The sequence below is a fragment of the Amblyomma americanum genome, chromosome 1 (assembly GCF_052857255.1).
Source record: "Amblyomma americanum isolate KBUSLIRL-KWMA chromosome 1, ASM5285725v1, whole genome shotgun sequence".
NCBI classification, from domain to species: Eukaryota; Metazoa; Arthropoda; class Arachnida; order Ixodida; family Ixodidae; genus Amblyomma; species Amblyomma americanum.
In genome coordinates, this window is record NC_135497.1 from 143,877,758 (window position 1) to 143,938,705 (window position 60,948).

At 48.3% G+C, this 60,948-nt stretch overlaps 1 protein-coding gene and 1 long non-coding RNA gene across 3 annotated transcripts; both read left to right on the plus strand.

Moving 5' to 3' along the window:
• The first annotated feature begins 35,875 nt into the window (after positions 1-35,875).
• On the plus strand, positions 35,876-45,330 carry LOC144113801 (uncharacterized). Of its 2 annotated transcripts, XR_013310865.1 has the most exons (5): positions 35,876-36,001; positions 37,622-37,767; positions 42,887-42,951; positions 44,015-44,080; positions 45,141-45,330. It is a non-coding gene; the product is annotated as an uncharacterized LOC144113801 (long non-coding RNA). The 2 variants fall into 2 exon arrangements; XR_013310864.1 differs by lacking the exon at positions 37,622-37,767 and having other exon boundaries at positions 35,908-36,001; positions 42,887-42,939.
• Positions 45,331-48,845: 3,515 nt separating this feature from the next.
• LOC144113799 (protein argonaute-4-like) lies at positions 48,846-59,798 on the plus strand. The gene is made up of 3 exons (XM_077647134.1): positions 48,846-48,959; positions 53,750-54,144; positions 58,469-59,798. The coding sequence occupies exons 1-3, from the start codon at positions 48,914-48,916 to the stop codon at positions 59,741-59,743; spliced, it is 1,716 nt and encodes a 571-aa protein (XP_077503260.1). The 5' UTR covers positions 48,846-48,913; the 3' UTR covers positions 59,744-59,798.
• Positions 59,799-60,948: the final 1,150 nt, after the last annotated feature.

The window sequence follows — 60,948 nt, forward strand, 5'->3', positions numbered from 1 at the left end:
AGGTTGAACAGCATCGGCGAAAAGACCGATCCCTGCGGTGTGCCGGTGCTCCCGAGCTTCTTCTCTTGCGTTTGTAGGTCGCCTGCTCGTAGCTCGGCGGTCCTGTCCGTGAGGAAGTCCTTGATGTAGTTGTAGGATCTTTCGCCCATGTTGAGCTTAGAGACTTGGGACAGAATCGCCGAGTGTTTCACATTAACGAAGGCGCTCTTTAGGTCGAGCCCCAGGATTGCCTTGTTGTCGTGGGCGCTGCCGCCATCGTCTATGATTTGGTATTTGAGCTGCAGCATCGCGTCCTGCGTGCTTAGGTGCTGTCTGAAGCCGATCACCGTGGCCGGGTACAGCCTTCTCGTTCCAGGTAGTCTTGCCACCTGTTGAGCAGAACGTGCTCCAGCACCTTGCCCACGCCGGACGTGAGCGAGGTGGGCCGGAGGTTGTCTGTGTCCGGTGGCTTCGCCGGCTTGGGTATCAGGATAGTCCTGCTTTGGTAGCGCGGCCGCTCTCCAGCACTTGTTGAAGTATTTTGCGAGGTTCTCAATCGAGCCGTCGTCGAGGTTCTTGAGCGCCTTGTTCGTGACGAGGTCTGGGCCAGCTGCCGACCGGCTGTTGAGGTCGTGCAGGGCCGCGCGGACCTCCTCGACGTCGATGTCACGATCGAGCTTCGCGTTGGGTGGGCCGCCGTTCGGTGCGTGTTGTTCGGTGGGTGTAGTGGGCAGGTATTTGTCATTGATGCGCCTGGTGACTTCTTCGGTGCCGTGTACCAAGACCGCCCCATGTATGAGCTTGGCGAGTCTGTCCCTTTGGTGCGACTTGGTCTTGGTTTCGTCGAGCAGGTGCCGCAGCAGGTTCCACGTCTTCCCGCTATGCATCTGCCCGTCTGCCGCGTTGCAGATCTCGATCCACTGTTGCGTGCATAGCGCGCGGCAGTGCTCCTCGATCGCTCGGTTGACCTCCGCCACCTTCTTTCTGAGTCTACGGTTGAGCCGTTGTTTCTTCCAGCGACTGAGTATCGACTGCTTGGCTTCGATGAGATGCACTAGCCGGCTGTCTACTTTATCAATCGCCGCGTCCGTTTCAATTTCGTTGGTCGCGTCGCGTACGCTCTTGGTGATTTCGGCCGTCCATGACTCTATGTCTTCGATCTCGTCGTCAGCGTCTGTCTTCTGGCTTCTGGCGTCTCGGAAGGCATCCCAGTCTATCCATCTCTGTGTTTTGATGCTGGTGTCGTTGTGTTCCGGTATGCTGATTTCCACGATGGTGTGGTCGCTGCCGAGGTCGGTTCCCGTGTTTCTCCAGGTCATCGCGCCCCGGACGTCATTCTTGACGAACGTGAGGTCCGGAGTGGTGTCCCGGGACACAGAGTTACCGATTCTCGTCGGATGCGTCGGGCCAGTGATGAGGGTGAAGTCGAATTCCGTGGCGTCTTGGTACAGGTCGAGGCCCTTTGCTGTGTACTTGTTGTAGCCCCAAGCTGGGTTCATCGCGTTATAGTCGCCGCAGACGATCAGCGTGTTGCGGCCTGCGGCGGTGCTGGCTCTGTGCAGTATTGTTTTGAACCTTTGTTTTCTATGCGATGGGTTGCTGTAGGTGTTGAGCAGAAATATGCTGCCTTTTCTCTTCTTGCCCGGGTAGCCGCCGCGGTGGCTGAGTGGTTATGGCGCTCGGCTGCCAGCCCGAAAGACGCGGGTTCGATCCCGGCCGCGGCGGTCGAATTTCGATGGAGGCGAAATTATAGAGGCCGGTGTGCTGTGCGATGTCAGTGCACGTAAAAGAACCCCAGGTGGTCGAAATTTCCGGAGCCCTTCACTACGGCGTCCCTCATAGCTTGAGTCGCTTTGGGACGTTAAATCCCCCATAAACCATAAACCAATTTTCTTGCCCGGGATGATTTCGGTGAGTGTGTGCTCGATCTTGATATTGCTTTGCAGCTCGTGCTCAACGAACGTGAATCCCTTCCTGACCAGGGTGCACAGGCCTCTCCCGTCGGGCTGGCCCTTGTGCACTCTGTAGCCGGGGAGGGACGGTGCGTCGGTGAGTGTTTCTTGTAATAGGATCACGTCCGGCTTGCGCGCGGCGTGTGCGATGTGCTGTTGGATGACTGCCTTCGTCCTTCCGATTCCGCGACAGTTCCACTGCCACGCTGTTAAGCCTGCTGCTGTTGTTGCGTTGGCGGCCATGATTGCGTTGGTGTGTACGTGGTTCCCTGGTTGGGTGGATGTGGCGCGAAGAGGGGCGCAAACGTCGGGTGGCTCACTATCGGCTGTAGGGTCCTTTCGATGTAGGCGAATCTGTTCGTGTTCTCGGCTTGGTAGGTCTCCATTGTTTGTTTCATTGCTGTCACTGCTGCGATGTTCGCCGTGATTAATTGTTCGAGTTTGGTGAATCTCGCTTCGAATTTGGCCTCGGGGTTGTCGATTCGATCGTTTTCTGTTTGCTTGCGCGTGGCCTCAACGGCTCGCTTCTTCGGTGCCGGTTCCTCTACGGCTGTCTCCTGGGTGTTCATGTTTGTTTCGTTGGTCTTGCTTGTGCTTGGCGTGGGTCTCTGTAGAGGCTCGTTGTTTCATAGCAGCAACTTACGGATCTCGGCAATCTCTCTCGTGAGGCTGTTGATGGTCGTTCGCAACGCCGCGTTCTCTTGTCTTAAGGTCTCGTTGGCTTCTCGCACCTTGTTTATATCGTCTTTCTTCGTGGCTTCGGTGATTTTCTGCGCGTTCCTTATATTGTTCCCTTTAGCTGCGTCGACCCAGCTGACTCGCTCACGTGATGGTGACCTTTTCCTACTGAGGCTTCTCTTGCAGCAGCTGCTGTCTCTGGATTTTGGCGCGCGGTTCTCTGATGGAGTCCTTGACTTTCCCGCAGCTGGCGGCTTGTCGAGTGGCGGGAATTCGCTCTCCGACAGCAGCTGGCGTTCGGCCTGTCGGCGCTCCCATTGTCGCCTGCCCACTACGTAGGGGATTTTTTATTTCGCCTTGCACGTTCGGTCTCTGATCGGGTGTTCGTCCCTGCACAACTTATATTTTGGGGTACAGCGATGGTCTTCTTTGAGGTTGGCGAGTCCGCAGGCCAGGCGCGTCCTGATTGTGGGGGTCGGGCACACATCCTTTCGGTGTCCCACTCGGCCGCACTGCTGGCAAACGTCGATCTGTTTTCTGTAGAGGCGGCATGGTATCAGGGTGACTCCGTATCGGACGAAGTTCGGTACCTTAGGTCCCTGGAACACCACAATCGCGGTGGTCGTGCTGCCGATCCTCTTTGCGCCCACTGCTAGTGGGTTTCTCTCGTTGACGATGTTCCTATGTTCCTATCTAGCTCGGCGGTGGTCGCGTCTTGTGGCGTTCCATCGGTTCCACGTAGAAGCCTCAAGTACTACGAACGCACGTTGCACCTATGTGCCGCGTGTTCTGTGTTCTCACAGGAATATCACTCTTGGGATGATGCTGCTGAGAGGAAGAAGGGAAAGGAAAGAGCACGGGCCTGCCTACTGGCTCAAGCCAAGCTACGCTCGCTGCCGCGTGCTGAAAGTAGGAGGGGTAAAGCAAAGTAGGAGGGGTAAAGCTGTTTTTAAAGCCGGATCACACTTGCTGGATGTACTCGCCACGAGCCCTAAAAGACCTGTTGCCATACGAATCCGCACATTCCAAGACGGTAAAACGGGCCATTGCTACATTCTGCCTGAAGGGAGCCTTGGAGAGGTCGTGTGTTCATCTGGTGCATGACAGCCTCAACAATCAGGTTGGTAGGTTGCTGAGGGCTGGGTTCCCTTTTCCAGTTGTCGTCGCTGTGGCGGAAAAGCTACTACGGAGATTTAAAGCGAGAGCACCCCAGGAAGATCCCGTCAGAGAAAAAATCAGGCCGACGGTTGTTCCCTACATACACAGGTTATCACACAACTTGAAGAACGTAGCTAATCGCTACGGCGTGCCGGTGGTATTTTCTGCCCCGCGCAAATTGGCCTCACTCTGCCCTCGGATTGCTGCCCGAGAAAGGAGCGTGCGAGGTTGCAAGAAGCGTCACGCCACTGAGTTCGTCAAGTGCTCAAAGGGGGTTGTTTACGAGATCCCCCTGACATGTGGAAAAGCTTACATCGGTCAAACGGGCCGATGTGTAAACGACCGGCTGAGGGAACACCAGCTTTCAATTAAGACCGGAAAATGATCTAATCTGCCCTTACACTGTAGCGCATGCACTTCGGTTACGCGTGACAACATATGCCTGCCTTTGCTACCGAAAACGAGGATTTTGAGGCGCAGCCGTGACCAGATGCCGCGTGAAATTGCTGAGGCTTTTTTCATTAGGAACAAAAGAGGTGATTGCGTGAGTGATACCTCGATAAGACTTTATCAGACAGAATGCAGATTTCTGGCTTGCGCTCAGTGACTGGCATGGTGATGTGGAATTTATAAGTATGTGTTGTTCTGAATAAACCCAGTCGCGAGTCTGCGCCCGTCCTTGTGCCCTTCTCGTCCATGTTTGTATTACTTTACGCTGATGATATTACCAAATGGACCACTCATGGCTCTGACGGGGAAATTGAGGAAACTATTCAGTTAGCAGCAGACACCATCTCCTCTCACGCGTCATCCATCGGGCTCGAATGTTCCCCATCTAAGTCCGCGCTCTTCCTAATCAGGCCAAAATCTAGCGCTAACTCGCCCATTCAAATCAATTTAAAAGGATCCCCTATCCCCATCACACCCGTCCTCCGCATCCTTGGCCTCCACTTGCAGGATTCTGGACGACATGAACATACCCTTAAAAGGCTCAAGGCCTCCACGCAATCCGTGTTGCATCTTCTACGCCGAGTGTCCTCTCTTGACAAGGGATTAGACGAAGAGGACAACATGAAAGTAGTGCACGCATTTACGCTTAGCCGCATTCTATACGTAACCCCATATCTCAAATTGAACCGCACGGAAACCGAACGCGTGAACGCAATGATCCGCCCTGCGGGTAAGGCAGCCCTAAACCTACCTCGTAGCACTAGCACAGCCAAACTTCTTGCACTAGGCATGCATAACACCATTCAGGAACTAGTTGACGCGCACCTTCAGACACAGTACCTTAGACTTGCCACGACCGCCACTGGCCGCCATATACTCTCCTCCCTTCGCATCAACATACCCGCTAACCAGTCAACCCTTATAGCCATCCCTCGACACATCCATACACCTCTCGTTGTGAAACCCCTTCCTCGAAACGTCCATCCCCAATATCATATCCCTCGCCTCGTAGCTCGCGCTAATGCCCTCAATAAGTATTATGGGTAAGCCCACGATGCCGTTTGGGTAGACGCCGCATGTACAGCGCATGAAGTTGTAGCAGTTGCCTACAATCCAACCCTACCTCACCCCCTAACTCACCGTCTTCCCTCGGGCTCTACGCCTGAGGAGGCAAAGGAGATCGCCATCGCCCTAGCCCTTGCACATTCGGACGCCCAATACATCTTCAGCGACTCCAAAACGGCTCTGTCCAACTTTTCCAGGGGCAGGATTCACGCCCCTGCCTGGCAATTGTTGAACACTCCTACCCAAAATTTACCGCGCAAGGTAGAGCTTCAGTGGGTGCCGGCTCACTCTGGGAACCCTGGAAACGATGCTGCCGATAAATTGGCCCGAGGCCTGATTTTCCGGGCTCAGGACAGTCTCGATCCAGGATTCTCGAGGGAGCGGGCGCACACCTTTGCGGAGCTCACGCAAATACCCCGTTTGGACCGTCGGACTTACCCTCCTCCCCACCCCTCTCTTCCGAACTCCGAACAGATCGTCTTCAGACGCCTCCAGACCCGCTCTCTGTCATCCCCTCAGCTTTTATCCCACTACTGCGGCACATCCCCTGCATGCTCCCTATGCGGTGACCCCCACGCCACACTCTCCCATATCCTTTTCGGCTGCCCTGCCGACCCTCCCCCGCGGGGACAGCACGCCATCTCGAGCTGGGAGGACTGGGAGGTCCTGCTTATGTCTGCAGACCCGACATCGCAGCTTGCTGCGGTGACTGGGGCTGCCGACGTCATGTCCCAGCATGACCTACTTGATGCAGTGCGGGACCGCGCAGTGGCCCAGGGACCCAGCTGTGTCTAAAACTCACTTGCTCAATAAAGTTTTTCTGTCTGTCTGTCTGTTTGCGCAGTACCTTTACTCAACCATAGGATAGCAAAGAGAACAACTGCTTACAGTAGGTGTTACGGACAGGGAGAAGGAATGAAAGGAGGTTGGAGGTGGCACTAGCGTCTGTCCTGTGTGTTTCTGTTCTCTGTTATTTGTGTGTATTTTAACGCTAGTAATCTTTCGCAGTCTGTGGAGCGCAGCGGCGGAGCGCGCACAAGGGCGTTCCCGAGAATCGGCTGTTGCTCACCTCCGGTGGCCTCCACTACGGCACCTCTTTCTTCCTTTCTTCTTTCCCTCCCTCCTTTATCTCGCCACTTATGGCGCGGTTCAGGCCTCCGCCGATATGTGAGACAGATACTGCGCCATTTTCTTTCCCTAAAAAAAGCAATTTTCAATTTCATATCACCTCCAGTGGCGTGATTCGGACACAGCGATGAAGGCACGGCGGGTAGAAAAGCTGAGTACCGCGGCGGCCGCGTTTCGATGGAGGCGAAACGCAAGAGGCGTCCCTGTGCTGTGCGATGTCAAGGCACGTTAAAGACCTCCAAGAGTTCGCAATTATTTCGGTGACCTCCACTACGGCACTTTTTTCTTCCTGTCTTTTACGCCCACATTTATTCCTCCTCTTACGGCGTGATTAGTGTTGCCCGCAGAGATAAGTGAGGCAGTTACAGCGTCATTTCCTTTCCTCAAAACCACTTTTCATTTCATGCCAAATGAACTTTCAGCTCAACCCCACAAAGCTAAATTAAAAAGATGCTCAGAAGTGTCAAAGAAATTATCATATTGCTATAATTTCACATACAGATAACGCCTCAAGGTTGTTGCAAGTGTTTTTCTAGAATTTGGATTTTATGAACGGGGACGGGTCACAAGAACAAACCATAGTACAGCAGTGGGGCAGGGTGAGGTAGTATTCCAAAAAAAGAAATGGAGAAAGCTATTTCTCTTTACTGGCGGCAAGCTCCGTAACGTTGCTAAGCAAAAGTACTTGATTCGTTGGACTCGGCTACTTATTACGGGAATGCATCTTGAAACCGTGCCAAAAAGAGACAATGGACGAGGAAGGAATCAACAGGACAGAGTGCGGAACTTCCTTTTGGTTCCTTCCTCGTCCCTTGTCTTCTTTGCGCGGTTTTAATATGCATTCAATACTACTAGTCACCAACTAGCCCGCCTCTTTCTATTATACTTATTAAGGGAACAAAGGTTTCAGGTATGCCCATGTATTTCGCTTGGTCTTCTTGCAAAAATGAACTCCGTGCAACTCAAGCCTGCACTCAAGGAGGAGGAAAAACATTTATTCAGAGCACAAAAACTGGGTGGGTTCAGTACGAGAACCCATTGGTCGTCATCATAATCCGGCCCCTCTCAACCAGTGATTTCTCGTCGAGTGGGCTGTGGCTATGAAGGGTTGCCTCCCAGCGCTCATGAGTCGGATCGGGATTGCTGTCCAAGTCTGGGTTTTCTTGACATTCCCAAACCGCGTGAAAGAGTGTGCCAACTGCTCCGCAGAATGGGCAGGACGAATGGTAGGTTTCTGGGTACCATTTACTCATTAGGTAAGGATTGGGCAGAGTATTAGTTTGTAGTCGCCTGATTATGTGCTCTTCATATTTACTTAGGGTTTTGTGAGGAAGAGGATATTTCCTTCTTGTGATATTATAGTACTCCGTAATTTCTGCGTAGCTTAGTAAGGGTGAGGGGTTGTCAACTATGTCAGAGAGAGACTGCGTGCCAGATGCTCGTAAGAGGAGAGCTCGAGCAGCTGTGTTGGCCGCCTCATTGCCCGTCGTTGAGAGGTGCCCTGGCGTCCAGAAGATCTGGATGTTGGAAGGATTAGACCTTTCCAAAATTTCCCAACACGGAGCGCCAACGCGGCATCTGAGGTAATTGCGTACCGCTGCTTGTGAGTCGGACATAACCGTTGCCTCGCTGTTCTTTGATATCGCTAGTGCGATAGCTGCTTCTTCAGCCGATGTGGTATCCACCGCTTGGATAAGGCTGCTTGCAATGATATCCCCCGGGGTGAAACTGCTGCAATTGCCGCGACTCCGTTAACGGGTCCAGCAGCAACGACGTAGATCGTGTCCTTGTTTCCATCCCAGCGCTTAGAGAGGTGTCTAGCTCTGGCTAGTCTCCGTCCTCTGTTATATTCCTCATCCATGCGTTTTGGTACGGGGTGAGTCGTAATGTGTGATCTCATCTGCATGGGCATGTCGATCTTGTCAGCGACTTCCCGGGGTGGACTGATTTTCAGCTTCTGTAATATTTTCCTGCCAGGCTTAGATGTTGAGAGCCTGACAGTTTGATTCACACGGTGGGCCTCCATTAGGTCGTCGATAGTGTTATGGATCCCCAGCTGTAGTAAGCGCTTAGTGGATGTGCATAAAGGGAGTCCCAGCGCCGTCTTAACTGCCTTTCGAATAATAGCGTCTAGTTGGTCTTTCTCCTTTTTGCTAAGCCGTAAGTACTGGGTGGCGTATGTTAGTATAGAGAGAATGAAAGCCTGAACTAATCTTAGGGCCTCCTTCTCTCTTAGCCCATTTCTTTTCTTGATTATCCGGCGTAGCATTCTAGAGACTTGTTCGGAATAGGCTTGGAGCTGTCTGATTGTAGTGGTGTTAGTGTTGCCGCTGGGTAGGATGGCTCCCAGGATCTTGATCTCTTTCTTGATCGGAATGCTCATACCCTGGACCGTAATGGCGACAGAGGGAGTGGACGGCAAAAGCCCCGTATTCTGCCTCTTGCCACGGTCGATCAGGAGTAACTCTAATTTCTCGGGAGAGCACGTTAACCCATGGCTCGCCGCATGCTGGCACACGACATTCGCTGCTTCTTGAAGCCGGCCTTGAATTTCCCCTTCATTACCGCTGCAACACCAGATCGTAATGTCGTCGGCGTATATAGCGTGCTCAATGCCTTGGATGCGGTCTAGCTTCTCTGGTAGCCCACGCATGGCCAGGTTGAAGAGAAGCGGAGACAAGACCGCTCCCTGCGGGGTGCCCTTGGAACCTAGATTGAACGGAGAGGAGGTCCGATCACCAATACTTATTGACGCTTTTCTATTGGAGAGAAAGTCCCTCACGTAATTATATGTGCGGTCACCACAGTTGATGCTGTTAAGCTCATCCAGTATTCCCTGGTGGTTGACATTGTCAAATGCCCCTTTTAAATCGAGCGCAAGGATAGCCTTGACCTGACATCTGCCGGGGTTGTCCAGAATATCCTCTCTGATACGGAGGAGAATATCCTGTGTAGACAGCTTTTCTCTAAACCCGTACAGCGTGTCAGGGAGGATATCAGTCTTCCTCAGGAGTCGTTTCAGGCGGGCGTTCACGACCCTCTCGAACAGTTTACCCAGACACGACGTCAGGGAGATCGGTCGTAAATTATCAATATCGCATGGCTTATTGGGCTTGGGAATAAATCGCACTAAAGCCAATTACCAGGAGTCGGGGATCGGGCCCTTGTGCCAGCATTGCGTGTTGAAGTATTTCACTAATTTTCTTAAAGAGATGTCATCCATATTAAAGAGCATCTTGGTGTTTATCTGGTCCGGTCCAGGAGCGGTGTTCTTACTCATGACGTCAAGCTCCGCCCTCAGTTCCTCAACCGTTACGTCTTGTTCCATCTCTTCATTGGGTGCACCGGTGTACGCAGGGAGAGGGTACGAGGATCCCAGATCGAGGAATTTCCGTGCAAGCTTTGCAATGAGGGCTTCGTTGTCCCCTTTATAGCTGTGCAAGGCGTTACAGAGCGTGTCTGTTTGCTCTTTCCGGTTTGAGTTCGGCTCGATAAGGGATCTGAGGAGTCCCCATGCTTTAGCCGTGCCCATTCTACCGTTGAGCTCATCACACAGCTTGAGCCAGTTTTGGTTAGCGAGGTTATGTGCGTAGCCATCCGCTTCTTGGAGAGTTCTGCAATCTTGGTCTTCAGCTTGCGATTTAACTTTTGCCTTTTCCACCTCCTTGTCAGAGATCTCCTGGCTTCCCACAGATGTAACAGGTGCGGGTCAACTGCCGGAGTTTCCTCCGTGGTGTTCGCTGTCGTAGAGTGCCTGGCGACGGTTTTCATCTGCAGCGCTGTCCATGCCTCAATATCTGTGATATCTTCGTCCGGGAGACGTGCGAGTTCCTCTCTCCATTTGTCCCAGTTCACAATCTTAGCCTTGCCAAATGGTTTCCGACATTTAACTCCCTGAACAGTGCAGGAGACGATGAAGTGATCACTGCCCAGGGACTCGCCAGTGTTAGACCAGGTGGCCTGCAGGCAGTTTTTCACAATCGTGAGATCTGGACAGGTGTCTCTGCTGACGCTATTACCCGCTCTGGTGGGTTGCAGGGGATCCGTTAAGATTGTGAGCCCTTCTCTGTTAGCGATCTCAAGGATCATCCTACCTTTCGGGCTGTTAAAGTGATATCCCCATGCTTGATGGGGCGCATTGAAATCACCGGCTATGACGAGGGGGTCCTTACCTGCCCTCTCGATAAAATTATTAAATAGCGTGGCTATCTGACGACATGAGTCCCTGGGGCGACTGTACACGTTCAGTATGTGCAAACTGCGTTTTCCCCTGTGTTTGGGAAGAATTTCAATGTAAGCATGTTCGATATTTTCGGCTAGCGGTTCTTGCAGCGTTGCGGTAAACTCCTTGTGAACAAGTATTCCTAGGCTATGCTCGTCTTGGAAAGTTTTGTACCCCTTCATGCTGATGACCGTATTTGCTTCTTGAAGTACTATTACAGCAGGTGGCGTCCCCGACGTGTCGATGAAAAATTGAAGGCTTGCTTTTTTCTTTTTAAATCCTCGACAATTCCATTGCCAAATAATTGTTTCCTGTCCCCTCTGTGCCATCGTCCTTATTCGTCCTCTTCTGGAAGGGGGTGCCTGTCGGCATATTTGGATTTCCTATTTCTGACGTTATACTCGTTGAGTTTCGATTTGAATTCGTCTCGGACTGTGGCAATGGCAGAGTTTATGTATTTCCTAGTGTTGGAGGACTCGTTTGCGAGCTCGTTTTTGACCATCTGAATAACTTGTAGGAACTTTTTATCCTGCTCCTCTCCGTCAACCCTCAGCTCTGCAATGACGCGCTCATAAACTGACTGTGAGTTTGGCCGGGCTTCGGGTGTTTTGTCGTGAGTTGTTTGTGACTGCAGCCTGACCAATTTAAGTTCAGCTCGCAACGCCTCGTTTTGTTTTTTTAGCTGAATAATTTCTGCTTTCAGGTCGTTAAACTCCTTAGATATCGCGTTTCCGGGGAGGGATGGAGGCAACCCAGCATAGCCCACCTTTACGATGTGTCTTGAGTCTTCTTGCTTCTCAGAAGACGGTCCGCGTTCTCGGGTGCGTGGCGTCTCCTGTGCCGGTGGATCCGCCTTAGATGCAAAGGAGACCGACCTGGTGGTCCCCTGCTCTTTATGATGTCTTGACTCTTCCGTTCCGGATCGGCCTGACGAGTTGCGACGTTGACTCGACTTAGATCTTGACCTGGACCTGGACGTAGAATTGGAGGCCGCTCTTCTGGATTCCTTCTTGTCGAACTGCTCTTTTCGGCTGGTGCGTACAGCTGCCGCGTAGCTCTTGCTGGTGCCACTGGTTGTCGGTTTCTCTTCCTGATCATAGAAATGTTGGTGTTTCCTAGGCTTATTGACGGGATCCGGAAACTTTGCTTTTCATTCCCTTGAGTAGGTGTGGTGATTCCCCTGGCATGCCGCACACGTTGGGGTGCAATCGTGAGCTTCCCCGGGATTCAGCTTGCCGCACGAGTCACATTTCGATTCAGCTGGGCTGGGGCAGACGTCCGGTCTATGTCCTTCCCTGCCGCACAGTACGCAAAACTGTCTAGTTTTCCTATAAAGAAAACATTTGCGCTCTATCCACCCGTACGTAACAAAGAAAGGGACTTTGTATCCACTGAACAGTATCACCGCCGAGTTGGATCTGCCGAGCCTTCGGGCGCCTAATATTTCGTGGGTTTCTGAGGAAAAGTCTTTCTCAAGGTCTCTGTCTGATGCGTTGGGGTCAACCCGTGCACCACCCCTTTGCATGAGTCTTGCGGTGTTCTCACGTAGGCATTGAGGTGGTACTTTTTCCCGTCTAGGTTGATGTGATCGATCTTCGCAAGTACTGTGGCGTCTTCGACATGCGAAGTTGGCGCGATGATGATGTTTAGCTCTTCAATAACTCTGATGTAAGGTTTGGCGCGTAGCGTCTTGCCACGTAACGCGTTTTCGAACGCGACGTTAAGTGGGTGTACACTCCCACCCCACATTTTTAGGTCCAAACGGTCTTTCGGCTTGAAAATCACTTTAAATTCATACTTGTCGAGGTCAGGCAGTCTCGGGGGTCGTTTGCGGCTCGTGGGATCCGCTGCTGGTGACTTCGGGTCGTCATCGTATGCCTTCGGAGCCCAGTGCCCTTGTGCACGCCGTCCTGCCCTGAGGTATATCGTCTTCCATCCAGGTTCTGGCTGTGAATTATCAAAGTTCCCCTCGCTTTGTTTGCTGCTGCTCGGAACATTTCCGAATCCTTCAGACTCGGGGTCGTAGCCATGGGTGTGGTCCACATCCATCGTCGAAGCCGTAGCGGAGTAGCTGCTCGCTGGTCAGGCCGAACGCGGCAACGGACGCCGGGCCCGGTGCCGAAGTGCTTGCGAGACAGCGATCCCACGTTTTGGCTTGGGCTTTAAAGTCCCGCATAATGCCAAGAAAGTCACTTCTTGGGATCAAAGCGTATCCACGAGTAGTCCTCGGCGTTAAACGTCTGATCCGGACAAAAATGTGGAACTGCGAATGGATCTTGCGCGCACAGGACGAGAAATCCACGGAGCGCAGACAAGCTGCGTCCGCTCAATCCTATCTCCAGCGTTCAATGAAGCCTGCACTCAAGCTCCGCCCACATTCAGGAAGCCGTACAGAATTTCTCCTCGACAAAAGAGGAGTCCGTTGCCCAAGCTTATGTTGTTGCCTGAACTAAAAGCTACAGACGAAATTATAAGCTCAAGAATTTTTGACTCTCGCTTGTTTGGCGTAGCCAAACGAAGCTGATTTCGTTTACTGTTGTGATTGGTCAGCGGAGTAATACATAACGCCGCAGACTACGGCACATTATTACCAACTGCTGTTCTTTTTAAACTGTATTCCAGAATAGAGCTCTTGATGTGAGTACTTTACGCCTATCCTTAATATGGATCCTGACTGCGCACCAAAGGTCAGTGAGTGATAAACAACAAAGCAAGAAATAAGGGAGTAATTACTCATTGGTATCCACCCAAGAGCTGCCGAACGGTTGTAGTAGAAAAGTATACAGCTTTGTCAGAAACTTCCTAGTTGAAGAAATATTCGGCCTTGTGAGGGGTTCGAACCCGGAGCCACTTTTTCATCGGAGCTTTCGGTCTACCATTTGAGCGAACCAGGACGACAAATATGTTCTCTTATTACGAATCTAATCCCCCTTTGGGGATTCCCCTACACATTTGACCAGCACTGTTCCCACTTCGAGTATTGATCAATTCACTCTCGCCCTACCATAAGCTTATATATTACTCGTTGGCATCCACCGAAGTACAGCTAAACGGCGACGGCCATAAGCGTGCCGTCCCGGTTAATTAGCTCAGGTGATATACAGCAACTGCATCGGTGACGCGGTGGTCCAGGGTTCGAACCGCGGACCAGGACGAACTTTTCTTTTACTGTGAAGTTTCTGAGAAAGCTATATAGTTTTCCTTTGTAGCCGTTTGGATCCGCTTGGGTGGATGTCAGTGAGTAATTACTCCCTTATTACAAATCTACTCCACCTTGGGGGATTCCCATAAATATTTGTCCAACAAAAATGCAGGTTCAAGAGATCCTATTTGAAAGTTTGAGCAGTAGCGTTAAGCAGTATGCGCTGATCGAAGCATTCATCGCTTAGCCAGAGAATTAATCTAAAAAATTCGCAGTCCTAAATTATACCCCTAGAATATAAAAGCATGCCCTGCAGATGTCACCGCACAGATGGGATAGGCTTTAAAAGGTTGCAACAAGCTACGCAGGAACGATGCGCGTAGGTGCCACGAAATCGAGAAGTGAAAACGGACAACTCCGCCGCACTGGATTACATACCGTCTCTGGTTCCGTCAGCGTTGCCAATTGAGCCCAACTTGATCTCTCTACTGATCCACTGATCGCCAAATAAAAAAAACCCTAGATTGTGCAAAAATCCCAAACTTCGTAATTTTAATTTGTTCATGTCTTCAAATGATATCAGCCAAGTTCCTCATACAATTTAAATGGCAGGCTGTATACGCTGTGGTAAAGTACGATTTCTATCTCCTTGACAGGTTTTTCGACCTGAAGGCATATATAGCTGGTGCTTTAGGGAAGCTCGCCACTAATTTAAAAAAAGGCTTTTCGAGGCAAAGAGATGGCTTTTCCGGAAAAGTAACGTCACTGTTGGTGGACATCAACGCGCTTTTGAAAGCGCGCGTCTTTGGCTTGCGACGTCTATCATCACACGTCACTTCACGGCGCACGTGCCACGTGACCTCCTCTCTCCGGCGTGGGCTAGAGCACCGAGCAGCGGCGAGCACCGAAGCGCGGACGGTACAAAGACCGCGACCAGCCGCGGGGGCTCAATGGTTAGCGCGCTCGACTACTGATCCGGAGTTCCCGGGTTCGAACCCGACTGCGGCGGCTCTGCTTTTATGGAGGAAAAACGCTGAGGCGCCCGTGTGCTGTGCGATGTCAGTGAACGGTAAAGATCCCCAGGTGGTCGAAATTAGTCCGGAGCCCTCCACTACGGCACCTCTTTCTTCCTTTCTTAATTCACTCCGCTTTCCCTTACGGCGCGGTTCAGGTGTCCAATGATATGATAGATACTGCGGTAATTCCTTTCCCGAAGAACCAATTAATATTATTAGTTGGGAAGTGCGCTGCGTATCGGCGATCTCGCTAAGCGTGTTGTGAAGCGCGAGCTGGAGCAATCGGTGCGTGCTGGTGGACTCGGGTAGACCCAGTGCTATCTTGTACACCCTGCGGATGAGGACGTTGATCTTGGCTTCTTCGCCCTTGTACCAGTTGCGGAATACCGCGACTTCCCAACTAGAAAGATTGGATTTTTGTCATATTGAGGGTCTCGCGTTCAGACAGCCCATGATTGCGTGCTACCACCCGCTTGATTAGTGCAGCCACCTGTTTGGTCTGTCTTTGCAGGAGCTGAAGGGTGGCGGTGGCATCGAGTGTTTTGTTAATTAGAAGGCCGAGAATCTTCACCTGAGACACAATGGGCACTGGATTCCCGTTTATGTGAAGTTCAATAGGGGGGGGGGGGGTCGTCACTGGGCAGGGATTTCAGTTGCAAGAGTTCTGATTTATATGGAGAGCAACGGAGGCCTATGTTTGCTAATTGGGTCGTGGTGATGTCTATGGCAGATTGCAGGATATCCTGGCCTGTTCCAATGGATCTTCCCATTTTCCAGGGGGTTATATCATCTGCGTATATGGCTGTGTGGAGCCCTGGGATAGCATGTTTACATATGTAAATAAATTTTTTTCTAATCATGCCTCGGCCGTAGTGCACATTGGTAGAAATATTGTAAATGCTATATTGTGATGTCCATTGAAACAAGTCAAATCTTGACAACCAAATGAACATATCCATTGCTCTGCATATTTTTGGAAGCAATCAATTCTCCAAAATTGTATTCGGTAGTACAGGACATTACAGCTCGTGTACGCACAGCACAATTGTTTCACCTGCCTGTGCTTGAGAGGCGCTACCTGGTTCAGTCCGTCATTCTAGGTGCCTTCGGGCACCTTTGCCACATTGTTAAATCGCCTGTGTCATGGGGAGTGTATAAACAACAGTTAATTCTTTTTCTGTTGGCCCACCGGAACCGATCTTGTAGCTCGTGTTGTCTTTGGACAACCATGGGAACGGGAAGGATTTGTCTTCTATAATTTGTCTTTCGCGTCCTCGCTCCTATAGCTTTGAAAGTTAATGCGTATCTTGCTGGAGGACGCATCTCCGGCATGACCCCACGCGCGGCGCAGTACTTTTTGGGCCATTATTTACGGTTTTCAAGCGAAAGCTTAACTGGGCTAGCTGCGGCGTGTTTCTCGTACTCCGGATATTGACCTTCAGCCGACCTTCAGCCGAAGCACAGGTGTTCGCCGTGCGCCATCGCCGCCGCCGGGCGCGGTTCGGGTGTCCACAATACACGTGAGACAGTTACTGCGCTATTTCCTTTCCTGAAAACGAATCTTCAACTTTCTTGGAAAGTAAAACAAATGTGCATAACTGGCCCCCTGGGAGAGTGGACACCTCAGTCGTGCTTTAACTTACGTGGCGGTAGTGACAGGTGTGCGCTGTATTCGCTGGCATTCACAACGTTGTAGCAGAAATGTGGTACTGAAACTACAGATCCTGGTTCGAACCAGACCGCGGCGGCCGCGTTTCGATGGAGCCATAACGCTAAGGCGCCCGTGTGCTATGCGACGTCAGTGCAGGTTAAAGATCCACAGGTGATCGAAATTATTCCGGAGCCCTCCACTATGGCACCTCTTTATTCCCTTCATTTTTCACCCCCTCCATGAAAAGTGGGAGCACCAAGCTTTCTTTTCATTGTAACATCTTTCTCTTTCATGAGTTAATAAATGTGTTACAGACCAGGAGGTAAAAAATATACTGAACACCCCTCGTACAAACAGAATCCAAAAATATCATCTGTTCAATGAAACAACCCTACATAATACACAAAAACACTACATAATATATCATGGCACTAGAGTAAGAGTTTTGTACACAGACCATTTGAACAACACAGCAGCAAGTGACATACAATATTAGGTACATTTCTCCATATTTACTATACTCGAATACAACTCAAGAATGAAGTGGCAGATGCCTTTCAAAGGACCAGGCGTCGTAATAAGCATGGAGGAGGAGGACACAACCACCAGTGTTCATGCGAGTTGTGATGATGACGATGAGATGTGAGCCCGTTAAAAGGCCAATGTGATCCATTAAATGTCTGCGTATACAAGCCGAGCACATCGAGCACTGCCACAACGAGATTAGCAAAAATAAAAATGACAATGTCTCTGATGATGAGACGCATGGTGGAGGGCTCCAGATTAATTTCAACCTTATATGTGCTGACAACGGACAACAAAGAAACGTGTTTTCCACTTCACCTCTATCGACATGCGACTGTCCTCGCCTGGATTTGACTCAGCTTCCTTGGGCATATACCACAATGGAGTGAATAAATGTACATCCAATCAACTGTGACCTGACAACTAAAGAACTGAATATGGACAGGTGATGACAAAAAGAAAAGTGGGCCATATATGCCCTCTTCAGTGTGCGAACATGTCCACCCATCTGAAAACAAAACAAAAAGACATCACGTGTCACCTGCTAAAGAAATCAACAGCCTCAACACTAGTACACCTTCATTCACAGAAATGGAGCTACCTGTCACAAGGCAATGGGTATGGCAGGCATGCAGCAACGCAATTATATAGTGCGCGCCATCCCGATTGGCTCAGGTTGTCGTACCTTTCATGCAAACAACTTGCGAGATGAATTATAGAGAAGCATTTGCCACTTCATGATTGTATTCAACTATGGTTGGTTGGTTTATGGAGTTTAACGTCCCTAAGCGACTCAGGCTAGGAGAGACGCCGTAGTGAAGGGCTCCGGAAATTTCGACCACCTGGGGTTCTTTTACATGCACTGACATCGCACAGCACACGGGCCTCTAGAATTTCGCCTCCATCGAAATTCGACCGCCGCGGCCGGGATCGAACCCGCGTCTTTCGGGTCGGAAGTCGAGCGCCATAACCACTCAGTCACCGCGGCGGCTGTATTCAACTATAGTTTACACAACATACAAAAGGAACTACGTACTGCTTCTCAAAGGGACACTAAGGACATGTACATGCAAGTTCTGTTCTCAGTAAAAATATGTTGTACGGCCCTTTCTAGCCATTCTGTTACTTCTTCGGCAGCAATATATATATTTATTGTTGGGAAAACTGGATTTAAAAATGAGTTTTTTTCTCGCTACTTCATTCAAATTCATATCTGGACTGAGAAATACTCTGTCGACCCTGCTAGAAAGTGGATGGTGGGAAACCAGTCTTGGCACCACCACAAGTTTCTAGTGAAAAAGCCTGGTGGTGGTGATACCTGTATTTAATTTTTTACCTTTACCAGCTTAATAAGTTTTTCAATGAAAATAACCACTTCATCATTGGAATACACAACTCTGTTGATACATAGCAACTGGAATTTGTCTTCAGTGTACATTTGAACATGCTACAAAAAGGTTAGCGATGAGCTGTCATGAACTGAATTGGTTGGTCATGTAAAACAGAGGTTGCAAAGACAGTTGACACCAAAAATGCCTTGGTTATGGATAAGAACAGTTTTAAGATACCTTTTAATGCAACACATATAGAATTTATCCCAGGTTTGTGAGGGCTGTTTACTGGCATTTCAGTCAGCTGTGGATTACAACAAATACATTGACCTGTGTACAATAAAGGTTTCTATGTTACAGTCCCATCAAAATGATATCAGTATGGCAGAATTATAGCCAGAACTGTGCAGCACAAAATGTGCAGAAGAGAGGAAGGTGCCCGCGCACACGTTACATATTGGCATGTTTTTTAACTTTATGCTAACATGACGATCACAGTTCAACATATTTGCTCAGTGCCTGCAAGAGTCAGAGGCATCAATCACGATAACGTGGAGAGCTAGATGAGTTGTTTCATTCTAAAAAGGAACACCACAAAACAATGATGAACTTGTCTTTAAAGCGAAGTGCTATATTTTCTGTTGAGGGCATTTATGGAGCTTCTCACCTTTCATTTGTATTTTGCATGCCACCGCTGTTACATGTGTATCGAAACTGTACATACAAAAAGCCAGTATCTGCCGGTGTCTCATGTATTGTGAACCAAGATTTTTCTTACCTACAGAAAGAGGGCCTTCCAAACTGCATTGGAAAGCTTTCATAACCGGATTTTGGAGTATGTCAGCGACTACTTGTTTTTTTTATGGACAGAAACAATGGGCAACATGGGCAGCAACGAGTTCAAAATGCTGTGGAGGGTATGCTGACAACTCTCCTGGGGATTAGTATTCTGTACAGAGTGGGCCTCGACAAGCTCACCCTGACTTCCCGCATTGCTAATGATCACAAAAGGGTAGCCATAACAACCACAACTACGACAAGCTTACCCTGACTTCCGGCATTGATAATGATCACAAAAGGGTAGCCATAACTACCACAACTACTCAGTGCCACCAGAAGGCAGAGAACCACGAACAGATGCCAAAACAAATTCCCGCCATCTCCCGTCTCTCATTTATTTCTTCAGGTTTGCACAGCACCCCGGTAGCATCGCAGATTGAATGTTTCATGGTGGCTGTTTGCATCTGCCAGCCTCTTTCATATCGGAGTGGCTTATCCGCTACCATGCTATCAACTACAAGTTCTAAGTAACTTGCTGTGATATGTAGTAAAAGTAGTTCAAAACTTAGCTTAGGTAGAGTGGATGAAGCGCACAAAAGACACGGCACATAGGCAAAGACGGACACGACACAGGCACTACTTGCAACTGTTCATTGGATACACGCACGGCTTATTTATAGCCAAGATGTAGGGGTGATGGAAAAAAAACACAAGCAAAGGGTAAAAGATACTGGCGATGGCATGGATACTGCATTGTAGGGAACAAAAGTGACTCAAATCTTTCTAAACTTATCTAAAAATATACTCTCATTCTTATGTATGACTAGCGATGGGGTGCTGATGCAGGAACTCCCGCCTTTTTTAATCTGGTGGGCTTATAGTAGTTCTCGGGCAGTCTTATCTTTACTTCTGCAAAGGATTTGAGTTTCCTGGAGCTTTGGTTGACAATTCTTCTTCTCTTCTTTGCCGCAGTCCTTGCAGTGATGCGGCAAATGTGACCCGGTACCAACTATTAGTGATCGTTTGTGCTCGGTTAAACGTGCATTAATACATCGGCCTGTCTGGCCGATGTACACCTTTCCACAGGTCAGCGGGATGCTATAAACCACCCCCACAGCGCATTTCAGAAACGGGTTTACATGCTTAATTTCACATTCTGTTGATTTGGCATCATCATTTCCAATCTTTCGACACAGCGATGCAAGTTTTCTGGGTGCAGAGAAGACCACTGGTACTTTGTATTTTGCAGCAACACGCTTAAGATAATGAGCCACTTTGTGGGAGTATGGAATCACCGCCGGTTTGATTTTCTTTTCAGATACTTCACCATCTTCGCTCTTTCTTTCTCTTTCTTTTTTTACTTTTTTCAGTAATGCTTCCGGACAGAACTAATCACCAGGGAAGGAAAGCCTGCCTGTCTAAGCTTTTGTATCTGTATATCAAAGCTTTCCTGTACTTTATGACAGCACGATTTTTTTAGAGATGTTTCAAGGCACATTATAGCAATGGCACGTTTCACAGCTTTAGAGTGCGTCGAATCGTAGGGCAAAAATTCTTTTCGGGCACGAGGTCGATACATCCAGCAAACGCCTTCGTCAGTAATGGTTATGTCAATATCTAAAAACTGTAACTTTTTTTCTTCCGCGAGTTCATAAGTAAAATCCAAACCCTTGCAATGTTGTTTAAAATCTAAAAGGATATCCTGCACAGTTATTATTATTATTATTTATTAGTACCTCACAGGCCCCGAAGAGCATTGGGTGAGGGGGGCAAATACAGATGTACATACAGATGGAAAAAAAAACCATAATATCGGTGCAAGAACGCGGTACAAGTCAAATACAAGAAAGGAACACGAAATTTATACAAAACCGAGTTAAAATAACATCAGACACGAAACAACGTTAAGAACAAATGAAACTGTTGTACATTTCGAACATCACTATGGCAATAAATGTATACATAGATGTTTTTTAAACTCACCAGGATCAATGAAAGAGATTATGTTGTCAGGAACATCATTCCAGAGTTTTATTGCTCTAGGTAATGCAGAGGAATTAAACGACAAGGTCTTCCCATATATCCGGTTGAAGCTGAGTTGATTGTGTAAGCGTTGTGAGTTTGCAAATAAGTCAAGGGTGATTGCTTAGTCAATATAATTAAAAATTGTCAACGTACCTAAAGGTCTTGAGAACTTTGCTAGCGTCAAATGCCACCGATAAGGTTCTGTCAATGCCCGCAAGAAAGATGTTGCACAGTACGGGAGCGACGCACGAACCAATACATATTCCTCTTTTTTGCACATACATTTCACTTTGAAATGAAACGCTTGTAGAAGACAAATAAAACTCTAAGAGTGCTAAAAAGTTATCTGCAGATATTCCGGCAGTATTTTGGAAAGCAATCAGGCCGCTTGTTTCAATGCAGGCCAAGACAGATGCCATCGACTCTGCATGTGGTATAGAGTAAAAGAGATCAACCACATCTAGAGAAAAAATACAACCTAGTGATTCATTCTCCCGCAGAAATTGAATGATTTCCAGACTGTTCTTGACACCAAACGGATCTTCCACTACCAGGTTATTGAGTTGTTCTTGAAGGTAGCGGCTAACAAGATTTTGCCAGGAACCTCTTTCGCTCACTATGCACCTGAAAGGTACACCTTCCTTGTGTGTCTTCGCAGTGAAAAACACATCCAAACTATTGCGCTTGCTGTCGTGAATACCTTTTGCGAGCTTCTGTAAACCGAGTTCTTCACATACGAAAATTGCCCGAATTTTTACCTTTCCAGGTTTCAGTTTTGTAGTCTTGAAATTCTTGTGGATGGCCTGGACTGCTTTCTCGCTGAACATGCCTGACGGCAAGACGACGAAGCCTCCTTCTTTGTCGGCCTGCATAAGTCGTAGGTCATTGTCGTTGAAAAAATCTACGACATGCTTCATTGGAGATCATTGGCGAGGTCCGAAAGTAGGTACCGTCCTGATAAGGCTGTCAACACCGTCGAGCAGGCACCTTTCCTTGTCCTCCACATCGGCTTTGTTAGAAATCTGTCGATTGAGGGAAAGGAGCTCATGTTCCGGGATCCTCGGCTCGAGGCTGTACTTCGGTCCCTTCTTGATGACTTGAACGACGTCTTCCGGAACGTATGCTCCCCCGAGAATCTGAAGAGCCGTACCGCCATATTGGGCTTCTTTCCTTCCTTTGGGTAGCAAAAGCAGAATCCTTTGCCACATGAATTCTGTGGTCTGGGCTGCTAGTTTCCGCAGAGACTGTAGCTTTGTGCCGGCAATGGTCATAGGGTCCCGAGAAAAACAAAAAAACGAAGCCAATCGTAGAACAGACGAACCTCTCTCCATAGCTCGGATCGTAGGCTCCGGCACATCCTTTTAACATGACCGAGGGAGGGTCTAGTTTATAGCATCCCGCTGACCTGTGGAAAGGTGTACATCGGCCAGACAGGCCGATGTATTAATGCACGTTTAACCGAGCACAAACGATCACTAAGAGTTGGTACCGGGTCACATTTGCCGCATCACTGCAAGGAGTGCGGCAAAGAAGAGAAGAAGAATTGTCAACCAAAGCTCCAGGAAACTCAAATCCTTTGCAGAAGTAAAGATAAGACTGCCCGAGAACTGCTAGAAGCCCACCGGATTAAAAAAGGCGGGAGTTCCTGCATCAGCACCCCATCGCTAGTCATACATAAGAATGAGAGTATATTTTTAGATAAGTTTAGAAAGATTTGAGTCACTTTTGTTCCCTACAATGCAGTATCCATGCAATCGCCAGTATCTTTTACCCTTTGCTTGTGTTTTTTTCCATCACCCCTACCTCTTGGCTATAAATAAGCCGTGCGTGTATCCAATAAACAGTTGCAAGTAGCGCCTGTGTCGTGTCCGTCTTTGCCTATGTGCCGTGTCTTTTGTGCGCTTCATCCACTCAAGCTATGAACCAACATGACCAAGAACGTGTTCTACTACAATTAGCTTAGGTACACAGTGCTGCCAGCATGAGTGTTACTCTACAAGTGGAAGCATCAGATTTGTGCGGTAAATTATGTACTGAAGAGAAGCACAAAAGCTGGACCTGCGACATGCACTGTGCTGGGATATGGATGCCCTGAGGAGCACGAAGCATCACATGCTCATCACACAGCACCGGTGCTAAGTTAAGAATATTGCAGTGCTCAACCTTGCAGGCAGTTCGCAATGAAGAGAGGGGTCTATCCCTGGACACAGTGGGAAGGGATTACCCCCTTTCGTCTGCCACTCCCTGCTTGGTCACATCAGCAGGGTCATGAGAATGGGCCGACGCCACTGGCTGGAAGGGGGTCCTTTGACGGGGAAAAGGCGCCGTGTTCTTGAGTTGTACCCGAGTATAGCTGTTGTCCCTAAATGCGTGAATGTGTGTGCTCTCTCCATCTGCATAAGGGATAAATATGCTGGAATGTCAAAATCACTTCACCTTTGTCCATACTTTGCACTCCTGTACTTTTCCTGAATATGCGCCAATAAGCCTAGCTACAAGTACTGCTTAGAAAACGTGTTATGTTAGGTGCGCTTCTTGGAGGGACAACAAAGCGGTGTTCAGCAGAAAATTCTTTGTCCGTGAGAAGACAAAGCTGTTCCCTGAGGTTAATTATCGCAAAAGAAAAACAGCCTCTTTCCTTAAAAATGCACACTTCTGGTTGTGTTCTGCACACTTTGCAAGCTCGCGTCTGACTATTTTTGCTGGCCTGGAGGGGAGGCATGCACACTTCGCAGTAAAAATGGCTTTGAACGAAGCTTGCACATTTCGGCGTTCACAACTTTCTGAAGAGGTAATCTGAGTGCGGCAGGCCCGACCGGTACCCGAACAAGGCACCAAGCGCTGCTCAAATCAGCTCGTTAGCGACAACAAAGGCCATTATCAGAAAAACTGCCTCAGCCAATGTCGTCGACGAGCCAGGCAGTGTTTTTGGCGTACAGTACAGATTGAGCAAGACGCACTGCACCGTTAAACTGTGCCACAGCACCACCGTGCGGTCCACCGGCACCGTCATCTTGGCCGTCGTCCGGGTCACCGCACTCATCACTGCTGCTGCTGCAGTCACCCTCGCTTGGGGCATCTATTTGCGGTTCTACGTAGTCTGTGTGCGACACAAACCATCGTGGGCCCCTCTGGTGTCGTCATTTCTGCTGTCGTACACGTGACAGCATTCATCACTGCTGCCAGTTGCGTCTGTGGCGTCCGCCAACAGCACAGCCCCAAAGTTGGATTCAATGCTAGGCTCAGCGGAACTAGAGCTGCATGAAACGCGAGCGGAGCAAGTTGGGTTCCGGTTACCAGACGTCGAAGGCGGCGTTTCAGCAGCCACGCTCGACGTGAGTGACCGCTGCGCTGCTTTCGTTGGCCAAGTACACCTTGCGACGCTTTGGAATCGTAGGCTGGCTGCTCTAGCTTATGGCGACGTGATGTAAACGACATTTGGGCAACTGCTGACCCACTGGCTGTAGAAGACACGCCTTACATGTTTTGCAAAGCTGGATCAGCTGGATTGGCTGGATGCATGGCTGGATGGACGAATAAATAAGTTGATGGATGAACAAGGCCGAAGCCTTGAAATTGGACGGCGACTCACGCCACCTAGCCCGCGTCCACCGCAAGGCAGCGCTTACAGATGAACCGCTAGCAGATGACACACAATGCTTTTGTGACTGCCATTGTAACAAATGTAGCCCTCGCTGAGAGTTCTTTTTGAGGTCATTTGCTTGATTTGTTTCGCGAAAGCCTGTTATCAGTGACGCATCGAGGATCGTTCTTGTAACGATACAAAAATGCACAGTTGCAACATTCCAAATCTTTACTCAGAGTCAGAGGAACAAGAAACGGCGGTCGTTATCACATTCAGGTTATTCCTGTTGGCTAAAGCTATAGGGAAAACGGTTCAAGGTTTTGCCCGACAACAGAGCTACTATAAACGCCTTGAATGTGTCCGCGAAGTTCGTGGCATCATGTTCCAAAACCGGAAGCACATTCAAAAGCCTCTGGACGCATATTGCTTTCTGCACGTGAATACCATTCCCGCTTACTTCTCCAGACCGGTGAAAACAAGGATAGAGGTGATTGGAAATCAGTCTTGCTGTTAATTTGCTGAATTTTTTTAAAGCACTGTAAACAAGCCATGCCGAAAGAAATGAAGGCAGACGTAAATTCAATACATACTAGAGACGCAGCTTTCCGTGAAAATTCGTGGAGTTGCAGTGAGAGACGATTTCCGCAGGCTGCATCGAATTTGTGCATGCCGTTTTTCCTCGAAACTGAACACGTACGAGCCTGTTCCTTCGAGTCCAAGCATTATATTAAGATATCGCATATACCTCTCGTTCTCATGGTTGCTGCGCACGTCCAACGATGTCGTACTTCGCAATTTCTCAGTTACCCTGATTATTTATCTGTTTAGACTGAGAGGAGACTGTTGTGTCTGCACTTCATTTATTGCACAACTAAGAACATGATACAATACTGACACACAACATTGAAGCCATGCCGCCGGCACCACACACACCCCGTCAATACACACGCATGCAGCTTGTGTCCACAGTTGCCAACACACGCACGGTACGCCGCTGCTTCTGGCACACAACACTTCCTCCCTTGTAATTTTTTACAAGTCCAGTTTCGATGGTGGTCGACGTACTCTCACTGGGCGACCTGTGATAGGATCAGGGAGGCTCACGGGAACTGCTACCCGAGGAGTATTAAGCTTGTCTTCTGGTGCACTCACACATGGATCACGTCGAGGTGATGCAGATTTGTTTTCATCTGGAACACAAGCAGGTGATGTCTCGCTGTCCGGGGAGGTTTGCATACTGGGTAGGAATTCAGGTTCCGGATCCAGATGGCGTTTGTCGTCGGTGTGACCCTTGCGCAGTTGATCAGTGTGACGTTTCCAGGTTGTTCCCCCAACTTCCACTTCATATGATAGAGGCCCTGTTCTGGTTGCGATTGTTCCGGGCACCCATTTACTTGTACCCCTATAGGAGCGCACAGAAACTTCTTCTCCCTCAGAAAAGAAGCGCTGAGGCTTACTTGGTTGAGATGACCCTTGTTTCTCATACGTACGTCCACCGGGTTGTGGGCGTAATAGTGCCAGTCGAGTGCGTAGCTCGCGCCCGAGATAAAGGTTTGCTGGTGTCTCACCAGTAGCACAGTGGGGTGTCGTACGGTATGCCAAAAGGAAGTTTGTCAACTTCTTGATGATGGATCCCTCTCCTTTCATGGCCTTCATACTGTGCTTGAAGGACTGCACGAACCTTTCTGCGAGACCGTTCGTCGCCGGGTGATATGGCGCGCTAAATGTGTGTCGCACACCATTCTGCATGAGAAAGGTCCGAAGCTCTTCCGATGTGAATTGAGGACCATTGTCCGTGACAATGCGTTCTGGAATGCCGTGAGATGCAAACATAACGCGCAGTGCATCCACGGTGCACTCTGCCGTAGTTGAACTCATCACATGAATTTCAGGCCATTTTGAGAATGAGTCAACAGCGATAAGAAACATTTTGCCCACGAATGGCCCTGCAAAGTCTAAATGAACTCGGCGCCATGGTCCACTCGGCACTTCCCACGGGTGCAGAGAGACCTTTGGTGGCATGTTGCTCTCGCTGGAGCACCCTGCACATTTCTTAGTGATGGCTTCGATATCGGTGTCAACAGATGGCCACCACACAACGAACGTGCAAGCGCTTTCATTTTCACAGTGCCTTGATGTCCAGAGTGCAGGTCGTTGAGGACTGTTTCTCGCAATACAGCTGGAATGACAGTTCTTATGCCCCAAACAATGATGCCGTGGTGTAAAGAGAGTTCATCTTTACGCCTGTAGAATGGAAGGATTTCGTTGTCTTGTTTGCACGAGTCCCACCCGTTCAAAACATGGTAGCGGACTCTCGATAGCAGACGGTCACGCTCTGTGGCTTGTCTGACTTGATGAGCTTTTACCGGTAGTTGCTCCATTTGGTTCAGGTAGAAAAGTTCAGCATCATCTGGTTTATCTTCAGGACTGTCTGGAAGAGGAAGGCGTGACAATGTATCTGCATTGGCATTATCCGATGACTTGCGGTACTGTATCTCGTAGTCGAGCCCAGCTAGAAACAAGGCATAACGTTGAATGCGTGCAGCTTGCATCGCAGGAACACTGCTGGTTGGGCCAAAGATATGTGTCAGAGGCTGATGATCTGTGATCAGCTTGAAGTGTCTTCCATACAGGTATGCATAGAACTTTTGTATACCCCAGACAATGGCTAGTGCTTCTTTATCTATCTGAGAGTACTGCTTTTCCGAAGCCTTCAAGGTTCGAGATGCAAATGCGATGGGTCTTTCACTCCCATTAGGCATTTTGTGCGAAAGGACTGCTCCGAGTCCGTGGGGGCCAGCATCACATGCTAGACGTACTTCCAGGTTCGGGTTGTAGTACACAAGGACAGTTTCTGAGGCTATAATCTTCTTTGCTTGCTGAAATGCCACCTCACATTCTTTTGTCCACTTCCATGGTGATGATTTCTCCAGAAGTGCATGCAGTGGTCTGAGAAGATTAGCACTGTCTGGAATAAACTTCCCGTAATAGTTCACAAGGCCAAGGAATGACCTCAACTCAGACGTGGACTTGGGTGTAGGGGCACGCATCACTGCCTTGATCTTGTCCTCTGTCTTGTGTAACACGGTTCCATCGAGCTTGTAACCACAGTATGTTACGGAGTCTTCAAAAAACGAACATTTCTGGAGGTTAGCTCTGAGCCCATACTCTTGAAGTCTTCTGAGCACTAGCTCTAGGTTCTTGAGATGAGAACCTTCTGACTCACCAGTGACAAGAATGTCATCTTGAGTAGCATGGCACATTGGGATTCCCTGCAGGATTTGATCTATTGCTCTCTGCCACACAGCTGGCGCAGAAGAGATGCCAAAAATCATTCTGTTGTACTGATACAGCCCTTTTTCTGTGTTGATGGTCAAGAGCGGTTTGGACTCATCGTCTACTTCCATTTGTAGGTAGGCTTGTCTCAGATCTATCTTTGAAAACTTCTGCCCTCCTGCTAACTTTGCAAAGATGTCCTCAATGCGGGGTAAGGGATACTGGTCCACCACCAAGTGAGGGTTGATTGTGGCTTTGAAGTCTCCACATATGCGGACAGTTCCATTTGCTTTCACTACAGGCACTATGGGCGTGGCCCAATCACTGTGATTCACTTTTGTCAGGATGCCGACTGCTTCCAACCGTTCAAGCTCAGTGTTCACTTTCTCCTTCAAGGCATAGGGCACCTGTCGTGGCCTGCAGAACTTCGGTTGCACACCACTTTGAAGACGCAGTTTCAGTTTGATGTGCTTGAGTTTTCCAATGCTATCATCGAAGACGTCCCTGTGTTCTGCGAGGACCTTGTTCAGTTGATCTGCACGTGGCCCCAGTTGGTTGTCGATCCTCAATACACTGCTCTGCTCGAGAAGGTTGAAACGATTAATCCAGTCTCTTCCAAAGAGTGGAGGTCCTGGAGTGTCGACTACAAAGAACTGCACGCGTTGCGTCGACTTCCCAAACGTGACATTGGCTGTTGCCACACCGTTAGGGCTGAAAGCTTGACCAGTCAGCGTCTTGAACCGTACTGAAGTTCCCTCCAGAGGCAGATGAGAGAGATGCGCTTCGTACGTGGTTCTTGGCACAAGAGAATACTTGGATCCAGTGTCCATCTCCATTTCCAATGTGTGCCCTTCGATCTGTGGCTTCAGCCAGATCGGACTGCTTTTGTTCCCATCTTTGACATGTGCCAGAAGTTCAAATGCATCACTGTCTTGTTCAATGGCATGCACTTGACCTTTTGAAGCCTGCCTATTCTTGTAAGTAAGGCTTGACCGGCGTGGTGCTCTATTGGCGTCGCTTGACTTGCTTTTACACGCGGTACTAATGTGGCCAACTTTATTGCACTTGTGGCAAACACTTGTGAGAAACTTGCATTTCGACGGTGGATGCCCCTTGCGGTCACACCTGTAACATCGTCGTGCTTCCTTCTCGACATGAGCCACGGAAGCCGGCACTTCTTCCCTGCTTTTGAATTCGGCGATGTCCTTCACGGCAAGTTCATGTGCTACTGCTTCGTCAAGGGCGTGCTCTAGCGTAACCTTTTTTGCGGTTAGCAATCTCTGCTGGACTTGCACGTAGCGAAGGCCGCACACAAATTTATCCCGCAGTGCCTGGTCCAAAAATGACCCAAAGTTGCAGTTCTGTGAAAGCCGCCGCAGTTCTGCCATATATTCGTTAGCAGACTCACCTTCTCTCTGAAGTCTCTTGTAGAACCGATGTCGCTCAGACATTTCAAGAGGCACAGGTGAAAAGTAGTCTCCCAGGTACTTTTTAATGTCTGCGTACGTTTTCTCTGAGGGTTTGTTCGGCGTGGTCAGCTTGCGAAGGATAGCGTAAGTTTTCGCTCCCATGCTTGTAATTATAGCCGCTACCTTCTTCTCTTCCGGTAAGCTGTTGAGCGCGAAGTATTCGTCCGCCCTTTCTATATACGACGACCAGTCTTCAACAGTGTCATCGAAACTGTCGAGCTTACCGATTAGCGCTGCTTGAGCTGCCATTGTTCTCCCGCCCAGCGTAGGGCTCGCAGAGTTAGGCCTGACACTTCGTGTTTGTCAATGCTCTTCTTGGGGCTGCCAGTTACTGTCGCTTGATGTGGTGATCTTCAGGCCGTTCTTGGAGCGTTCTTGATCCGGTCCTCGTCGCCATTTGTTGTGTCTGCACTTCATTTATTGCACAACTAAGAACATGATACAATACTGACACACAACATTGAAGCCATGCCGCCGGCACCACACACACCCCGTCAATACACACGCATGCAGCTTGTGTCCACAGTTGCCAACACACGCACGGTACGCCGCTGCTTCTGGCACACAACAGAGACTTTACTGAACCTTGTTCACTGTGTTTTTCTTTCTTGAAGAAATGAAGGCTTTATTTGAGATATGTCAATAAAAGAAGTTCAAAAAGTTCCTAGTTCGACGAAAGCTATATGTTCTGAAAAAACAATTCGATACACTGCGAACTGGCTTCAAAGATTTCTCCCGACCGAATGCTTCGTCGGATCGAACATCTCTCAGAACACCTTGGACGTTTAGACATCGGCTTTGCGACGAATGTCAGATATACAATATGCGAGATACCTATTCCAGCGGGCCGATCACGTATCTATAGGGCCGCCTACCCGAGTTCAGGTGGGCTATACTCATGAACCCCGGAACGGGGGGGGGGGGCAAAGGGTACGGTCGCCCCCCCCCCTTCCAACATTTTTCCAGATGAGGCAGCGCCCCCCCCCCCCGTCTCCAATTGCTTCTACTTGGATCATATTTCTGAAAATTGGAACACATTAGTTCCAGGACCCTTTTAATTCAAAGCGCAGTGGGGCTGAGCTGCTTGGCTTAGTAGCCAGTTGTAAAGCACTTTGTATATGAGTAACCTAAACCAATCATGTCCCTGCAGAATTCAATCGACTGTCGACCTGACCGTGTACATGATCATGATTAGAAGAATTTCAACAAACTATGCACATATTTTTTAATAGAATTGATCACTCGTGCGTACAGCTTCCTGCCTATAAATCAAGCTCCTTACTTCAATTATTTTATATTGTCATGAATCTTTGCACCATTTGTTCGTTCGCACTCACAACCGCCGGCACGCGGCTTTATCATTTTGTTTGGTAATGCGAGCTGCGACCAGACTTATATCCATTGATCATTGACACGTGCAAATGATTCCACATTTTTCCAGATTCTTGCTGCTTTCGGTTCTTTATCTCAAAGGTTCCTTGCCAGCTTTAAATTCAGCACGACCAAGAACTGCATGACATTCAGTTCGATGACCGCCGAGCACGCTTAATTGCGCCTATTGTCGCCGCCGAGTAATTCAGTTCTTAGTGGGCGTGAGTCAGCCCGTTAAACAGTTAATTTTGGAACCTTTTTCGTTCTCTTCCTGACAGCTGAAGTGTCGTCACCGCAACGTGACACTTTGCATTAAGCTTTGAACGAAGAAATATATATATATATATATATATATATATATATATATATATATATAATTTATTATGTAAATGATTATTAAATAAATAAATAACAAAATAAGCTCGAACTCCTGCCCTTCCACTAAAAAAACAAAAGTGCCGGAGTCCTTGGCTATACTAATTGTCTCGAGCACAGCCGAAACCTTCACCCGCTGCCATTATGACCCGGACACGACAGCGGTGTGCCAGAGAACACTGCGAAACTATACTTATAGAACTCAACGAAGCACCTCGATCGAGAGCGCGGTTGTGCTACCTAGAGTCACTAAATAAAGACTTTTAGTGACTCTAGTGCTACGCAGTTCCGTGTTGATGATGATGATGGCCTCTGGATGAATGGAACGTACCCACGATGGGGGATTAGCCAGGGTACGTTGTTGATACAAACGCACACACGGGTAAGGAGTGGTGTAATTGGATAATTTTGTGAAGAATACGCAAATTTGGAAGTTGTAGCTCACTAGCAGTTTATTTTTGAGAACCTCTTCCTCCTCGTACCTTGCACTCTTCTATTTTCTTAACATATATTCTTCCAGTGCATCAGTTTACCTATTCAGCAATTTATATCCCCCCCCCCCCCCTGCTGGTCCTAAGTGGCTGATTTCAGGTCAGTGGCAATATAGTACTTATGATATATACCACACACCGAGCCATAAAATACTTATTTTGCAGCAATTACAGACTTTTCAAGGACTTGCTGCATTTATGGGCGTTCTAAAAGAAGTGTTTATTTTATCGTAGATAACATAGAAGTTGCTGTTTACAGCGCAGAGAAAAGGGAAGGGCCCAGTGTTATGATCAAGTTCCAACAGGAGCTTTTATATTTCGAAACCGAAACTGAAAATGTTTTAGCTTCGTGTTACGGCTAAGTCCAGACTATAGGTGCGTCCTGTTTGTCGTAAGCCACACAAAACTTGCTTAAAGCACTGAGTGAAAAGCGCAACGCTTGCCGCTAGCTTCGAGCTTTGAAACCTAAACCGATGGTGATTTGTCACGTAGCTACTACTTTGTGTAATACCGTGGCGATAAAAATTACCAGAACACTTCAGACATCTAGGTTACAGCAATACCATAAAGCTCATACAGTTAGACTAAGCCACCCTACTCACACTCCATGGGCTGTCACAGGTGCAAGAGCGACTTGGTGGGATAGTTGGTTCTGCAGTTGGTTCTGCTTGTGTTGGACCAACGCTCTGTGGCACAGCTTGGCACGGCGCCGATAACTATTTCCCCTTCAACGTGGTATTTGTAACTTTTCAAATATTATAAGTATTTCATGGTTGTAGAGCTCCGCGTCGTCTGCTACTACATGCGGTCAACCAGCAGTCAGCTGGATGGCCGGATGAGCTGCACGAGGATGAAGCGAGATAGAGATCATGGGTCGAAGACGGAAGTTCTGCCACAGGAAATAAACAGCGGAAACTGATCGAATAAAACGTATTTATTATTCAGGATATTAACGAAGTGGTCATCGTCATCATCTTATGCAGCGCCCTGTGCGGTCCGCGTCGCCAAGCCAATCCAAGTCTGTGGTCGTTTGCGTCCAACGTTGTTTGCGTTTTAAGTCAGCACTGTGTCGGTTTGTGTTATTGTTGTTACAATACATTGTGGGTTTTGCAGCCACATGTGACACTTCCACTATGAGTTCGTCAGCTCCGCCGAGATATGCTTACGTGAAACACTTCGACCGACGGCGCAAAAGCTATCGTACACATCTCTATGTCGTCCTTGTTTCCTTCGGGCTACACCTCTCATAATATCTCACCGACTGCCGTTAGCGACCTGGCGAAAAAAAAGGACTACTGGGTATGTCCTGTCAAGGTTCAGATTTTTTTGTTAAGGGCCTGAACAACTTCGCTACGTGGTCAGATTTCAGAAGTGTGCCAAACGTGTGTGTACATTACTCACCGATTGAAATGGGACATTCGGAGCGCGTGGCTGGATGGATGGATGCATACGGCTGAACCCTTTAAATCGGCCGGTGGCTCAAGCCTCCTAGCCATGACTAATGAAATTTTACTGTTCTCTTGATTTTAGCCGCCAATCAGATAACCTTCGCTTGGTTACTTCTACCCGCTTAAAATCTACTTTCCCTTCACTGTCCTTAAACCCCAATGCCTTGGATAAATCAGCCCCGCTGCTTTCCACTGTAGGGTGAAGCCCTTTACAGAAAAGTATCAAGTGTTCAGCCGTTTCCTCCTCCTCTCCGCACGCAACGCACAACGTGTCTATCTCGTGGTACACCTGACTCTATATGTCTTAGTCCGCAAAACTCCTGTCCTGGCCTCAAACAACAAAGAGCTTCCCCTACCATTATCATAGATATTTTCTTTGGCAATTTCCTGCTTAAAAATCCTGTATGTTCCCAGTGCTGATTTGGTCAGCATCCCTGTTTTCCACAAAGCTCTCTCTGTTTCTTTACCCTTTTTCTTAACTGATAACTGCTGATTTGCCCCCCTACTGCTGTCCAGATATTTGCTTGTCAATTTTCTAGTCCGCTTTCTCCATTTCGTATCAACATTCCTTATATACAGGTATCTGAAAACTTTCCTAGCCCACTGCTTTTCCCCCATTTTTCTCAATCGCTCCTCAAATGCTATCTTACTGCTAGCTTCTCTGCTCTCGAATGACGCCCATCCCATATCACCTTGTGCACCCTGATTTGGTGTATTGCCATGTGCTCCCAAAGCTAGCCTCCCTACGCCACGTTTAATTTCTAACCTTGCTTGAACATCTAGTCGCATGCACTGGGTTGCATTACCGAAAGTCAGGCTAGGAACCATCACCCCTTTCCAGATCCCTCTTACCACTTCATACATATTGTAATTCCACAGTGCCCTATTTTTCATGACAGCTGCATTCCTACTACCTTTGTTCATTACATATTTTTCTTGCTCTGTCAGATACTCAGGCCGTCGCTGCATGCTGCGCCGCCAGTGGATGCTCATGGAACCAAGGTGCTGCATTGTGGTATAGCGCGAGGGGGAGAACATGTACAAAGCAGAATTGCTCCTTCCGGTCGCCAATGAGCCGGCCTGTGGTTTACCACACTGCCTGCGTGGCGCTGCAAGGCTAGCGCGCCTTCGTGTGCCGACCGAAATGGTTTGGCGGTGCGCACTGCCCGTTTTGCGGAGTCGTCTGCTTGCTCATCTGCGCGGGCAGATGACGCTCTCGTTACACGTGTTTTGGCTATGCGGCACGCATGTTGTGCAAGCAAGACACGGGATTCAGCTACGAGATTGCGCCGTACGTGCCTTCGTAGACATGATGAACACTTGCACAAAAGAAAAGAAAGTTTATTTCGTTTGGTTTGTAACGACTAAAAAAGAAAAGAAGCAGTCACAGGCCCGTCCTGGTGCAACATTTAAAGGAAGTCTTAGTATTTTGTTGGTTCGCCCTTAGCAGCCAATACGGCGGCCATTCTGCGTGGGAAGCTTTCGTAGAGGCTATCGGCCAAGGAAGAACGCGCTACCTTCTCCCATTCTTCTTGAACAGCTGCCCACAGGTTGTCCGAAGAACACGCGTGGAGCGCCCGACGAGACAGTGCCTTCATTAATTCAGCCCATACATTCTCAATAATATTCATGTCCGCAGCTTGCGGAGGCCAGTTCAACACCATCACATGCCTGTCTTCCAGCAAGCGATTCACGGGTGCTGCGGTGTGAACTGGGCTCCGGTTGTGGTGGAAGTAAAACAAGCCGTCCTTAAATGGCCCATCCAGGGCGTACGGCATAAGGACGGTGTCGAGGAGGTCTAAGTATGTTGTGGCATTAAAGCGGCGGTCCAGGCGTACAAGCGGACCCAAGCCGTCATTGGAAATACAGCCCCACACGGTGACACTACATCGACCGCTGCTGGCAACACGATGCAGATTGGGGGCTTCGAACCTGGGTGAATGAAGCGGGAAGAACACAATACATTATTTTACTTCACTGCGACTGATAACCACGACGATAAGGGGTCCTGCTCTTGAATGTTGGCAGAATGCACTGCCTTTAGTGACCATTTCTACAAACTGCTTTTGTCCAACGCTCGAAACAAGGTGCTGGTGAAATGTTTTCGCCATGCGTTCTCTCCTCGCAGTAGCGGAGTGCACGGTATATAAAACGCAATTTTTGATGAAAACACATACCTAGCAGTGTGGTAAACCAGAGGCCGGCTCGTTGGCGACCGGAAGGGACAATTCTGCTTTGTACATGTTCTCCCCCTCGCGCTATACCACAATGCAGCACCTTAGTTTCATGAGCATCCACGGGCGGCGCTGCATGCAGCGACGGCCACGCGCTACGAATGTCCTATTTCAATCCGTGAGTACTGTATAGTTTAGCCTAACGCTTTTAACAAAGCTTGGTGGCGTTTTACATAAAGTTGATGCGTGTGCTTTTTTTACTGTTGCGAGCACTTGTAGAACACTTACAGTACCACTTCCTCTGTGCTTGCGATCCGAGCACACAGCAGCCCAGCGCTTGCTTCCCAAAGAAGGGAAAAACTGCGTGGTCGCGTTGTAGCAGGTCTCGAGGAAATGTCACTCTGAGCGAAGAAATATTTCGTGATTTTTTTCTTGAATTCAAGTAATTGCATAAGGCAGGGAGAAACAGGCTGTTTTCAGATCTGCTAATTTTTCGCATCGTATGCTTTTTGGAAAGCAATGAACGCGACACACTAACAGATCCGTTTTCGTAGCTTGCCCTGTGTTTGCTGTCGCTTTCATTATTTTATCTCTCATTTTTTGTGTTCCAGTAACAAAAGCGGAGCTTACCCAGAGGATGTCGAAGAGAAAAATCACTGCGATGGACTTTGAAGAGTCTGAGCCAGGAACAACAGTTGCACAGATACATGTATGTACTGAGCGAAGTTTTACTGCGGATGCCTCTGCTAGTGCCACTCGCACGCTTACCATTCGCAATATGTACATTACATAGCATCATGCTTCAGAGCCAGAGAGGTGTCTCTCCCTGTGTGTGTCTAAAATATTTATGGTTGCAGGAAGCAGCCAGGCTCCCTTCAGCAACAGAGAGCCTTGTAGCTGATCTTTGAATTGTAGTATAGACATATTGCTTAAATGCTACCATTGTGAAAGATTGTGTAGGACACTAGAGAACCGCATGAGGAATGGATGGAAGCGTCGTGCTGTTTTTTGCTCTCTCATGTATTGTGTGCTTGATGTCAGGTCAAAGTTTCATTTTTCGTGTTGCCTCCTCGCGTTGTTGTCTGAAATATTTATGGTTTGGGGGTGCAGCCAGGCTGCCTTCGGCTGTAGAGAGCCTTGTAGCGAGCCCACAGATACGGCGTTGCGGGACAGCGCACTTCTCTCATTGCAGCGTGTTGTTCGTTGCTTCGGCTTGCAACTCAGTGGCCTGTTTTCTCAGTGCCAGGATGCTGGTTAAATATATGTATTGCTGGAAATTTATAAGCCCTGCTATTGTTAGGTTATGTGGCTTACCAAAGCGAATCGGGCCACGTGAGACGCGGCTAGAGCCTCTGATAATTATTATTCATGAGGGGTCTTTAACGTGCGTGCACATTGCACAGCCCTTGGGCACACTAGCTTTTCATCATCCTTTGAAATGCGGTACCCACGCGCCGATCCGCAACCTCAGTTTCGGTGACTGCTGGCTTCGCTGTTTTATATTATCGGGGATCAGAGCTGATCCAGAAAAACCGACCAGTGTGGCAGGCTATTACAACGCGCTACGAATAGGGTCCTGTGAGTGGTCGCTTGAGCTTCCAAATGCATTGTCGCACTGCCTGCTGAATGCTGGAATGAATAGCATCCATAAAACAAAAAATTTCGTGATGAGTTAAACGTATTCTGATTTCTTTCAGGCTCATTACAACTGTTGATGATGTTTATCAGTTCTTTAATAAAATTTGATGTAGAGCGGTGCAGTCTGCGAGCACTTTCGCGCGAGACTTATTATGAGAGAGCTGTGGCCAAGAAGAATGACATTGATTTCATCGATCTGCACAGAGATTAGCAGCTGCTGCAAAGTATCTCATCCGCCTGACACAGCACGCCCGTAAAATGAAGTTGTCCGCTATCCGCGTCACTTGCATAGTGCGGTAAAGCTCTGAGGAGGCCTTGCCGCACTGGCTCAAGGCAGACCGCCCGACTGCAGTGTCGGGGCACACGAGATCGATCTCAGCTGCGGAGACCCCGTTTGAGTGGAAGTCTAACGCGAAGCAGCTGTTTAATGCGCAATGTCAGTGCAAGTTACTCCCCTCCCCATCGTCGTCATCGTTTGGGGCCATATTGGCGTCCCAAGAAACCCGATTCGCTTTGGTAAGCTGCGTAACCGAACAATAGCAGGGCTTATAAATTTCCAGCAATACATCCTGGAAATCCTGTCCTGTCCTGCTGCCATCACTTCACGTTGAAAGTTCCAGGATATGCTGTTCTGACGCTGCATCAGCGCACGGAACCTAACGACCGTTACCTGCTTTTCTTGGACACCCAGGAATCAGCGGCTGTTGGGCCTTGCGTCACAAACACTGTGCATCATAATCTTCATCAACTGGCTACGCCCCCTTTTAACAGCAGTTTGGCAGTGGCAGTGGGGAGCGACGGACGTGGGCTTTGACAAGTTCTTGTGCATTTTTCCAGGTTTGTGGCGCTTTTCCACATTTTCCTTCACTGTGTGTGCTCAAACCGCTGCTGCTGCCAAGCTCGCTAGTTTTTTGTTTGTTGCTGTCTTTTTTTTTCTCTTACGAAGTGTACGTTTCTCATTGTCGTGAGTGATTCAGAACTGGAAATTTGTTTGGCCTGCAATCGTGAGATTGAAGTTGCTGACGACGTCCTTAAGTGTAAGCAATGTATGCACTCCTATCACGCCGAAAATTTCTCTGGTTTAGCTTCGAAGACCAGGAGTGGGAACTACCGCAAAAATTTTGTTTGTCCGACGTGCAAAACAGTTGCTTCCCGCAGTGGCGTGGCAAGTGCAATGGGCGCGTGCCAGGACTTTAATGTAGCCGCCGCTTTCGCTGAATTGAGTCGTTAGCTCGACTCCCTTTTGCCACTTAAAGAACAGGTCGACAACATCGAACAGTCTATTCAAACCGTGTCTGACCATTTTGACGACATTCTAAGCCGTCTTGACAACCAGGAGAAAGAAATCGGGCAGATCAAGAAAAGGCTTGAACATGTAGAGAATGTAAATTGTACCGAAGAGGTACCTCAGCTGCACGCTGATATATAAATGAATTTGAGTTTCGCAGCAGAAAAACGAATTTGGAGATACATGGCGTTCCGGTAACTGAGCAGGAAAATTTCCTACAAAAAGTAAATGATATAGCTAAACTCGTTGACTTGGCAAAGGTTGATGACTGTGATTGTGAAGTTTGTCATAGGCTTCCATCCAAACCAAGTAAAGTGCCCGCTATTCTAGTGAGGTTTGGAAGGCAAGCACTCAAAGACAAGTGGATGGCAAAGAGAGCCTTGCTCAGAGAGAAGGACAGTAATCTGTTGTACATGTCGATAACCTGACGCGCCGTACTAAGCTTCTGCTCTCAACAACCAAAGAATGGGCTAACAGCAATAGGTACTGCTTTGTCTGGTGCTTCAGTGGTAAAGTGCTCATCCGCAGAAAGGAAGGTGACTCCGCACAGGTAGTCACTGACGCACGTGACTTAGCTAGGTTTGTCATTAACTGATAACCACCTGTTCACTGCAATAACGCGCCACTAGCTCTGTCATGGCTACAAGCGCACGTTATCTTTTACCCAGTGCTATACGGAAGACGCTGCTCCCACAGTGGTCATCTTCTGTGCTGAAATGTTTCCATCTCAATGTGCGATTGTTAAACAACAAACTAGTTGAGTTTCAAATTCTATTGCAAAGCTTCGGCTTCTCCTTTGATTTTGTTATGATTTCAGAATCGTGGCTTAATACAGATAACTTCCAGTTGCAGTCATTTTCAACGTTTTCCCTTAACTACGACCGTCGTCGTGGTGGAGGAGTCTGTAGATCTGTCACATGTCTCCAGAGGTGGAAGTCTTTTCTGTATTAACATTAAGTACTGTGTTTTCTGTGTTCTATAGACCACTGAATGGTGACATCTGTGTTTTTTTTAGTATATAGAGCCCTTTTTTACATTTATATGTGAACATATTTACGAGTGAGTCATTAGCGGTGACTTTAACATAGACATGTTATCAAAGGTTGCAAACAGTGTCAATTTCGACATAATTCTGCGCAGCTTCGGCATGGCAGTTACTATCAAAGACCCGACTCGCATACCCTCGAGCTTAGAAACTCTACTTGATTTATTTATCACCAATATCTATGCTTCTTCATTACTCTCCGGAGTAACTTGCAGTGATCTAAGCGACCACATGGGAATCTATCTATTATGTCACACTGTGAAACCCAAATTTAAAAAGCAGATTGTGTCTTTATTCCAGGATATAACAGCAGCCTCCCTTGATGCTTTGCATCAAAGAGAAGAATAAACTGCACAATTCTTTTGTTACATCCAAAAACATTTCCATTCTGAAAGAATTCAAGAAATACAGAAATAAGCTAAACAATGATATACGTAATGCAAGGAGACGTTACTATGAGAATTACTTTCGTACGGTTGTTCGTCCTGATATACTTTGGAAAAAGCTGCGTTCTCTTGATGGCAAGTACATCAACACAGCAGTTGACAAGGTCACTATTGGCAGAAAGCACTATACAGGCAACAACTTAGCTGAAGCATTCAACACTCATTTCACGCAGTACGTTGAACCTGCCTCTGAATGGCACCATCGACTTATCACAATGTCCTGCTACCCTTTTTCTTGCACCTGTTGATGAAAGAGAAATTATAAATATATTTCACGAATTATCAAACTCCAACTCTTGTGATGTTAACAACATACAGATTCGTCCTGTCAAAGATATCATTGAATCTGTCTCTGTCCCTCTAGCTTGTATATATAACTTATGCTTAGGAACAGCAACATTTCCCACAGTTATGCAGGTAGCAAAGGTGTCTGTCCTTTACAAAAAGGGTAAAAAGAATGATTTCGGTAATTACAGGTCAATCAGTATTCTTCCCGTTTTTTCTAAGTGCCTGGAAAAAATTATTCTAATACGAATAGAAAAATTTCTGCAATCTCAGAACATAATTACTAGTTCACAGTACGGATTTAGACAGAATAAATCAACAGAACTCGCCCTTCTTCACCAGAAGGAATATATATTAGAACACTTTGAAAGCAGAATGTTAGTATTGGGTATTTTTATCGACTTTACTAAAGCTTTTGACAGAATTAATCATAACTATCTTTTTGAAAAGCTAGAATTATATGGGATACAAGGACAAGCCTTACTTTTTATGAAATATTATTTATCATCTCGAAAACAATATGTTCAGATTAGTAACTTACCATCACTACGTTCAGTTCGTACCGGTGTCCCTCAAGGCAGTATCCTTGGTCCTGTGCTGTTTAATCTATATATTAATGATATTTTTACTAGTGACACTTTCGCCCGCTTTATAATTTATGCAAATGTTACTACAATCCTCATACCTGGTGATACTTGCAATGATCTAAACATGCATGCTAATCGCATTCTGGACAAACTAGCAGAATGGTCAGACATGAATTCCCTCTCAATAAACATGACAAAATCTTAAACTGTAGTTTTCCGTCCGAAGAATAAGACTTGTAGTACAGAAATAGCTTTGTTTTACAAATCACAATTAATTGAAACTGTAAAATCATTTAAATCGATAGGTGTTTATCTTCAAGAAAACATGCAATGGGATGACCATGTTATTTACGTCATGCTGAAGGCATCTAAGGCTGTAGGCTTTCTATCGCGTCACTGAAACATTTTACCTGAAAAAGTCAAACTTGCCTTATGTAATTCTTTATTCTGCTCCCACCTAAATTGCAGTACATTAGTTTGGGCAACAACAACGCATTCTAATTTACAAAGGATATTGGTGCTTCAAAAAAAAATCGTTCGTATAGTCTGTCTTACCCAGTAGACACACAACCCAGAATCTGATTACTACCCTCGACATCATTACAATACTAAACCTTTATGCTTATAGACTGTTGCGCCTATATAAAGTTGAGCAAGAACGACGTATCGACACCATTTCCTCTCTGGCCAGTTTGCATCAGTCTGATTCGCCCTATCCACACCGCCATAAACAACAGTGGGTTTTACCATTTACAAGAACCAATTATGGCCGTCAAATGGTTAATTCTCAGTTACCGCTCGCACTAAACAAGCTAGTTGAAGCTAACGTTAGCTTTCCCGATATTACTCTCTCCTCTCTGCGAAATATGCTAGTTCATCTCAGTTACCAGTAATATATCAACCGTTTTGTATGATGGACCTTCTACTCTTATTTGATGTTTGATGCTTAGCCACCTATTTCATTTCGTTCCTTATAATTCCTTGTATTTCTGTCGCATTAAGAACCAGCGCTAAAAAACACACACAGAGGACGAGTGTGTCTCTTCTCGTCCTCTGTGTGTGTTTTTTAGCGCTGGTTCTTAATGCGATGGATCACATCCAACTCGCCCAATCCTCAGTTTTTCTACAGTTGTATTTCTGTTTGAATGCGCGCACAATGGTGTTTATTTTCTTGACTGTATACCATTGTATATTGAAGCTGACTGTTATGCTAAAAACATTGTTTCCCGTCCCTGTCACTGCCGCCTCAACAGGAGGTGAACTCTGTCAAGTGGAATGCCGTTTTTTTTCTCCCCTCCTCCATCAAATTTTATTTGATCTGATGGAAATAAACTTATTATTATTATTATTATTATTATTGTTATTATTATTAATAATATTATTAATATTATTATATTATTATTATTATTATTATTATTATTATTATTATTATTATTATTATTATTATTATTATTATTATTATTATTATTATTATTATTATTATTATTATTATTATTATTATATTTAACCGGCATCGCGGCACTGAGAAAACAGGGCACTGAGTTGCAAGCTCAAGCAAAGACAACACGCTCCAATGAGAGAAGTGCGCTTTCCCGAAACACTGTATCGGCACACAGTCTGGTGCGCTTCACTGCAATGCAAGCACAGTGCCTGTGCGCTTCTGCACTGTAACAGAAAAGCACGAAGCACCGCCTCCGGGCTCCTGTGCACCTGCGCCGTTTAGTTTCGATGTGCGCCTGCGCCGGATGCACTCCGCAGAGCGCGGCCACGCTGAGCCGTGTTCGCACATATTCTGAACGACCCTATACACTGCTTCGTACCTGCCTTAAATACCTGCCTTAAATAGGCATATTCCTTTACCACTTCCCTTACCTCGCTACCAATTGTGAACTGCTGTTCCCTTGCTAGACTGTTGAGAATGGGAGAACACCACAAGGTAATCCATGTATAATAATGCCTTATGCCTCATTAGGAAGCAAAAAACACACACCCAAAAGATAGTTGTCTGTACTCCTTTAAAGCTAGTTTGTGCATTACAGAATGTGACAGCCACCAGTCACCAGTGTTACCAATCATCATCTTTTGATCTATTGCTAGAAACAAAGTTTTTCTGTGTTTAAGTTAACGGTGTTTCATTATTTCTTTGCTTCTTATTTTGAAAAATTATTTCTTGGGACTGACCAGGCTCAAGAAGTGTAATGTGATAGTAAACTTAAAATGTTTGAAAATCCCTTGAAGTTGCCCTTTAATTTACCTTGTACATTAGTCTTTTGTAGCGAATGCAAACAGTTTTCATACCTTGCAGTCTTCCACTAGCATGGATCCTGCTGCACCACAGAACCCGGGTATCTTGCTGAGGTGAGCAGCCAGGTATGATGGTGTCGCATATTTAGAATGCAAGACAGACAATTGGGCTTTGATGCCCCATCGGCCAATGCTGACGAAGGAGCAAAACACAGACGGAAGACGAGGCTGACAAAGTTCAGTTTGGTGCTCAGGAACGCTTGGCTACTGGGGTGCACCGTGCTAACAAAGATTGTGGCCGTCCATACTTCTTATTTTATTTGCGTCTTTAAACTTGGCGGAGGGGCTGGGTGCGCCATGCTAACAAGGAGTGTTGACGGCCACAATCTTTGCTAGCACAGCGCACCTTGGTAGCCAAGCGTTCCTGAGCGCTAAACTGAACTTTGTCAGCCTCGTCTTCCGTCTGTGTTTTGATCCTTCTTCAGCACTGGCTGCTGGGGCATCAAAGCCCAATTGTCTGTCTTACAAGAATCATTTTATAAGCTTGAAATGCTATTAGCTCTCATCCTTGAGAAATGCAGGCAAACAATCTAGAAACTGGAAACATGGGGATGAGCATCACTGCACACCTCTTGGAAATGGGAAGTTTTTTTGTCAGAATGATATGAAGCAGAAAATAATTGCCTGCAGAGCAGCCTCAGGCACAATTTTATCCTGTGGCAGCTCGGAGCAGCTTTGCTTAGCGATGGTTTTGTGTTCGATATCCAGTTTTTTTTGTGATCTAGTTGTTGACGTTTCATTATTTTGCAGAATTATTTCTTGCAACTGAGACAAGGTTCAAGACGTGTAATGTGATAGTAAACTCAGCTTGTTTAAAAATCCTCTGGAGATGCCCATTAATGCACCATGTAGAGTCTTGGTCAAAAGTGTCAAGGCTACAGCATTCAGCTGCAGTGAAATGAATGTTCCTAGAATGATCCGTGTAGCAGCTCATTCAAAACAATAGTCAAGCAGGAAGCTTCTCTATCGCAAGAAGAAACCTTCTGCTAGCATTTCAAGGCCACTCAGTCTTTAATAGTGCCGTAATGGCTCTGTTATGCGGCCGAAGCGAAAAGCCTTTGGCCTTAAGACTTCACCAACACTGTACATTACTCTTGTTTCAAATGCGAACGTTTTTCACACTTTCCAGGCTTCCACTAGCATGGGTCCTGCTGCACCACGGAACCCAGGTGTTCTTGCTGAGGTCAATGGCCAGGTACGATGGCTTCTCATATTTAGAACTAGTTTGGAAGCTTGAAATGCTTTTAGCTCTCGTTCTTGGTAACTGCAGGCGAACAATCTAGAAACTGTGGAAACGTGTAGGGGGTCATGAGGATCAGTGCACACCTCTCGGACTTACATTCACAGCGCAAAGACGAACACGGACACGAGGGGAGACACCACAAAGTGCTGACTTCAACAGTGTTTATTGCTGCTGCGCAGCGAATACATATAGAGTACAGCGGGCATGTGCAGCAACGAAAAGGAAAGTCATGTAAGACCTGTAGCAGCGCCAAACCGCAAGGGAACACATCATTATAGGTACAAGAAAGAAAACATATAGCTAAAACCTAAAAGGCAGGACGCAAACAAGAAGAAAAAACATAATACTCTAGTTATAAATTCCTAAGACACGACGCTCCTTATCACTTAACAACATGGATCACTTGGCTACTCACTCCAAAGAAGAGCTACTCACTCCAAAGAAGAGCGTGATGTGTCATGTTTTATCATTAGTAGTGTGTGCAAGGAAAATTGCCATTTTCATAATGTTACATATTGCAGTCCTGAGGAATGGGGATTTTAGCAGTTTTAATGTGGCAAATAACTCTCTCCCGAACCTGTTATAGGGCTTTATACAAAGCATATGTGCAACTGTTTTATTGCAGGTACACCTCGGGAGCGGAAATTGTCTGTGCAGATAGGTGGCGCTGGCTCCTTTCCCCGAGGTACAGACTGCTTCTTTTGCAAGGACGCCACAAAAGTTTTGTGAGGCTCGCCACAAAAGTGACGCTCCTTCCTGGTGATGCCCCTTCCCTGAAGATCCTTCGGGGAAGGAGCATCACCGGCTCAGTATACCGGCCATTCCTTAAGGCTGGTGCCATGCAGAAGCCTTGGATGAGCTCAAAAAAACTAGCAGCTGTGGGCTGTAAACCTCTTTTGTTTAGGTAGATTTCCTGACGGACATTCGTTTATTTAAATGTGCATGTCTTAAATATCTTTATTTTTGCAGCACCTGCATGTCTTCAATTTTTTCATGATTAATACTTTTTCAGATGCATTTGATGCATACATCAAAGCTGCACGAGCTGCCGAGGAAGAGAAAATTTGGAGAGCAGTTGAATCGCTACCTGGCGGGCATGCTGAGGGACATCAAATAATCATTGCCTGCACCTGCCCCTGGCCCTGTAGTCAATGACTGTAGTCATATCAAAATGGTAAAATAAAGGCAGCAAAAAAAGATTATTTCATTGACTGCAGCCGGGTATTTACTGCTGGGATGCAGCATTTGCTGCGCTGAAGGGTTGCAAGTTCATTCAGGTAACTTACATATTCAGAGCTATTAACTGTACACCAGAGTACGAGTTGCAAGGCCATGATGAGGGCCCCATGACCCCAGGTATGAGGGCCCCATGACGAGGCCCTCATACCTGTCCGAAGGTTACGAAGCGCTCGTATATACGATGGATAGGTAATCCAATAATTGCGTATATATGAGACATATAAGACATATATACCAGATTTTTAAATAGGGCTGGAAAGGAAATGGCGCAGTATCTCTCACACATCTTGGCGAACACCTGATCTGGGCTGTAAGGGAAGGGATAAAGGAGGGACTAAGAGAAGAAAGGAAGAGGTCTCGTAATGGAGGGCTCTGGAGTAAATTCCACCACCTGGGGATCTTTAACATGCATGCACTGACCTTGCACAGCACTTGGGCGTTAACTTGTGTTCGGGAAAGGGGAAAGAGGCAACGCTGCGTCCAACACACCTGGCGACCCCAGCAACGCCAGCTTCAAGGAAGTGCCAAGTGACAACGTTTTATTTCTTTATTTTTTATGTTAGCAAGGCTAGTTGCTGGTGGAAGGCCGTTGCCGAAGCGTTGTTTTCTTTATTTTTTGATGCTGGGAACTCTATATGGTGACGAAACTGCGTTGCAGCACCGTTGTGCTGCTGCAACACCCTTCCAGACGGCTTCTGTTCGAATGTCGTTCAGTTCGCTAAGTACTGAGACACGATGCCGTAGCACTGGGCTACGAAAAATTGGTTGTGAGGAAAGGAAACAGAGAAGTAATTGTCTTACTTCTCAGTGAAACAACCTGCTTTCAATCCAGCGTCCGTTCGAAAATAGAAGCGCTGGTACCGCCGTAGCGTTCTGCTACAATGAGGTGGTGGTTACAACTTTATTTCCACCAAATGGAAGGGATGAGTTGGGGCTGGGGAGAGCCCACGGTGGCCGCCAGCCAGGGGCGACCTCTTGAGCTCGCGTGATGAGGGCCAGCTGCGTTGTTTTTCTTGAACTGACCAAAAGCTTGTCCATTCCTCCGCCGAGGGAGCTGCCAAGTGTCGTCGGAGCGGGTTTGCTAGTGCATCCCCATACAATATGGCCTTGAGTGGCGTGCGTCCCGTCACCGCAGTGGGGGCATGCAGGGTGATATTCACCGTTGGTGGTTAAACATAATCGGTAGGGGCTAAGAATGGCCTTTGTTAGTAGGCGTCTGAGTGCCGTGGCTTGCGCCCTGTCCAGGTCAGGGTGAGGGGTGGGATACGTGCAACTTAGCCCGAGATAAAAGTTAGTGATCTCCGCGTTGAGCGAGGCGCCTCGGCGGGGGCGTCCGCTCCCGTTCCCCGGTTGGTTAAACCTACAGTAAGCCACATTCACCTGTGCGTTTGTTCGAATGCCTCGCAGTTGGTGCGACACTGTTCAGATCATCCCTAGTGTACGATCATCTACACTCTACGCATGATCCCTAGCTTCGAATGCCACGCTGTCCCATTTTGGTTTTTCTTTTGATCGCAGGTGTGGTTGGTGTTTTCAGCTGTAAATTGGGGGGGGGGGGGAGGGGGGGGCTATCTCTTGCGGAAACTGTGTTGCTGTCGGCGCAATGTGTCATAACCGGAGTTGCAGACGAGGGAACATCCGCGAGTCCTTGAGCGAGAAAATGACACGTGGCCCTAGCAAACGGCGTCTCCGATGTTGTTCCTTCTGTGGCCGCGTTTCCAGTGTGCTATTCCGAACAGGCGCGGTGTCGGTAGAGATAGCGTAGGCTGGCAAAGGGAAGGCCAAGATAAAACACTCCTTGGTGGCTTTTCCGCCCTCTAAGGGTAGGGACGAAAGAGGAAGTGAAAAAAAAAACGCAGTGAGAAAGAGGCAGCGTAATAGAGGGCTACGCAGTAATTTCGGCCGCTTGGCGTTCTTTACGAGCACGCATGTTGCACAGCACACGGGCGTTTTTGCGATAGAAAGGTCCCATGAGGTGTCTGAAATAGAGCTGCTCGATTGAGCAGCGTAACAGTCCATGGGCCGCCTATACAATGGATACCAACGCAGCACTAATGTTCAAAATGTCCTACGCTAGAGCTGCAATTGGGCATGGATAGAGCAGGGGTGGAAAAGAGCATCTTTTGCTGAGACAGCCGTCGTCGCTTCTGCGGACGCAGTTGATGCAACGCACCATTCTCGTTTCAGTAGTTCCCCTCAAAGCTCCTTGAACTGTGCTTTGTTTGCAACGCGGCAGTGGTTGGGCATAGCTGGAGCCCGTCGGCAGGCCCGTGCACTTTCCTCTATCGTCCTGTAATCGCAACAACATGGATGGCTTGGGGAATGTATAAATTCGGACATCGATGCCTGCGATAATCTTACAATGCCATCGAACGCGGAGATTGCCAGCGAGACGCGTATCAGATATTCCGACTGAGATAAGCCTAGGCTAAAGTCGCCGACTTTTTTTTTTTTGTCGCCTCGCACATAAGCAGACGTCAAAGTTTGGCGGCTCCTCTTTACCGAGCGAGTGCCACGGTTGTGACCAGCGAATCGTGCTTCGAGACCTCCATCGAGAGCAATGGCCACCTCAACGACAGGACATTAACTGAGATTTGCGCCCGTGTGATGTTCGATGTCAGTGCAAGTTAAGATCCCCAGGTCGTCCAAGTTATTCCGGAGCCCTCCACTACGGCACCTCTTTCTTCCTTCATTCTCTTAGTACCTGCTTTATCCCTTCTCTTACGGCGCGGTTCAGGAGTCGCGGGTATGGGAGACAGATACTGCGCCATTTCTTCTCCCCAAATATTATTCAGACTGTCACCTCACATGTGGGCAGTAAAACATGTACACTCCTTACTCCGAGACTTAACCACGCTAGCACGTGGCAATAAAATGAATTAAACGGGTGCATCAAAAATACATAGAGACATAAATAAAACCTGAAATGTTGAGAAATCGCTACAGTTATTTATTTGCCGCTTTCTGGTGTCTCAGTCATATGGAAACGCACGGACTTGGACAAAATGGGAAATGAATGCTAGCAGCACTCGTCCCATTTTCTCACTTTGTACGTCGGTGACATCGGTATGCGCCTCTGTATTTTCCGAACTAGTCCCTCTCAGCAAAGTAGCCTATAGGACTAGCTGGGTTTCGAAGCGCAGTTACCCTCCACTTGTAGTCTTCGAGTTCCACAGCGCGCGGGCTCGAGACGTGTCGAGCCTTTGCGTTCCCATAAGGAGCAGTGGTAGCGCGACATCATACGACAATTCCATTTGGTTCTATACATTTTTTTATGCGTTCTTGGATGCACTTTGAATCGCCGGCACGCGCATGACGTCTCCAGCCAATGACGAATGAACACGGAGCGTGGCGTCGCATGAGCCAATCGCAGAGCGGAGAAGGCCACTATAAAGGAGCAACACCGCAGCCTTTCTGCCCTTTCTTCTTCTCCAGTCGCTTGGCCGGCAGTGATTAAGAGGTGCAATTACCAGCTGTGCTTGTGGCTCCGGAGAAAGGAATGCGTAGTGCCTCTCAAAGTGCGCGCCGTTCTTCTTTAAAATTACAATGCACAACGGCAAGAAGAAAAGCGACTCAGCTGATGGGCGTCCAGGTGCGTAGCGTATTTCCTTTCGGTTCTGTGGCCTTCGCCGCGGCAGCCTGGTTTGGGTGCTCCCTTTGTTCATCTGCCGTCACTTGGTGGCTGTTTTAGGCCTAAGCTAGTAGGCTATGATGATTGTGTTCTAAAGCATTATATTTTTGCGAGACGGCTGAACGAAATACGTGAGCGTGGCTAGCCGGTTTGTTTCTCTATTATGCACCGTCGTTTTTATGTTAGCGTGAGTGACCGTGACTTTAGAGAGAGAAAAAAAAACTGGTCTGGTTGAGTCGAAGCGACCTCGACAACCTTTAAATCGCGTTAAGGTTGGTTCACGTGCAAGCGACTGAGCGGCGCGTTGCAGCAAAAAATTTGCAAAATTTTCGAACCTCTTCACTCTGGCCGCTTGACCCGCCGCGACGGCTCGAAACGGTTTCGTGCGCCGCGGCGGCAGAAATCGCTAGCGTTTTCGCTTGCATGTGAAGTGGCCTTTGGACTGCGTACGTCGGTCGAGCTCCGGGCTTGCGCCACTCTGCGCGTCTCCTGTCCTCGTGCTTCCTAGTGTCGCCATATGCAACGCCGGTAATTGGCGCGCTGCCCCAGGGCTGTGAAGAACCTTGCTTGGTTCGAACAAAGCGCGCACGCTTAGTGAAATGGCAAAGCCTTCAGCTTGCTCAGTCTCGAACCCGCGTTGTGGACAATGCACTCCTTCGATGTCATTATTATTCGTCTCTTGTTTGGGCCCCCAATGTTTTGCATTGATGCTGCAGTCTCGGGAATATATGATCTAGCGGCAGCATTGCTATACGACAGAATGTATGCGGAATGGACAAAATTTCTAAATTCCAGGGATGCTACGAACGTCAGTGCTAACAGGTTATGTGAAATACCTAACCGAAAGGCAAAACCCAATACAAAGGATCGCGTCGCTTCGCTTCACATCATGTTTTTTTATTCTGTTTTTTTCTGAGAGTGCCAATTAAAGGGGGTCAATCCCAGCCGCGCATTTGTGACCGGCGGCGCGTTCCTGCCGTGAATGCGTTTTCGAACTTTCGCCTTGCGCATGCGCACTGTGCGTCTCGCCGCTCCTCGAGCACGCGCTTCTGCACGCGTAGCACGTGCGCCTGTGTGGTCCGGCCATGCTGCTGACCTGACACGGGGCGGGTGCTGTGGAACGCTCTTCCGCTTGGTCAGTGCTTTGATCCACGGCACGTTTCCGAGCGCTGTTGTTCTTGATGCATAGCAACCCCTCCGCAACTCCGCGCCCCAATCCCCTGAGCGCATTTGCGATTTCTTTATGGTTTATTTGGGTTTAACGTCCCAAAGCGGCTTAGGCTATTAGGGACGCCGTAGAGATGGGCCCGGAAATATCGGCCACATGGGGGTTCTTTAACGTGCGCTGACATCGCACAGAACACGGGCTTCTAGAATTTCGCCTCCATCGAAATTCGACCGCCGCGTCAGGGATCGAAACTGCGTCTTTCGGGTATCGTGTTTCAGCGTCCTAACTCTGTTTCCGCTGCATTTTTTGCTTGGGCTATCCGCATTAGCCGCCGCGCTGGCTCAGTGATTAGGGCGCTCGGCGACTGATCCGGAGCTCCCGGGTTCGAACCCGACTGCGGCGGCCGCCTTTCGATGGAAGCGAAACGCAAAGGTGCCCGTGTGCTGTGCGATATCGGTGCACGTTAAAGACGCCCTGGTGGTCGAAATTATTCCGGACCACTGCACTATGGCACCTCTTTTTTCCTTTCTGCTCTCAGTCCTAACTCTTCCCTTACGGCGTGGTGGAGCTGTTCACCGAGATATGAGGGACGGTTACTGCGTCATTTTCTTTCCTAAAAAACAATTTTCAGCCCCGACCCCGGCGGATGCGTTTTTATGGAGGAAAAACGCTAAGGCGCCCGTATGTTGTGCGATGTCAGTGCACGTTTAAGATCCCCAGGTGGTCGAAATTATTCCGGAGCCCTCCACTACGGCACCTCTTCTTCCTTTCTTAATTCACTCCCTCCTTTATGCTTGCCCTTACGGCGCGGTTCAGGTGTCAATGATATGTGACAGATTCTGCTGTAATTCCTTTCCCCAAGAACCAATTATTATTATTATTATTATTATTATTATTATTATTATTATTATTATTATTATTATTATTATTATTATTATTATTATTATTATTATTATTATTATTATTATTATTATTATTATTATTTCAGCGAAACCGACCGCGGCGGCTGCGTTTTCATGGGAGCAAAACGCTAAGGCGCCCGTGTGCTGTGCGATGTGAGAGCAAGTTAAAGATCCCCAGTTGGTCCACATTATTCCGGAGCCTCTCAGTACGGCATCTCTCTTACTTTCTTCTTTCACTCCCTCCTTCATAACTTCCCTTACGGCGCGGTCACTTGTCCAGCGATATATGACAGATACTGCGCCATTTCCATTCCCTAAAAAACCTATTAATATTATTATTATTATTATTATTATTATTATTATTATTATTATTATTATTATTATTATTATTATTATTATTATTATTATTACTTCAGCAAATGTCTATTTTCCCCGAATTGTGGTCACTATTTATGGCGACTGAGTGTATTTTGCTTATAGGTAAGAGTGTGCACTCTATGGGGCTGCCGGGTAAAATCAAGCCGGCTTAACAACTTGGCGTCCCGCTGTGGGGCACGATGAGTGGCAGGGTTTTTGTTGTTGGGACTGAGGGAAGAATGAAAAGTTCAGGGGCCCGGCCACTGGCTCAAGCTGATCCACAATCGCTGCCACTTGCAGATAATCGCTGCCACGGGCAGACAGTAGAGGAGTTAAAAGAGATAAGAGAGGAAATAGTGAAAGAAAGGACGCGCGTCGCAACGACCGCGTCATCTGAAGTGACGACGACGGTTTAGCAACTGGTACCTCCGGTGACAAGGAGCCCTCGCGACATGTGCGAGAGCCCCTGCATCGCAGCTCAGCAGGGCCAGGCAGCCACCTCATCGTCCCCTTCCCGTGAAGTGACAGCTTTACTGCTACCCTCCGTAGCTGCTTCGCCGTGTACGCGAGTTTGACCTTGAACCGAGGAGAAACCACGTGACAGGTTTGACGTCACTCAGCCGCCACCGTCGCGTTCATTGTGATCATTGGCATTGGCGTTGACGGTGTTCTGGACTCCGTCACTTTTGAGGAAAGAAGGGAATTGGGCAAACGTTTCCCACAACCAGCATGTGCTGACATCCTCCGTGACAGCAAGCGTTGTCCGCGGTAAGAAAGGTGCATTCTTTACGCCCGATATATAAATGTAAATAAAAATAATGTGGACTCGCTCAGCTAATCCAGGATATACAAAGCGATAGATGTCGGCGTTCACTGTGTTCATTGGCGTTGGCGTTGGCAATGTTCTAGACGGCGATGGCTTTGAGCAAAGGAATTATAATTGATTTTGGGGGAATGGAAATAGCGCAGTATCTGTCTCCTATATTGTTGGACACCTGAAACGTGCCGTAAGGGAAGAGAAAAAGGAGGGAGTGAAAGAAGAAAGGAAGAGAGAGGTGCCGTAGTGGAGGGCTCGGTGAACAGCTCGGTGCTACTAGTGGCGCATGCGCAGTAGTGACTAGGGAGCGAGAGAGAGAGAGAGAAATATCCGCGGCGAGGCGCCCGTTGTGACGTCATGTGCCTCCTCCTAGTACCGCCACGGCGAAATCGCAAGTTAGCGGCCAGTAAAGCTTCCGCTTTAAAAAATCGAAGGCCGATTACGGCAGACGGTAATTCGGAATTTGAGCGCAGCTCTTCGCAAGCTGCCTGCTACCGCTTGGCAGGTGTCGTGCTACGTTGCTAGCCACACTCCGGAATCGTCCGGTAGCAGCCGCCTTCCGGCTGTCCATTACTCTCGCCGTGTCAGGTGACGCTTCGCTCAGCTACTGCCTGCCAACACGTCAGCTGTCAGGTAGCATGTTACACTGACTACGACGCGGAACGCAGGAACGGGCGAGCTGCGCTCTAGAATAAAATAAACTAAAGAAGTCACTGCAGTTGAACACGAAGCGAAAAGCTTCACCACGTTTGATAAAGCAGTCGTCGCATAGGCCGGAGAAGAACATTGAATGACCTTCAGCCCAACCACGTTAGCCGTGTATGACCATACGTGGTACAGTTATGGCGTCGAACTCTTGGCTCCTGACCTCGACTCATGACCTTTAAGTTGACCTCTGATGTTTGACCTTAGACATTGGATGACATTTGGGTTCACCTTTGACCTTCAACACATTCAATGGAGGTGTAAGACCATGTGATACTACGTCTAAGCCACGTGGTTGTGTGGGTATATACTCTAGAACGGCTGTCCATCCAGGCGCTCCCATTGACGAGCCTGAGACGCTTAGCAAGCGTCTCAGGCTCAAGACGCTTAGCAAGGCAAGGAACAAGAGGTGCTCGTTATCACATGCATGACTCAAGCCAACAGTGACCGAACGAAAAAGCGTAGGGGATGTTTTTATAAAATAATTTGTGGTCTTCATCAGTGGGGCTTAATAGGGCAATAACTTCTTAAAGAATCTCTTTGCGACGCTAAACACCCATAAAGAGACGAAACTTTTTAAAGATAATTGATTAGAAAGCAGAAGAAAAACAACCATTTGCCGCCGGTGCGGTCCGAAACCCATGACCTCTGAAATTCGCGTCCGGTGCTCTACCGAGCTAGGGCGACGGCTGTCCAGTCTTCTGCTTTCGGTGGTGTATATATGCGTGTCGTAACGATCGCTATGATCGAAAACGCAGCAGATATATCAAGCCGACGTCAAATGGGCATTTTCGGCTCGCAGCGGTGCCTTCCGTCAGCGGTGGCAACCAAGCCACCGCTTCGCCCCCCGGTCCGTCGCGGGTTTCGTTCGAGCAAGCACTGCAGCAGGGCGTTGCGGCCAGCCCGCAGCCGCGCGCCGTCAGCGGCAGCCAGACCCCCGCCGCCGAGCGCAGCGCTCAGCCCAGCGTGGAGCCCAGCGGCTACCGACCCATCTATGGGGCCGCCGCCGCCGCTGGTGCCGCCAACGTAGCTGCCAGCAGCCCCTGGCCTGCATCCGCGGCAGCCGCTGTGAGTGGCTGTCAGCCGGCAGCAGCTGCCCCACCACCGTCGCCGCCACGCACGTCGCCCGTTGTGGTGACACAGCAAACACCCGAAGCTGGCGACCAGACCACGCCCGGCGACGATGTCAAGATCAGGGTGCGTACTGCTTGCCGAAAAGGGCTTCAACTTGAGCCATATGCTATGTATCTCGTTTAACCTCGTTATAACAAAGTAGAAGTTCGTTCCCGGCTGTTACTTCGTTATATGCAGTGTTGACCGTGTTTCCGAGGGGAATCGTAATTACTTCGTTACATCCATTATTTAGTTATAACCCATGCTGTACAGTTCGTTATGCCAGCGGTCTATATACAGTAGCACCTCTTTACAACGAAGTTGAAGGTTTCCGGCGATTGCTTCGTTATAGCTGTAGCTTCGTTATATCCGCCCTAGGCCGAGCTTCCACGTGCAAACATAATTTCTTCGTTATATCTGTTGTTTCGTTATAAACCGCTTTGTTACAAAGAGGTTCAACTGTGAGCTTGAAGGCTAGAGGAAAGCTCACCTCTCCAAAACATCGACTTACACGCAAGGTACGAGAACCGAACCCGGGTATAATACAACTCAAGAACGAAGCGGCATGTGCCTCTCGAAAAAGGCCCTTCAGCCAATGGCGATGACTGGTTTTCATGACGCCATGGTTAGTCAATCGTCTTGGACCTGTGTTACATCTAAGGGAGTGGCAGATGAAAGGAGATGAACCACCGTTTAAACAGATTGACAGCGGCGTCCGCAGAATCAGCTGACGCCGTTGGCTACAAGGCGTCCTTTGTAGGGCATCCGTCGCTTCTTTCTGGAGCTGCAGCCGACTATGCAGGGCTTAGTTTTTACTACTGCAAAGTGGTGTGGGTAGCAAGAATCGTGGTAGTGCATGACGTATAGGGCCCTCTGGAAGTGAAACAAGATTTACTCTGCTGACAAATTCAAGATCACGAACAACGTTTCAGAACCGCTACGGCTTCCTTGGTCAACAATGAGGAGGGCAAGGCGAGTGGGTGAAATTTAAAAGCGAAGTTTGTGTTGTAACGACCGTATTTAGATGAGTGGTTCGAACCCGACCGCTGCGGTTGCGTTTCGATGCAGGCGAAGCGCTAAGGCGCCCGTGTGCTGTGCAATGTCAGTGTAGGTTGAAGATCCCCAGGTGGTCGAAATTATTCCGGAGCCCTCCACTACTGCACCTCTTTCTTCCTGTCCTCTCACTCACTCCTTTTTCCCTTCCCTTACGGCGCGTTCCAGGTGTCCACCGATATGTGAGAAAGATACAGCGCCATTTCCTTTCCCCAAAAACCAATTTTCAAATTTCACAGATTCTTCTGAGGTTCAGGGCCTCAGTCGTCGCCTGGATAAAGGGTGGCTCAAGCAATAGGTGCGTAGTCAGGTTTAGCCATTGGGTTCAGTACTTACACACCGGCGGCCGAGTGTTGTGTTGCCACCGTGAGAAATTGTCTTTAAAGCGAAGGCTTTACTGGCCGCAGGTTGAGCTGTTTCGCGTGATACCTGGACAGCCGTGCTGCGCATGAACAAGGAGCAGTGACGACACAGAGCGCATTTCTCTCCCTAATCACTACTGCGCATTCGCAGCTAGTAGCACTGAGCCACAGGTGTTCCGCCGCTGCGCACCGCAGAGCCTTTCCTCGAAATCCAACTTTCAATTTTGTTCTCTCTTTCCTCTTTCCCTGCCTCCTTTATCCCTACCTTCATGGCGCGGTTCGGGTGTCCACCGGGATGGGAGACGTTTACTGTGCCATTTCTTTTCCTCAAAAACCAAACAAAACAAGTGAGCCGACGGCGTTCATAGAATTCATTGGCTTTGACAACTTTGCAAAGACCGTTCATTTTCATGGAAAGAAAGACGCACAACCGGCTCCGTGGGTCAGTGGAGACCTCAATCTTGCTTTCGCTTTGTATATCCTGGATTAGCGGGGCTAATCCAACCCGCCGCTCGGCTACTGATCCGGAGTTCCCCGTTTCGAACCCGATCGCGGCCGCTGCGTTTTTATGGAGACAAAAACCTAAGGCGCCCATGTGCTGTGCGATGTCAGAGCACGTTAAAGATCCCCAGATGATCGAAATTATTCCGGAGCCCTCCACTACGGCACCTCTTTCTTCTTTCACTCCCTCCTTTATCGCTTCCCTTAGGCGCGGTTCAGGTGTCCAACGATATATGAGACAGATACTGCGCCATTTCCTTTCCTTAAAAACCAGTTATAATTATTATTATTGAGCTAATGCACATTAATTTTTTTGGCGGGGGGCAGTACTTGTCTCAGTACCTGTCGCAATACATGGCGCAGTACCTGTGTCACATATATGCGGACGCCCGTAAAGCGCCGAAAGGGAAGGGACAAAGGGGGGGGGGGTGAAAGTAGAAAGGAAGAAGTGCCGTAGTGGAGGGCTCCGGAATAATTGCGACCACCTGGGGATCTTTAACGTGCTCTGACATCGAACAGCACACGGGCGCCTTAGTGTTTCGCGTCCATCGAAACGCAGCCGCAGCCGCCGCGGTCGGGTTCGAACCTGGGAACACCGGACAGCAGCCGAGCGCCCTAACCACTGAGCCACCGCTATCAGTGTATTGTCTTTTTTATCCACGCGTTAAATGGGCTTTTAATCCGAGCGAAATTATGCTCTGTCGGGCCCATATATCAACTCTGGCAAAGTGATGTTTCCTTGGCCTGTAGCTGGAGTTGATTCTTTTAAATTACCCGCCGGCACATTCTCATTTCACAGAAAGATTCCTGTTATTCATCTTTCGCTGTTAATGGGCGGCTGCGGCGTCTTTCCGACCTCCACGAATGCCGAAATTTCCACGGTAGTTCCCTGTGCCGAGCTTCGCCGCCGGGTGCCGGTTTGTTTCATAACGAATAATTAAAATTTTCAAATTTTGTCGCCCCAATCGGGACGATTTCTGTGGGCGACCTTGGACGTGTGACGTCACCAGCTGCATGCCCCTCGATATTTGCTCGCAGTTTGCTCAAGAAGAAGAAAATTAAGTCCTTTGTTTTTGGTCATTTCACACAACCAGTGGTCTGTCGCTTAATCTCCAGTTTAGTCAGGCAGCGCGACGAGAGGTTCTGCGACAGTATGCATGACGACAAGCTTCAATCTTGACGCCATACTTTGGGAGAAACCCAGTTTTGGTTTCCGCGTTCCTTGTTTTTCCTCTTTTAAAGGGCTTCTACTCAGGTTTTTGAAAAACGGTTTTTGAGGCACAGAGAAGGGACTCTTAAGAAATGTGATGGGAATGGGAACACAATACCACGTATAAACACATTCAAAATCGCCCGCAATTACCATTTGAGTGGTTCAGAAACTTTGCAAGAAATGCTTCCACATCAGTGGCGCCATCATGGCCTTGGTTCCCTGAATAAAGAAATTAAGGGAGAGAAAGAACTTGTAATTACTCTCTCGCTTTTTGTTGGACATCCCGACCACGCAGTGCGGTTCCCTTATTTTGCAATCGTCCCGATGGTCCCTGTCATAGGTGCTCAAGATGGCACAAGGCTCTGAAATACCTTCCGAGGAAAGTACAGGGTCGGTCAGAAGTTCTCAGGCCATAGGGTCTGTTTTTGAGCTGCATAATCAGGCAGACATGACACCCCCAAAGACTCAAAATATATGTAGAGGGCGGACGAGGTATCGTTCTATACTCTGCGAACCCTGATAGCTTTTTTGGCATCTTAAATGCAACGATATGCCGATGAAAAAAGCAAACCCTGTGGCCCCTGAACTTTTGACCTACCGCGTACATAACCTCGCTCAACCGCTACGTTCTCTCGTCACAAACACCTGAACCAAATATTTCTACATTGAGCACAGTACCCACAATACCGAGCGAAGGTTGGCGAGCTCTTTCCCGCGACTTTTTCACGCCCGCGCATTTCTCCGCCTCGCTCTCGTGCGTATTTCTGTTCAGATCTGTCTGTCGGTTTAATTCAGAAGTAAAGCAGCTACTATGGCCGGTGCCAGTAATAAGCGTCGGTTCAGCGGGTCAGAAAGCCCGCCCCCCCTACACACACACACGCCGGGGGAATCCCCGAACGGGTCGGCAGCGGGCGGTGGGGCCGAGTGGGTAGGGCTGGCTGAAGAGCGCCGACTTGTGAGCAAGAAACGAGTGGCGAAAGGAGATGGAAAGGCTCGAAGACGCTGAAATTTAAATTTTGACTACAGATAAATTCGCTTGCACAAAACGTTTATAACATTCTCACTTTAAGGTATTCATGAAGTGCCGTCCTTTAATGGGCTCGCTACAACACACAGGGTGCAGGAGGCTTTTTCCATTAATACTCACCGGAACCGGTCCTGCACTGTAGTGTAGACCGAAGACCATTCGGCCTAACTTATGTGACGCTCAACACACGAAACAGTGCATGCCTACTTATTTCTTCATGCCCTGCTCTAATTACCACCAATCACGGCGCAGGAGCTCGAGCGAACCCTGCCCTCTCACTTCCCGCGGCGGCCTGCCCACGGCCAGCTGGGCCGGACCATACAACTTCTGGCCAACCACTTCAGCATTGAGATACCGACTGGCAGCGTCTACCACTACGACGTCGACATCTCCTCGGAGACTGCCCAGGAGACCAAGGTTCCTGAGCAGAAAAAGTACCCATGTCTCAGCACGAAGATCAACAGGATTGTCATCGAGCTCCTAGTAAAGAAGTACCGGCAAGACCTGGCCAACTGCATCCCGGCTTTTGATGGCCGCAAGAACCTGTACACGCGCCGCCAGGTCAACTTTCGCGAGCGGACATTCACTGTCGACCTCGAGGAAGACCAAAGATCCCAGAAGTTTATAATCAAGATCCAGTACGCGGCCACAGTGAACCTGGAGGCCCTGCATGGCGTCTTCGAAAAGCGCGTACAAACTGTGCCCCATGAAGTCCTCCAGGCCATAGACATCGTCTTGAGGCACAGCCCCTCGATCAACCTTGCACCGGTTGGACGCTCGTTCTTCAGACCGCCGGGACCCAACGAGCACAATGACCTCGGAGGAGGCCGGGAGGTGTGGTTTGGCTACTACACGAGTGTTCGACCCGCCCAATGGATGCCCATGCTTAACGTCGACATGTCAGCAACAGCATTCTACGAGTCGCTTCCACTGGTCGACTTCATGTGCAGGTTCTTAAGCGACAGCCGTCGTGTGTTGACGCCCACGGACTTCCGGTCATTGCGGGACAACCATTACGTGCGCCTGAATAGGGAGCTCAAGGGACTCCGTGTCAAAGTGACGCACCTTCCGTACCCGCGCAAGTACAAAGTGGTCAAGATCACGAGGGAACCTGCGAAGGACATCTATTTTGAATCAGAAGGTAGTCAGATCTCCGTCGCCGACTACTTCCAGAGCCGCTACAGGCGCTTGTCGTACCCGAACTTCCCTTGCGTGCAGAGAGGCAGCCCGACGCATCCGGTCTACATTCCTCTGGAGGTGTGCGAGCTGGCCGAAGGCCAGCACTGTCGGAAGAAGCTCGACGAGAGTCAGACCGCCGAGATGATCAAGCGCACGGCCAAGCCGCCAGCCAAGCGCTTCCACGAGATTCGTCAGTCTGTGCGCGACATGGTCAGCAGCTCGGACAAGTACCTACGAGAGTTCGGCGTCAAGATCAACACTGAACCCACTCAGGTTGTGGGCAGAGTGCTCGACCCGACGGGGTGGGCAAGTTCCGCAACGTTCCTCCCTGCACGACCGTCGTCGTAGTTGTTGTTTCGTATAATACGATTTATTCGATTTTAATCTCCTCTCTTATAGTCACGAATCTGTAATGTTAATAAATCTGTCAATAAATAATAATGTCATTAAATCTGGTGGACGTGAAGCGCCAGCTCCGAAAATAATGGCATAGGCAAACCTAAGGCTACAAACATCTGCGGTTACTTCTAGTGCGCATGTGGCACGGGTAATAAAAGGCCACACACGCCACGACCGTCGACTCGGTGGTCGCGCACCCGCTGGACTTCGGCTCACTTCGGCATCCAGGTACGCGACCTCTTCTCCGCTCTTGTTGCGACTGTCAGCGGGAACAAATGGTCTGCGGTGTTTCGTACATATCGCTCGAAGTTCCGTTGCCCATGGTTCCATATCCTATAAGCAGATTATAATAAACGGGCCCCCTTATACTGTCCGAGTTGAGGCCCTGGGCTGCAGCCGCCCGCCTCCCCTTAATCCATCGCTGCTCAGGAAGTTTATTGACACACCAAGCCTACATGTTCGAACTGTTTAAGTACCCTGCGCCCCGGCGCCAGTGGTTATTCCCGACTTCCTGACGAAGGCCTACAGCGCCACTTACCAACGGCGCAGCTCGACTACCGCCTTCAGCGTTCAACACACCGCGTCAAGATGTCGCTCCTTTCTGCTCCCCTAGCGGTTGCGTGGAGGTGTGTTCTTAATCCTGCTGGTGGAAGCTTTTCCCTGTCTACGATGCGTTCATTTCGTGCATCGATGATTGCACAGCCGCAAACAAAAATTATTGCACGTTTATATCTTACAAAGCCGTAGGCTGGCAGGCTAACCTTCCGATTAAACGATTACTGCATTGGCCCACAGTCAGCTTAGTTATCGAGTGAATGATAGAAATTCGGCTTTGGAAGAGGCTAACTCCGTGTTTCATTACTGCTCTGCAATGTGGTGCATGTACTGCAGGCAATAGTCGACAAGACGCTGGCGCGACTGCAAGGAGTGGAAGAGGCGGTTTCATTGTGTGACGTCACACGTGAACGCGAGCTTTACGAAAAATGAGGAAGGAGCAAGAGGCCAGTGTGACTGTCAGATGTACGCCAAAGGCAAACTTTGAGCTTTACTGTATTTGCACACGACTGATGCTTGTTAGTACGCAGTGAAGCAGTGCTTTTTTTTCGGTGCAATTTATATATGTTCGATGTAAACTTCACGATGAAGACGTTTCT

What these genes read in the sequence shown, in the direction of transcription:
- LOC144113799 (XM_077647134.1), top strand. Translation starts at nt 48,914, where the DNA reads ATGCACAACGGCAAGAAGAAAAGCGACTCAGCTGATGGGCGTCCAG. An exon ending in CTCAGCTGATGGGCGTCCAG is followed by an intron (nt 48,960 to 53,749) that starts GTGCGTAGCGTA and finishes TTCGGCTCGCAG; the next exon opens with CGGTGCCTTCCGTCAGCGGT. An exon ending in GCGACGATGTCAAGATCAGG is followed by an intron (nt 54,145 to 58,468) that starts GTGCGTACTGCT and finishes ATCACGGCGCAG; the next exon opens with GAGCTCGAGCGAACCCTGCC.